Here is a 60,948-nt window from a genome sequence, read left to right on the forward strand (position 1 = left end):
ATAGCAAAAGTAATCCTGGGCAACAAGAGCAAAGCAAGAGCATGACAATTCTGGACTTCAAGTTATAACAGAGATACCATGATAAAAACAGCATGATATTGACAAAGAAAACATAAATATGAATCAGTGGAACACAATATAGTATCCAGAAAGAACCATGGATGTATTCAGCTGTGTGATCTTTAACAAAAAAGCCAAAACCTCACACTGGAGAAAAGATAGCCTCTTTAATAAATGGTTCTGGGAAAACTGGCTATATACATGCAGAACACGGAAGATCGACCCATATCTCTCATCATGTACTAACTAAAATCAAAATAGTTCAAAGATCTAAATATTAAAACAGGAACATTTAATCTCCTGGAAAATAAAAGAGGTAAAACTCTTAAAGACAGAGGCATAGGCAAGGAGTTTTTGAACAGAACCCCAATTACACAAGAAATAGTACCCAGAATTAACAAATGGGACTATATCTAATTAAAAAGGTATTTTTTTGGTAGCGGGGATCGAACTCCGGTCCTTGCGCTTGCGCAGCAGGTGGCGAAACCACTGAGATAAATCCCCGGCCCTAGTTAAAAAGTTTTAACACATCAAAACAAACAACCAATAGAGTGAAGAGAAAACCTATAGAATGGGAAAAATTTTTGCCAGCTATTCCTCTGACAAAGGACTAGTATCTAGAATGTATAAAGAACTCAGGAAAATTAAGACCCCTGAAATAAAAGACCCTATCAAAAAATGGGCAACTGAAATGATTAGAAAACTCTAAGAAGAAGAAATATAAACAGCCAATAAATTATGAAAAAATGTTCAACCTCTCCAGTCATTAGAGAAATGCAAATTAAAACAATACTGAGATTCAATCTTACTCCAGAAAGAATGGCTATCACCAAAAAATCAAATAATATCAAATACTGGTGAGGCTATTGGGAAAAAAGGAAACTTTGACATTCTTGGTGGGAATGTAAACTAGTACAACCATTATGGAAATTAGCATGGAGATTTCTCAAAAAACTAGAACTAGAAATTCCATTCAATCCAGCTATTCCCCTTCAAGATATCTTCGCAAAAAAGTTAAAGATATAATATTATAGAAATACATGCACACTCATGTTTATAGCAGCACAATTCACAATAGATAAATCCTGTAAAGCAGCCTAAACATCCGTCAATAGATGAATGGTTTAAGAAAATTTGATATTTATACACAATGGAGTACTAATCTGCCATAAAGAAGGATAAACTTGAGTCATTTTTAGGAAAATGGATGCACCTCAAATCATAACGTTAAGTGAAATAAATCAAGATTAAATATTTCATGTTTTTATATGAGAAACTCGAAATACAAATAAAGAGCAAAATAAAAGATAGATAATTGGAAATAGGGAGGAAGATTTTTTGCAAATGGAAAAGGGACCAAAAATTGGATGGGGGGGCAAGAAAGGAGATTTTTTAAAAGATTAAAGATATTATACACATGTACCAACTCCTCACAAGGAATGTGATCATTATGTACTACAAATGTGTACTAATAGAAAAAATAAACTCTTGAAAGAAAAAAAGATGCAAAGTGTAAGGCATGAAAATTGATGTAGACCAGGATTTCTGAATTAGCTGCAGTGCAGTCCAGTGAAGGCTGTTAGTGACTTTGTTCCTTTTGAATAGCTGCACACAAGTTAAAGTGAGGGTATTTTCCAAGTAATGAGCCATAATTAAAAATATGCTCCTCCTTTTTCAATCTTCTGCTAACTTAATTCATCAGGTTCTGAGGAGTGAATTTTCTATACTGAATGAGAATTTTAGAAAAAGGGGCTATGCAGTTGTCTTTGTAAGTCCATGATTAGCATCCTAATCTCCAAATTCAGGATCAAAAGCCACACTGAGTAACTACTTTGAAGATAATGATACACCTTGTAGTAACTATTGTTACTCTCTTATTATTTGATTATGAAAATTTGTTTTCTCATAAAATAAAGTAAAAAGCCATTTATCCTATATCTGGAGAGTCATTTTTATCCTAAAATTAAACCCAACCTTAGTCTTAGCAGGGGAAATTTATGTTTATGTCTATGTTCCTCAGTAACAAAATGATATTATTATTTTTGTATGTGATTTCATCTCATTTCTTCCTTTTTACCAAGATAGTTATTTTTCCCAATCCAATAACTGATTATATGTCCAATACAGAAGTCCTTGTCTTTTGTCCTCGTCCTTGTCATGATAATTCTGTTTCTGATATCCTCTTGTGATAAAACTAGGGCCATGCATTAATATGAGCTGATAACAGGCTCAGTAGTTCCACTGCCTGCCTCGCAAGCGCAAGGACCCAAGTTTGATCCCTGGTACTAAAAAAAACAACCCAAAAAACAAAAAAACAAAAAATATGACCTGATAAGATTTTCTAGACTAGAGATTTCTATTTACATTGAAAATTTCAGGGCTGGAATTTGTTTCTTTTTAAAAAATGTTCAAAGACTCTTACTTAATGCTATGGCTTTTCTCTCAAATTTGTCTCATCTCTTTTCTAGCTTCTATTCTATATTTGTCTGGTTTCTTTATTGACTAACTGAATCACAGCTCTTAAAATATAAAAACTTAAGATTGCATGTTTAAAGTTTACTGAGAAATGGGGAAAAAACCCCAGCATTATTTATTTATAATATATCCTTGTAAAGTTATTGTTGTGAAAAATAAATGCTACCTATATTTTGGCCTTCTATTTTTGATATCAATAAAAAATGACTTGGGGCAAAAAAAATAAATCCAGAAAATAATTTTAAAATGGCATGTGGACCTTGTTGAAATCCTTATTGCATATATAAATTTTAGTGTGCATAAAAATTAGTTGAAATTAATTGGAAAACTTAAATATACAATATATGATTTTGTATTTATAATATATAACAGTTCCTCCTGAGTACACACATTTTGGGTCCCATCTTACTAGTAGATTCAAAGGGAGACACAGAAAAATTTTAATGACCAGAAAGTGAACCCATAGTCTTCCACCATATCTTGAGAAATAACCAACTAACATTGTGCATCTTGATTTACATCCTGATTTTTTCAACTTGCTTTTTGAACTTTCTACCTGAAACATATCAAACACAATTTGATACATAATCCTTAAAAACCAATAGTAATCAATACTTTCCAGCAGGTCTTACTCTGAAGTTAATGTGATTATTTGACTTTTATTACTTTCTACCAAGAATTTATGTCTTTTGAGTGCAAAAGAATGAATAGTCTGGGGTCTGGATGATGTAGCTCAGTGGTAGAGTGCCTTTGTAGCATAGGCAAAAGCCCTGGGCTCAATCGCCAGAAAAAAAGAATAATATATTCTTCTTCAATTATGTGTGATACATAAGCATGCTGACTTGTGTGGCTTAGTTTCTTTCTTGCCTCAGGGGCACGAGTCTCAGTACTCACAATTTAAAGAGGAAAAGTTTATTGTGGCTCCCAATTTGGAGAGGTTTTAGTCCATAGTTGGCTGGCTCCAAGGCAAAGCAGCATGGCAGAGAGCCATGGCATGGGAGAAACAGCTATGGCATGGCAGGCAGAAGCAGAGATCAAGGGAGCAGGGAGATTGATGGATCTTTCCAGGCCATGACCCCAGTAACCCATCTTCCTCCAACCAGGCTTCATCTCTCAAATCACATTTAGCTATAAACTCATCAGTAGACTAATCCACTCATGATTATCCTGCCGTCATGATCCAATCAGCTCCCTAAATCCCCACCTATTGGCACATGAGGCTTGAGGGGGACATTTAGATATAACTCTAACAGGCTGAAGTTGGGCCACCACTACACCCTGGTGGCAATGAATGAAAATTGCAGGTTTAGTTTCTGAAACCTGAATTCACGTACATGGTTGTGAAGATCCAGTTCAAGAGGCTCTACTATAAACAATTCTATCAACATAAAAGCTATGTGGAGGAAGTCTATAAATTTATCTTCTAGTGTAGGATATTTTCTGTATGGTGATTCTGTCTCATTTCTGCCCTATTGCACAAGTGCTATTAATTTGTTCTTTTTTCCATAATATTAAATATGCAGTTTTCAGGTTTTTGCAGAAATACCAAAAATCAAGGATGGGAAATGAAAGAAGCAATACTGACAGAATTATCTTCTTTTCCCAGTGGATAATTTATTGTTCTTGTTGTTATTGTTGTTGTTAGGTCTAGAATGTTCCTCAAATGCCTCATGCGTTCAAAGATGGGGCTTTTGGAAGATGACTGGATCACTGGGATGCTATAGCTGAATTGCTGTTATGAGGTGGAGCCTGATTGGAGGGGGTCACTGGCAGCATGACCTCTAAGTATCTCCCTCTCCCTATCCTTTCTCTCTCTGCTTCCTGGCTGTCATGGGTTGGGCACCTTTTCCTCTACTATCTATGCCATTCTGCTGTGCTATATTTGCTTTGGAGCCAACTGAACACAGACTGAAACTATGAGCCCAAATAAACCCCTCCTCTTTTAAGGTATAGGTGCTGGATTTTTCTTCCTAGCAATGAGAAAGTGACTAAGAGAATTATTATTATTATTTTAATGTAAAGAACTTCTTGTACTTTGTTATACCTTGTTGGCATCAACAATACACTTATTAATCTGTTTTTTTAAATGACCCATATAAACCTTATAATCTGGAGAAAACAATAATATTAGGTCTGGAGGACTTGGCAGTGGATACTGTGGCATTTGTCTACATAGCCAGCAGACTAATATTTTTCAGTCTTATATTACCAGTGTCTCTTATTCTTTTGTATTTATATTAACAACCCCAGTGTAAGAAGACAATCTTAATTTCAGAGTACCATGCAAAGTCCTTTTCCCAAAACTAATGGTTACTGTTATGTTTCAGTTTGGTTTATTATGCAGGTTGACATGTATTTTGTTAAAAGGGATTTAAATAATTTCAAGCACTCATCAGAACCAAAAAATATAGTGTGAAAGCATAGCACAGAGGGAAAGGCTTGCCTTCGATAGTCAACTCTCCATAACTTCAGCTTCTGCATTCATGGATTCAAATATTTGAAAACAAAATTGTGTCTACTAAACATGTATAGACACTATCCTTGTTATTTTTTCCTAAACAACACAATATAACATCTATTAACATAGGATTCATATTGCAATGGGTATTATAGGTAATCTAGAGTTGACTTAAGCCTATGAGACATTAGTGATGCATGGTGGTACATGCCTACAGTCCTAGGAGGCTGAAGCAGGAGGATTGCTTAACACTAGAAGTTTAGGGCCAGCCTTGGCAACATAGTGAGACCCTGGTCTGTTTAAGAAAAAGTACCTGGGACAATGTGTATGGGTTCCATTGCAAATACCCTATCACGTTACCCAAGGAAATTGAGCATGCCTAGATTTTCGTATTTATGGGAGGTCCCAGAACCAGTCCCTCAGGGACACCAAAGGTCAGCTCTGTGTGATGGAATACATGGAAATAATTGAATAATTTTAAGAGTATGTCCCTGGACAAAATTGCGTTTCATTTCATGCTTGTAATTTCATTAGCCTAAAATAAATCTTATTTACTAATGAGAGAAACTTAATAGAATATTATTTGGAATAGATAACATATTGATTTAAATTTAAACTACGGAGAAAGACTGTGATTAGTAGCAAACCTATAACCTCCAAGTAAGGGATTACCTAGAGAAGTAAAGTACTAGAAAACTGTAGGAATAAAAAATTTCTCAGTCACTCTTCTTGTTTGTTTCGGGGACAAAACATCCAACACCCACAACTTAAAGGAAAGGTTGTTTTGGCCCATGGTTACAATCCATGGTTGGCCAACTCCAAAGCAGAAATGGCACTGCGGAGGGGACGGTAGAGGACAAGCTGCTCACATCATGGCAACCGGGAAACAGAGAGGGGAGGAGCCAGGTCACAGGTCACGCTCCCAGTGACCCGTCTCTTCCCACAGGGCTCCACTTCTTAAGAGCACAATTAGCTAAAGTATCCCCATGAGCCAGTCACCTTTCAAAAACCCCACATCTAAGTGCATGAGAATGGGGGGGGGGTCCACCCTTGATCCCAAACACAGCAAATAGGTGACCACACATTTTGATGAGTCCTCCTTTTTGCTCAGTGCCAACTCCTGACTTGGGCCACTAATCACATCTTTGGTTAAATGTTTATACTTCTCACCCTCTGTTATGCATCTACCTGCTTTTGAAAATCTATCTTTGGGGGCATCTACGCTTGTATTTAATTCTCCTGTGTCTGTGTGTAACAATACCTACAAAATACTAAGCAATTCAGTGTACTAGTTACATTTATTCTCCATAGAATAAAAATAACTGGATGCCTCTTATGCCTGCCTTAGCTACCTGACAAAAAATATTTCAGTGCCGAAGAGAATAGCTAAGTTCTGTCAGTTCTTTAAAACCAGATATTTTCGTTTATTAATAAAAATAGTAGTCTACCTGGACATGTGTAAGCAAACATTTTAATGTTTTGTTGAAAGGAAGTTAATCATTCCCATTTGTTAGAGAGAAATCTGACAAGATTACATTAAATGTCTCCTTCATAGTCCAGGAAACAAATAACAAAAGACTGTTCCCACCCAACCGCATTGAAACAAAAATAATACTACAGATACTATTTCTGTTGAGCCATAGAAAGGTTATTTTGTTCTTTAAATGTATTCCCTGAGGAATAACTATGGGAAAAACTGGAACAAAACTTCTCCCACCATTGTATTTGAAAATACACAGCGAAAGAGTAAACAAACCAAAATATTTTTCTTTTAATATTCTTTTCAGTTGTTGACTGTAAACTCTGGTTTCTGAGCTGATAACTATGTTCGCACAGGTTTTTATCAGGAATTGTCCATGTTTATACTAGGGATGATCAAACATTTAATCCCTGAGTGTCCTATCACAAGATTATGGTGCAGCCTGAAACCCAGCCCTGAGACATCTGAAAGGATCAGAATGAAAGAGCAACTCTCGCCATGTCATTCCCTACCTGTTTGGGAGGCCAACAACAGCACCACATATTAATATGATCTAATGTTAAACTCATCTATGGATTCCAAGTTTATACATACAGTGCAGGAAAAAGGTGTGTTTACTTTGGGGGAATGAAAATCTAGAAACACAGTTTTCAAATGGTGGCAAAAATCCTGAAGTTTTTGTTTTGCCATTGTGCAGATACAGCAACATATGGACAATGATAGCATTGCCATTTTCTGAAATGGGCCATTAAATGCCCAAATGCCCACTATGTGTTTTGAGATCACATCATAGATGGACAAGCCAAATTTTTCAAAATAGGTGAATATTCATAGGTCATAGAGGAAGGGGCTAATGTTGTAGTGCCCAATATAGTGTATAGCCAATAGCCAATATAAATAAACACAGTTAAATATAATTCTTGAATGTGCTGGAGTAGAAATAAATTACAAACCTATACCAAAATAATAATGATCAGTCCAAAATGTATTAGACAAATCTTATGTGCAGTCTCATATAACAGATGCCATATGAAGTTCAAATGAAACAACAAACAGAAACCATTTTTGTAACCCAAGATATTTGTAATACATTTGTAGGAACCAACTAAATATGGAGAACACATTTTTCAAATGACCACTTAATAACGTGAACTTTTTCCTTGCTACCAATAAACTCAAGCCTCCCTATTCTAAAAATAAATTGATATCTTGTTAATTTGATATAATCCTACTTGTTGATTCTTGATGTTATTTCTTGTGCAACTGATGTTATGTTCAAAAAGTCTTTGCTTATAGCTGTGACATCAAGAATTTTACCTACTTTATCTTCTAGCAAGTTAAATGTTCATGTTTTAATATTTAGATCTTTGAACCGTTTTGATTTTAGTTTAGTACATGGTGAAAGATACGGGGCTGGCTTCAATCTTCTCCGTATGAATAGTCAGTTTTCCCAGCCCCATTTACTCACAATGATTGTATTCATTATGTACCGGAAACATGTACTAATTAAAAAGTTATCTTCTCTTAACAGTATCAATACCTTAGGTGATTATAAGAAACACACTAACACAGAATTTATCCTGATGAAATTAAAGTTTATGATAGTATGTTTTCCTGTTTTTTCTTAGTTTGGACCTTGGCTGCTGGAAGAAAACTTGGAAACTTAGCTGCTAGAGTCAAACAATGCATCAATGCAGATAACACAGTGGTTAAAATATATATTTATGTATTTTACTGTCATCTAGGGTTGAACTATGATGGTGTTCCGGCAGCCTCTGTGAGTGACCTCAAATTTCTTCTCATTGAGCAATGAGTAAGAATTGTGAAGCGTTGCAGTCAAAGATACTCATCTGTATCTGGTGGTGTCTGGGTTATTATCTTATCTCCTCCTACACTGACTCACACTGTTTGTGCTAGGATATTTGCATTGTACTTTTTGTTTTACTTCTAAAATATTCTGTGCGCTTTATCTAAGTACAGGTTCTAAGACCTTCTCTATTGATCAATTTTAGTGAAAGGCTTGCTCTTTGCAAAATACTGGCCTCAGTTTCTAAATATAGAGACTAGCTTTAGCTTACTCCAGTGCTATTCCCTAGCTTTTCCATGGTGCTTTTCTCTTGGCAGCTCTATTCTTTCCCCCGGATCACTCTTCTCCTCTATTCTGCACTGCCTCTGTGGCAGCTGGGAAAAGGCATTTATTTAAAATATTTCATCTTTTTTACAACAAAAAATGACTTCCTGGGTGAAAAAGATTGAGCAAAAGCATTTGGCCAGCATGGGCAGAAAATGACGCTTCACACAGCAAAGATAAACCCATCTGGAAAATACACCGAGATAATACACTTTTTTTTTAATTTCAAGACAAAAAATAGAGTGGAACCAACTCTTCCTTAGGGCGTTAACGTTTCTCTAACTACAGGTGGCTCTGGAGGTAAGCATGGAAAGAACAGGTAGAAATTTTGTTGTTTTTTTGTCACTGTGTTTGTTTTAATACTAGTAAGCTTAGTTATATTTCAAAAATAAAGATCTAGATAGTGAGCAGAAAAAAAGCTTGGTGTGAAATAAGGGATGCAAGCCATCTCACTGCGGTGTTCACTGAAGACTGAGGGGCTGGAGAAGTTCTGGCACCTGACTCACATGTCTAAGGGCTTATTAAACCAAGGATCACAGAGTAGACACCATGGCCTTTCTATCAGACTCTCTCTCTCCTTCCTAGCTTTTCTTTTGCTGCAGACAACTCCTCACAAGGAAGGAAAATGCTGAACGTTCACTTTCCTGGTCTTGTGGCAGCCCAGACACAGGCAGTAAAGGGTAATCAGCAGGGAAGTTACTGAGCCTTCTGAGAAGAATTCTCCCTCACGAGAGACATGCAAAGAACAATGTCCACACTTCTGCTTTGGACATGATCATAGAAGGACATGACACCTGGAGCTCCTGCAGTCAGGAGGATCAGAGACACCAACATCTGTGAACAAATCCAACTCCAGCACCAACCCAAGGAGTCTTTACCTCAGCACTGATTGCTTTTTGGGAAAAACAGACCTGGTGATTTGAGGTCACTTTGAGAGTTGAGTATTTTGTTTCTGGCAATCACATGTATCCCACCTGAATAACATTGCTCCAGGCACTTGTACCATGGGTACTTTTGATGCTTACAATCATCCTGCTAACTAAGAATTTTAGCCCCCCCACAATCGTTAAAACTGAACAAACTGAGGCTAAAAAGGGGCTTAGTCTGAAGTCCCAAGTCTAAGTACAGAAGGCATGATTTGAATGTATGTTCCTGTACCTGGGGTGCCTGTGTATCTCCAGATCTCATTCAGTTTTTGTCATTATCTCAGCACATCACCTCTCTGTGCAGCAAATACAGACTAATGTAAAATTTAAACACTGAAGGGAGAGTGTAAGCAATTATGATATTTTCTTAAATATACAAAAAGAAACATGGGAAGCATGACAAATAAAGATTAATGATAAAAACAAATTTTTGTTGCATTATATTAAAAGAAATGAGAATAATTTCAGAAGCATGACAAGTAAAGATTAATGATAAAAACAAATTTTTGTTGCATTATATTAAAAGAAATGAGAATAATTTCAGGGGCTTGGGTATATATATCCATAGTTATAACTAAATATGGGGTCATGAGTGGAAACTAGCCTTTTTTGAAACTACTTGACTGCAAGAGTTTTCACTTTTATTAGAGTTCTCTCTCCTGGTCCTCAACCCTTTAAGTTACCCACAAATCCAACAACTTCCCTGGAATGATATTGAAATCAGCCTCTAGCAAACACTGAGCATTTGCAAGCCCTCCCTATGAAATAGGAGAGAACTAAAACAGCAGGGCAGAATATTTAACATTTTTCTTTTAAATACTGCTTGATTTTTAAACAAATTCTATGAGGCTCTGGACAAATTGAATATGATTATATATGTGTTTAACAGTGAACACTTTTCTAGATGTAATCTTTTTGTTTGCATATCCTTTTATTGGTACATTTTAGGTATACAATATAATGACATTCATCATTGGAGAGATGCACCTTTACATACACTCTTGGTTCTTATTTTTCACCCTTCCCCTGCCCTCCCTTCAACCCCTCCATCTCTCCCTATTTACAAAGATTTTGTTTCCATTTTTTTCATTTTCTCATATTAATTCCATTCCCTTCTTTCTTTCCCCTACCCCTGCCACTTCCCCCTCCCCTTTGCCCCTTTTCTTCCTATTTCACATTATCTATTATACCTTTTAGTCCTTATTTACACTTTCAGTTTCTCACACTAGAGAAACTATTTGGTATTTACACATGCGGGTCCTGTTTATTTCACTTAAGAGGATCACCTCAATGTGCATCCATTTAGCAATAAATGTCTCTAATTTCTCATTTTTGATGGCTGAGTAGTACTCCATTTTATACAAAAACCACATTTTCTTGTTCCAGTCTCCAGTTGATGGGCATTTGGGCTGTTTCCAAGTTTTAGCTATTTCAAACTGTGCCGCTATGAACATGGGTGCACATATATCACTGTGGTATGATTCTTTTAATTCTTTTGGGAAGATACCCAGCACTGGAATTGTGGGGTCAAATGGGACTTCCAGTCCTAGTTCTTTGAGGTATCTCCATACTGATTTCCACAGTGCTTGCACCAGTCTACACTCCCACCAGCAGTGGAGCAGGGTTCCTCTTTCCCCACAGCCCCGCCAGCATTTGCTGTTTGTTGATTTCATGATAGCAGACATTCTTTCTGGGATGATGTGGAATCTCAGTGTTGTTTTCACCTGCATCTCTCGAATGACTAGTGATGTTGAACATTTTTTCATATTTATTTGCTGCTTTTACTTCTTTTTCTGACAAATGTCTGTTCATTTCAGATGCCCATTTTTGGATTGGGTCTTTAAATTTGGCAGGTTTGATTTTTTTAAAGTTCTTTATAGATTCAAGATAGTAGACCTTTGTCTGAGGGACTGCTGGTGAAAATTTTTTCCCACATTGTGGGTTGTCTTTTCACACAGCTGGTGGTTTCTCTTGCTGTGCAGAAGCTTTTTAGTAAAAAGAGACCCCACTTGTCGATTGTTTGTGCTAGTTCATGGGCAACTGAGGTTTTGTTCATAAAATCTTTTCCTACACCAATGTCTTCAAGAGTTCTACCTAAGCTCTGTTCCAGGTGGTTCAGCGTTTCTGTTTTTATATTTAGATCTTTAATCCATTTTGATTTTAGTTTAGTGCATGGTGAGAGATATAGGACTAGTTTTAGTCTTTGGCAATTTGAAACCCAATTTCTCCAGCACCATTTATTAAAGAGACTATATTTCCTCCAGCAAGGGTGTTTGGTTCCTTTGTCAAAGATGAGGTGGCTGAGTGTGTCTGGAGTTGTTTCTGCATCTTCTAATCTGTTCCACTGGTCTGTCTTCTTTGCCAATCCCATGCTGTTTTTATCACAGTAGTTTGTAGTATAGTTTCAAGTTGGGGGTTGTAATACCCCCTGCCATGTATCTGTTACCTAGAATTGCTTTTGCTCTTCTGGGTATCTTTTTGTTCCAAATGAATTTTTGGATTATTTTCTCAAGGTCCATGAAGTATGCTGCTTGGATTTCAATTGGGATTGCATTGAATCTATATAGCAATTTTGGAAGTATGGCCATTTTCACTATGTTGATCCTTCCTACCCAGAAGCAAGAGATGTCTTTCCATATTCTAATATCGTCTTCAATCTCTCTTTTCAAAGTGCTATTGTTTTCAGAGAAGAGGTCTTTGACTTCTTTCACTAGATTGATTCCTAGCTATTTCAGTTTTTTGGATGCTGTTGTGAAAGGAATTGTTTGCCCTATTTCTCTCTCAGTGAGTCTGTTGTTCGTGTAGAGGAAAGCTATTGATTTTTGAGTGTTGATCTTGTATCCAGCTACTTGACTGAATTTGGTTATTAAGTCTAGAAGACTTTTGGTGGAGTTCTTGGGGTCTTCTATATACAGTATCATGTCATCTGCAAATAATGACAATTTGACTTCTTCATTTCCTATCTTTATTCCTTTTATTTCTTTCTCTTGTCTAACTGGTGTGGCTAATGTTTCCAAAACTATATTGAACAGGAGTGGTGACAGTGGACATCCTTGTCTTGTTCCTGATTTTAGTGTGAAGGATTTCAGTTTTTGACCATTTACTATGATATTGGCTGTTGATTTTTCACAGATGGCTTTTATCAGAATGAGATAGAGATCATCTATTCCAATTTTTTGTAGGGTTTTTATCATAAATGTATGTTGGATTTTGTCAAATGCTTTTTCTGCGTCTATTGAGATGATCATATGGTTTTTGTCCCTGGCTCTACTGATATAGTGTATTACACTGATTGATTTGCATATGTTGGACCTTCCCTGCATCCCTGGGATGAATCCCACTTGGCCAGGGTGTATGATCTTCTTGATGATCTTCTGCATTCTGTTTGCTAGTATCTTATTTAGGATTTTTGCATCTATATTCATTAGTGAGATTGGCCTATAGTTCTCTTTTTCAGTTGGATCTTTTTCTGCTTTGGGGATCAAGGTGATGTTTGCTTCCAGGAATGATTTCAGTAGTATTGCTTCCCTTTCAGTTTCACTGAAGAGTTTAAACAGTAGTGGCAGTAGTTCCTCTCTAAATGTCTTGTAGACTTCAGTGGTGAAGCCATCAGGACCCGGGCTTTTCTTGGTTGGTAAGTTTTTAATTATGTTTTCAATTTTATCAATTGATATTGGGTTGTTTAGAATTTTTAGGTGTTCTTCATTCAACTTTGGTAATTCATACGTGTCTAGGAATTTGTCCATTTCTTCTGTGTTTTCCATCTTATTGGGGTATAGGTTCTGGAAGTAGGTATTGATGATTCTCTGGGTTTCTGCTGGGTCTGTTGTAATTTCACTCTCTTCATTCCTGATTGCATGGATTTGGGCCTTTTCTTTCCTTTTTCTGTTAAGGTTGGCTAAGGGTTTGTCAATTTTGTTTATTCTGTCAAAAAAACAACTCTTGGCTTCATTGATTTTTTTGTATTGTTTTCTTAGTCTCCATTGCATTGATTTCTGCTCTGATCTTTATAATTTCCTCCCTTGTATGAGCTTTGGGTTTGTCCTGCTCTTCTTTTTCTAGAAGCTTGAGGTTCAGCATCAGGTTGTTTATTTGGGCTCGATGTGTTTTCTTAATATGATTACTCACTGCTATGAATTTCCCTCATAAGATCGCTTTCATTGTGTCCCATAAATTCCAATATGTTGTATTGTCATTGCCATTTATTTGAAGGAACTGTCTGATTTCTTCTTTAATTTCCTCTGTGACCCATTGGTTATTCAGAAGTGTGTTGTTCAACTTCCATGTGTTTATGAAGTTTTTGCAGTTTCTTTTGCTGTTGATCTCCAATTTCATCACACTATGGTCTGATAATATACAGGGGATAAGTTCAATTCCTTTGCACTTACCTAAATATGTTCTATGAGCGAGTATGAGGTATATTTTGGGGAATGACTGGTGTGCAGCCGAAAAGAATGTGCATTCTGATTTTGTGGGGTGAAACACTCTGTAAACACCTGTTAAGTTCATATATTCAAGAGTTTGACTGTGTTCTAGTATTTCATTGCTTATTTTTTGTCTAGTTGATCTATTTGTGACAATGAGGTATTGAGGTCCCCCACTACTATTGTATTAGTGCTTACATAGTTTTTCATGTCCATTAGTATTTGTTTTATATAGTTGGGTGCACTAGTGTTTGGTGCATAGATATTTATGATTGTCATCTCTTCCTCTTGGATTGTTCCCTCTACAAGGATATAGTGTCCTTCTTTGTCTCTCTTAATCAGTGTGGGTTTCAAATCCACTTGGTCTGCAAAGAGAATAGCTACTCCTGCTTTTTTATGGGTTCCTGTCTCATGGAGTATTGTTTTCCACCCTTTAACTTTCAGTCTGTGAGTTTCTTTTTGAATTAAGTGTATTTTTTGTATGCAGCATATTGTTGGATCTTGCATCTTGACCCATTCTGCCAGTCTATTTCTTTTGATTGGTGAGTTGAGACCATTAACATTGATGGTTATAACTGATGTGTATTGAGTTATCATTATCATGACTTTTTCTTTTTGTTTGATGCTCCCCCTTTGCTTTTAATTTCTTGTGGTGCCCGGCAAATTCATTCTACTGGGCTTCCTGGGGTTGTGGTCTTCGTTGTCTTTTCCTAGGATTTTGCCTAAAATGTTTTGGAATGCTGGTTTGGTATTCATGAAATTCCTGAAGTGCTCTTTGTCACGAAAGTATCTTATTTCTCCATAAATTTTGAAAGATTGTTTTGTAGGGTACATCAATCTGGGTTGGAGGCTGTTTTCCTTTAGGGCTTGAAACACATCACTCCAAGTTCTTCTTGCCTTGAGGGTTTGCACTGAGAAGTCTGCTGTGATTCTGATGAGCATTCCTTTGTATGTGATTTGTTTCTTTTCTCTAACTGCTTGTAGAATTTTGTTCTTCTGTTGGGTTTCTGGAATCTTAACAATTCTATGCCTATGTGTACATTTTTTTTGATCAAGGCTAGTTGGTATCCTGTATGCCTCGCTTATCCATATGTCAAATTCTTTTCCCCTGCATGGGAAGTTTTTTGCCATCACTTCTGTAAACAGTTTTTTTATGTCATCTGCACTCTCTCCTGTTTCTTCATTGACTCCAATCAGTCTTATGTTATTTTTCTTTGTATTGTCTAGCAACTGCTGGATTGATTTCTTGTGATCCCTTACAATTTTAAAGAATTTTTTCTTTTCCTGGTCACTAATTGCAATCTTATCTTCTAATCTTCTATATCTGAAATTCTGACTTTACATTGGCTCATTCTACTGCATAGACTTTTGATGGAGTTTTTAATCTCCTGGAAATCTGTTTGCATCTGTTTTATGAATTCAATTTGTTTCGTATGTTAGGATTCCATCATGTTTCTCAGCTCCTCTGTTTTTTTTTTTATCTGTATCCTCTCTAGATTTATTAATCATATCTTGCACTATGGGCACAATCGTTGCTGTTATGTGAGAAATTATTTCTGATTTCATTTTTTCCAGATCCTCTTTCGTTACTAGTTCAGGGAGTCCAGATGATTGAGGATCAGAGTGTTCCATCTCATTTCCCTTTGGTGTTGCTGTAGGTGATCTGGAAGTCTAGTTCTGTGGCTTGTTTACCTGTCTTCTCAATTTCATGCAGGTTTGTGTGTGTGTGTGTGTGTGTGTGTGTGTTTTCCTGGCACCCACTTGGCTCACCTCCTCTGTGCTCGGAGCCATGGCACACCTACCCAGAAGCCTCCTGCTGCCTGGGACCCATGGTGCACTGATCTGGAGGTCTCCTCTGGGCTCGGAGCCATGGCATGCCTACCCAGAAGGTTCCTCTAAGCTGGGAGCCACAGCACACCTACCCAGAAGCCTCCTCCTGCCTGGGAGCCATGGTGCACCGATCTGGAAGTCTCCTCTGGGCTAGAAGCCATGGCACGCCTACTCAGATGCCTCTTCTAGATGTAATCTTGAAAAATACAAGATTTCTCTGTGTCTTTCTCTTCTCTTTGATATCCTAGATGAGAGGACCACTGTCATTAGCTTTAATCTTGGGCCTCTTTTCTCTGTAGCAGCCGTATTCTTAGGTCATATGCTTAAGATTCGCTCTTGGGAACATTTTCTTTCCCTTTTTTATTCTTGAACCTTGTTTCTAATATTTTGATAAATTAATCTGAACTCATCTGTTAATGGTCATTTAAAATTAACTTATTAAAACATATAATATGTGAAGTAATATATTTGCAAGACTTTCACCCAGAAAAATAGCTTCCTTGTTGTGGAAATTTCAGCCATAGTCAGAGGATCCCATTAAAAGAACCAAAATAATGCCACATGGGCATGTGCACCTACACTAGCCAGCCACAGAGTTTGGCAGTGTCTCTGGAACCTTTAGAACAAAAACTGGAAAGTAAACAGAAAAATAAATTACTATTGTGCCTTATTTAATAGGAAATTAACTTTTGGAAAATATTAGCCTGAGAAAGAATTTAAAATAATGTAAGAACATGCTAGGCCAATTACTGTTTTTTCTTTTTTCTAAATTCACATTAATATTAAATGCAACAAGAATGGGAAAAACAAATACACCCTATCTTCATTATTTCTAGCCCAAACCACCAATATCTGTTAGCGGAATCACTGAGATTATGAATTGGCTTCTCAGCCTCCACTCTCATCAGAAACATCTCTCTTCTCAGTCAGGTGTCAGAGCAACATCCCGAATTATCCTTCTGAAGACAAAATTAAGTCAAGCCACCCTTCTGCTCAAAACTCCCAATGGCCTCCTTGCTCACAATTAAAGCCCAAATTGTGACAATGACTTCAAAGCCTTTTTTCTCTCACCTGATTCTCTCTTTGTCCATATATACTAATCTCTCATGCCACTCCAGCCTCACCAGCTTCATTCTGTCCCTAAAAAGCCACCACATGCACTCCTGCTTTGAGCTCTTCCTCATCTCCTCAGCTCAAATGCTGTCTTAGTCACTTTCCTGCCATTGGGGCATAATACCCAAAACATAAAATAGTAAGAGCTCTCTTTTGGCTCATGGTTTCAATGTACTCAGTCCATGGTCTGCTGGCTTCAAGACAAAAATGTCATGGTGGAATGGCATGGCAGAATGACAAAGAAGAATAGCATGGCAGAATGGTTTGGTAGAGGAAAGCTGCTTGCACCATGACAGCCAAGAAGCAGAGAAAAGAGGAACCAGGGAAGAGAATATTCCCCTTCAAGCTACACCCCTGGTGATCCAACTAGGCCCCATCTCTAAATGTGAGGTTTGGGGAACAATTTAGATCTAAATCATAATAAATGCCATCTTCTCAGTTAGGGTTTGAATTACCCTATTAAAAATTGCAAACACTCCATCAAGCAAACACTTCTCAAAACTTTCCATAGCAAGTATATATTTTATTTATTTGCTTTTTTGCTCATTATTTTACATCTTTCTTTTGCATTCCCCCATGTCTTTCAATAGATGCAAGCTCTACAAAGGCAGGGATTTTGGTCTGTTATTTACTTATTTGTTATTTCTGCTTCTACAATGCCTGGTACATATTAGACATTAAGTATATACATGTGAAATGAATAACTTTCCTGCTGCCCTCTTTAACCAGGATTATTAGTTGAATAACTACAAAGTTGTCTGGTTCTAAATAACAAGGAAAGAAACAATTTATTGAAATGAGATTTAAATGCCAAAGGAAAAAATAAACAGACACAGAAAGGAATTAGGAATCAAAGAAGCCTGGGCACTACATCCTGGCAGTCTGGGGCCATCCCTGTCACTAAGGCCTTTCCTGGCTTTCTGCACTGTCTCCACCACCATGGACAATCTCTAAGAGTCCTGTGCCTTTCTACATTTTCCCTAGTTATGTGTACCAGTTGGCCAGTTGGACCCTTCTAGATCATGTGCTAACAGTACATGGGGCCAGGGAAGACAATATGTCACTCCTGTCAGTTGCCATATGAAAGCCTGGATTCTGCATCCCACCAAAAGGTATACAGTGATAAATTTTCTGATATATGAGTTCACTTGGATTGTGGGCAGCCCAAAACCAAATACTCCAAAAAATATAAATCCCAATTTGGACCTATAAAAGTGACTTTTAACTGTTTTCTTTATTGCTTTCTAATTTTTACAGTGATATGCATAAGTATATTAGCTTATATAATGACTGTGGATAGAAGTAATTAACACTAAATCATATTAAGGTATTAAAGTTTTTATCCAGAATTCTCTTTTCCCCTTGAGACAGACTGTGAGTTCTGATCTATCAGTACTTACACACAGAATGAGATATGAGAAAATTGACAGATCTGTTTGATTTCTTTGGAGTAAACTTTTCCCCAAAGGATACTGTGACATCTTTTGTCTTATGCTACACTCACATAATAAAACAAAGAGCATCAATGGGAAACAGATGCTCATCTCACTGAATCATTAATTATTCTATTCCCCACAGAGAAGTAGTCATGCATAGTGTTAAGCTAGAGTTAAAGTTTATTAGTTTATCACACAAATATTTTTATTTGGTGAGAGATTGTTCCAAAGATGGAAGCAACCAGTTTTCCCATCCTGTAGGCTCCTTCACAATGTGGCTTTTCTGCTCTTTTCATGAGATTTGTTTTGTGTATGAGCTGGCCCTGTCATCTACGTGACATTAAGCTTAGTCCTTGAAGCTGTGCAGTTGCTGGTTTTGACCCCTTGGGAGCCAGCTACCATGTAAGGAATTCTAGAATATCCAGCTGGGGAAACAACATGTAAAGAAGATGCTGGGAGATGAGAGTCCACAGGAAAAATACAAGAAACTCCAAAGAACAGCAGCACCAACTCCCAAACATTATGAATGAGGTGACCTTGGATGTTCCTTCCCCAAAGGAGCCACCAACAGAAATCAGTAGTATGATGGACTCAATCAACAGTATAAAGAGAAATGAAATCAATCCATCTGAGCCAGGCCAATATGTAACATCACAGCAATAGTAGACTACATTGTCTTAAGCCATAGATAACTGAAATATTTGGGATGTATTTTTTAATAAAACACTTTAACTACATAATAGTGTTAATTTATTCTTCAGAGACAATTAGAAATTAGCTACCCTCTTTTGGATTAAAGTAGTAGTACAATAGGTGAAATTTTTCTGGCTCCAGTTGGGTCACACTGACCAACACACCCAAATCCATTTCTATTGCCTACTTAACCTAGCTCTAATTTTTGGGCAGGAATGCCATATACCTCTGCCATGTCCACAGTGAGTTACCTGTCTAGTCGGTTCTTCTCCAGTGCCTGAGAATGTAAGCTAATTTCTTTGATAAATCAGTGCTCAAATGGCAAAAGGACCAAAGCATGCTCTCTGATAATGCAAATGTTGTAACTGATCTTTAGAGACACTGATTCTCTTCCTCTACACTTCCAAGTCTCCCTTTCCTTCCACTCTTCAAACTTACAATGTAATCGTTTAGTTATACTGTATTCTAGGGTGAGAATTTCATCTAATCATGTAATGTGTGTGGCCATAGTTGCATGAGAGGAAGGAGATTTGGACACAAGTGATTCTACCATGTGGGGAGTATTTTATTTTCCATATTATGCTTTATGGCAAACTTCACAATATGCCTAAATCTCAGAAATATTTTAAACAGTCATTTCAGTGTAATTTGGATGTCAAAAATTAGACGCAGATTTAGTTAATATTATAATAAAATAATACTTATTACTGTTTATTTTTAATTTTCATGTCATTTAAAATATTTCATCTTTGATCCTTTCCTATATTTCTTCCCCCTTCTCTTCCCTTTCCTTCTTCTTCCTTTCTGTTTTTTTCTTTCTTTCCTGTATTGTGATCAAAACACTTAGTATGAAATATAACTCTGCTATATTTCTTAAAGCAAGTTTTTTATCCATCATTTCTAAGATGTTCCTGGAGTATCTACACTTTCAAAGATCTTTGTCAATGCTTTCATAGTGTGCTAAAGAGAAAAACTTAATAACACTATACACTTTAGTGAAGCAGATTCTAAGGAATTGAAGTTTGGTCTTTGAATTATACTACATGATTTTTTGCTCATGTACTTAAATGATCTTACTATGAATTAAACAAATGGCTGTTGCATATCTACTATATTATAGTTCTGGGATGGATAATTTGAAAACCATATTAGAAATATTAATATAATTCTTCCACTAAAAGAGCTTACATTCTATTCAAAGGAAAAAAGACCCAAACAAGAAATGATGATGGAACAAGAAAGTTTCTGGGTTCAGATTTCACCTCACCACACTATGGAAGTGCTACTCAGTTTCTTCCTCTATAAAATGAAAGGATACTGGCACTTGTGCCATATATACTGTATGTAAAATACTTAAAGACATTCCTGGTATAAAAAGAACTTCAACAGTGTACTTTCCAATCAGATACCCTTAGCCACTGAGAAGTGCATGTCTTCCTGTCATGTCAGTTAGACTCAGTATTTTAAATCTCCTTGTCCACATCTGTGAAAAGCCATGTTTCTATCAATATCCTTCAGAGCTAGGGGCCAGAGATTTAGCTCAGTGGTTCCAGCGCCTGCCGCGTAGGCTCAAGGTCCCAAGTTCGATCCCTGGTACCAAAAAATATATATATATCCTTCAGAGCTAAAATTCAATTTTATATATCAATCTTAGGAAAATCCCCAAAATATTATGCATAAAAATATTTGGTTATTTGTGATCAGTACTATTAAAATAGTTGAAATATAAAACTATGTAAATATAGATGCTTCTTTTCAAATAATTGTTTCTTTCTTAAAGTAATTATTCAACAAATTTAAAAAGAAGGAGTTGCAAGGTTTTTTATGTTTATGCTGTGATTAAGTTTAGATATCATGTGTTAAGTTCTGTGTATATCAAGATCAACAATTGTACTGATAGCTCAATTAGCAATGTAGTGTCTTGTTTATTTAACTAATGAGTTTTTATCCCTTAGTTAAAACACTTATAACATTTAAACTTTATTTTTTGAGAACATAAAATGATACATTGTGTATTTCATGGTTAGTTATCTAAATGATAATTTTTGTTTTATGTTAGTACTATATCAAATGAACTGGGTGAGACCATCAGTCCTTAATTAAATAAACATCTTAAAAATTGACTTATAAGGGGAAGAGGTGATAAAGATGGCTCTGTGTGTGTGTGTGTGTGTGTGTATGTGTGTATGTGTGTGTGAAAATGATCCAAGTATGTTATATGCCAAATCTGCCAAAATAAAATTCATTATTTTGTATAACTATTATGCACTAAAAAAAAGAAAAACAACCTGACCTATCAAAATAACTATATTTCCCGCAGCTTCTGGGTAAATTTGGTCAATGAAAAACTCATCTGAAAGGAAAAATTGTAAGTTTACACAGTCAATTAATTATATACTCATAAGCAGTTGTTTTTCAGTCTTTGGTGATATTTTCTGCTGTTATTAATGTTAGTTCTATTAAATGGACAACTGTTTCCTCCCGGCATCTGTTTTGTTATAAATATGTTGTAATGAACAAAGGGCCATTGTTAATAACCATTTGATAAAAAGGTTTCCATTTATTTTTTTACTCACTATTGTTTGCTTTTGATGAATAATCTACCTTCTCTGGTAACTGAACACCTTGAGGAATTGGGAGGTAAAGTTGGGTGATACTTATTTTATCTTGTGTTTTAAGTTCAATAATAGTATGTCTCCATTGTAATTTATCAGAGAAATTTAGTCTGACAGAAAACAGGCTCATCAGGTCACAGATTGGTGAATGAACAACTCTGGTAAGCTCACAGGGACAGGTTTCTAGTGACCCATTGTAACTTAAGAGAAAACATCTGTCTTTGAATCTTTCTGTACTAGGAAGCTGCTAAGTCATAGCTTATCATTTGATTGATATGCTTTTATCAGGTGATTGATATGTTTTGAAAGAAATAAGAAATAAATTATTAAATAAATTGTAAGAAAATACACAATGAATCTATGAAAATTAAATTAAAAATTTGAAACTTTGCTATAAAACTCTATAGTCCGTTTCAAATAAAATATTACAAAATAATTTAAACAATAATTTGCTTTTTTTAAAAAAGCAAGTCAACTTAATCCAAACCTTTGAGGAGAAAGTGGAAAGTTAAACTGAGTATTTCTAGAATTGTAAAGCATTTATTGACTAAGGAGCCATAGGTTGAAGCATTACATTCTGAAATTTAAACCATCACATGTTTAAAATTGCTTTAAATAGACTATTTTATACACTTTTGAATATCATAAAATATGTACATCTAAACATTTTAAATGATGAAAGAGTAGCTTAAAACTTCTGAAATTTATTGTAAAAATGAACTATATTTCATATAGGCTTGATAGATTATGAGAAGTTAAAGTGTAGAGTTACTAAGACTCTGTTCTCTTATTTTGGTTTTTAAAGACTCTAAATAATACCCTGCCCATCTTATGGTCTACAAACAAACAAAAATAAACCAAAGTAAACATATTCTATTTATTTAAACTGGGTATAAGAGCATCTATGCCACAATAGTGAGTAGGTAAGGATTGGAAAAAATGTATTATTTGAAATGGGGGAAAAAGTAACCTAAATATAATAGTTTTAAAATATCTTCCTAAAATGCTTTCATTTTAAAGAAATAATAGTAAAGGCATTTTCACATTCCCTCAAAGGGTGAAAAGAATAATAATATTCTGATCAATATATGTTAATTACATGAGAAAATTATACTGCTTCTTGCTGATGAATGAAATTTTCCTATCAATTCTTCTTAAGGGTATTTCAATTTATTGAACTGTTTGAATGATTTTTTTGCCCCAACTTCCAGCAACATTTCTGCTGCTGTACTAAAGTTCAGCCCATATCTATCTTGAGCCTACAGCAATTCCTTTACTTCGTCCAAAAAAAAAAAAAAATCAATAGATTCTAATTTATTAAACCCTAATCCTAGGAGAAGTAGTTCTGAAAATGCCACTTCTTTGCTGTGGCGATTTAAGGCTATAACACAAAAATAAAACAACTCCAGGTTAGTTCTATGAAAACTGTGTGGGAATAATAGCACAACATTAAGCAATGTAGCTCCGTTATCTATGAAAGATATTTCTAGAAAGGCCACTACTTATGCACAGAAGCCAGTGCCTAGGGCCAAGATACACAAAGCATTTCTAATCATGGTGCTTTGCATGGTGCTAATCTAATCTCAAGACAGATTCTAGCTTTCAATTCACTTCTACAAATATTTGCCAAGCAAAAGAATTCAATATTTGTCGTACAAAAGAACCCAGCACTCTGCCAAACACTTTGCTTTGACCAAAAGCTGAAATCTGTATTTAAATTTGGGTAAAACTTTTAATTTCAGTTTCTTCATCAGTAAAATGAAGAGACTAGATTAAATGATATCTAAGGTTTTACATTTACATCATAGAATTTTTTTGATGTAGTAATTACAGATAATTCTTTGCTTTTAATCTGTATCTTTACTAATAAGGTGGAAACTAATAGAAAAAAATCATACATTGCAGTTTAAGGAAGGTACATCGGTTACTAAAATGAAGAAAGTGCTGAGGGAGTCAGGTTGGACTTGTACAGGACATGAACTTAAGACTGGGAGTGTCTGGGTTGAGTCTTTGCTCTTTACTCATCATACATAAGATGATTACTTTGTCTCTTGGGGCTTCAGTTTTCTCACCTGTAAAGTGAGATTAATACCTGTATATACCTTGGAAGGATGCGAAGGTAAATGAAGCCCTTAGAAACCTTAGGAAAGCACCTAACAGAATACTCAATAGGATTGGCTATTGTTATTCTTGAAAAATGTACAGGGGCAGGTGTCAATGGTGTAGGTTCAAACCCCACCTCGGATGTTCACAAGGGTGTTGTCTAATTAACAGTAGCTATTTCAAGGGTTCACATATAGATTTACATACAAATAAATGTCTATAGCTATGTCTCATCAGCAACAGTTATCTGATATAAAACATGTAAGTTAGTAAGTAGTGTAGCCAGGATTATATATAACCACTACTCTTACTTCAGGACCCAAAACTTAGTAATGACAGTAACTCAAACACTGGGGAAAATTGGGAAATATGTAAACATGTACAGAAGTCTTTAGGTGCTGATTTCACATATAACAAGTTTATAAACTTAAGTGTTTGTAATAAACGGTGTTGGAAAAACTGGATTTCAACCTGCCAAAGGCTAAAACTAGACCTCTGTCTTTCACCATCCACTAACCTAAAATCAAAGTGGATTAAAGATCTAAATATTAAAACACAAACACTAAACTTGCTGGAAGACAAGTTAGGTAGAACTCTTGAAGACATTGGCATAGGAAAAGACTTTATGAACAAAATCTCAGTAGCACAGGAACTAGCACAAAGAATCAACAACTGGGATCTCATCTTTTTAAAAAGCTTCTGTACTGCAAGACAAGACACCAACAGAGCTAAGAGATAACCTACAATGTGGGAAAAAAGTTTTATCAACTCTTCTTCAGAAAAAGTACAACTATCCAGAATATGCAAAACACTTAAAAAAATCAGACCCCCCAAATTTAAAGACTCAATTCAAAAATGGGTATCTGAAGTGAACAGACATTTCTCAGACAAAGAAGTAAAAGCAGAAAATAAACATGAAAAAATGTTCAACATCACTGGTCATTTGAGAGATGCAGACGAAAACAACACTGAGATTCCCCTTCACCCCACAAAGAATGGCTGTTATCAAGAAATCAACTAATAACAAATGCTGGCAGGGTTGTGGAGAGAAAGGAACCCTTCTCCATTGTTGGTGGGAGTGCAGACTGGTGCAACCACTGTGGAAATCCATATGGAGATACCTCAAAGAACTAGGGCTAGAGGTCCCATTTGACCAGGTATTCCCCTGTTGGGTATCTACCCAAAAGAATTAAAAAAATTGCCGGAGATTTAGCTTAGTGGTGCCACCACCTGCCTCCCAAGTGCAAGGTCCCGAGTTTGAAGCCCATTACCAAAAAACGAAACAAAACAAAACAAACAAACAAAAAAGAATTAAAAGAATCATACCACAGCAATATATGCACATCCATGTTTATAGTGGCAGTTTGTAATAGCTATATCTTGGAAACAGCCCAATTGCCCATCAACTGGAGACTGGATAAAGAAGATGTGGGTTTTTAAAAAATATATAAAATGGAGTACTACTCAGCCATGAAGAATGAGAAACTAGAGACATTCATAGCTAAATGAATGCACATTGAGGTGATATTCTTAAGTGAAATAAATAGGACACACATGTGTAAATAACAAATAGTTTATCTGGTCTGAGGAACTAAAAGTGTAAATAAGGATCAAAATGAATAATTAATAATGTGAAATAGGAAGAAAAGATCCAAATGGGTAGGGGAATTGGGAGGGGTAAGGGAAAGGAAAGAAGGGAAAGGAAAAAATATGAAAAAAGGGAAGAATGGAAACAAAGTCTTTGTAAATAGGGAGGGGTGGAGGGGTTGAAGGGAGGGCTGGGGAATGGGGAAAACATAAGAACCAAGATACATCATGTAAAGGTAGAAGTTCCCAATGATGAATGTAACTTTATTGTATACCTAAAATGTACCAATAAACTTAATGGAAAAAACCCCAATTGTTTGCAAAGTAAATATTCAAAAGTACAGCCTTTAAAAGTATGGCTAGCACATATACTCAATAAATGCTAGTGCTTATTGTTTTAAAATCCTCTTTCTACAGAATTGAAACAATCACCTACAGGGCTGAAACATTTATTAAAAAGTTTACTTCAATATGTAATAAGTCATATTTTTTAAATAATAGATTTAAAGGAGAAAATCATTTTCTCATAACTATGTCACAAATGTGATAGAGTATTTTAAAGGATCATAGGAAAATTTATAACTTAATGAAATAGAACTCATTGGTATGAAAAATTACTTTCCTCCAATTAAACTCAGTTAATCAATTAAATCCCAAGTAGCATAGAAAAAAATAAGACACAAGTGCTTTTGCTGCTAGAATTCCCTGTACTTTGTGCAGAACTCACTGCCACATAGAAAGGAATTCATTATTAGTTGGCTGAAAATTGAAGTACACATGCTTCAAAATAATTATCTAAAGATACTATTGTGTATGAACTGATTCCCTGTATAATAGGATCAGGTATGTGTTTTTGGAGATTGTACATGCTTTTGAATTGGGGTCACAATTTATACTTTCAGTTATAAAGAATTTCAACAAAATTATTTTATAGAAAGACATTGTGTGACTTCTATACAAAAGAATTGTTTAACTGAATATGATGCTTCAATTGACTCCAACTCACTGTTCAGGGTCTTTGATAGCATTGGCATATACAGTTAAATGCAGGACCCTCAAAGGGATAACAAAATAATCATTGCCTCTAGCAGTTTTAAAAATTTTATTTCTTTGGTTCTCCACATAAGTTCTTAAAAACAGCCACAAATATACTCAAAATTATGAACAATTTGCCACTGATACATAAATTTTTCCCTTTCCCATGCTAAGTATTTTGGCCTAAGCAGATTGTAGGTGGTGTTATTAGGATGGAATTTTTTTTTCAGCTAAGATAGAATAATAGAGATTGGATTTATTGTCCCACTTGAGTCTGCCCCAAAGACCTAAAGAAACAAATTAGACAACAGATTTCAGACTTTGCACACCAGGTAATGAAGAACAATGATCCTTGAGAGAGGAGCAACAAACTAGCTGTGCCTACTATGGTCTTCACTTACAGCACAGAAAGATTTTGGAGCCTCTTTGAGCTGGAGAGATACATATAAGTTGGTTAGGATCCTAAAGACACAGTTCCAGACAGAAAAAAAATAAATGCAGGGAGTAAGGAGAGCCCCGAGATGTGCACAAGCTCTTCCTTAAGTCTGGGCTCAGGACTAATCAACACACATGAGAAAGAAACTATTCCAGTTTATGGATAACACCACCCTAAAAGATTAGAGGGAATAATCCCTGAAAATAGCATGAGTCCAGGAAAAGTTTTTATCCCCATCATCCAGTGTGGTAAACCTCAAAATTCACCAGACATCAGATAATATGAAGGGTTTTTTCTTGATTAGGAGACAAAATCATTCCCAATGTCTAATCTGACCCTGCCTAACAAAGCTTAAAAGCAAGCTTTCAAAAGTCCAAACTATTTATTAGTAATTGAATATTTAGGAATAAAAAATCCAGTGACCCACAAATTAAAATTCACCATGTCTGTCACCCAATAAAAATCACTATTATGCAAAAAACTAGAAACAGTATAAAGAAATATATATAATATAAAAATTAACCAATAAAAAGAGATCCACAAATAATAACACAATGATGGTATGGTATAAAAATTACACAAGAACATTAAAGCTGTTCTTAAAATTATTTCATACAGTGATAAAATAGTCCATATGTTTAAGAAGTTAGAGGGGAGGTTGAGCATATTAAATCAGATACATGGAAGGTATAGAAGAAGACTCAGATTAAAATTATAGAGACGTCTGAGATGAAAAATAAATGTAGTGGGACTAACAGCAAAGGCACTGAACAAGAAAAGACTAGTGGCTTGATACCTAACAACAAAAGAAAGCATCCAAAAATAAACACAGAAGAAAAAAGGCTGAAAATGAATCAACAAAGCCTCAGAGTTGTGGGACACTTTCAAGCAAACATATATGTCAATAACAGGAGAGAGAAGGCAGGACAGAAAAAACATGTAAAGAACCTTGGTCTAAAATTTTCCAATTTTGATGAAAACTGTAAACCAATAGACCCAAGAAGATCAATATACCTCAAGTATAAGATTCAAGAAGACTATAACAAAGTACACTGTAATAAAATAGTTTTAAAAGGAGATTCTAAAAGCAAGTGGAGTGGGTTAAACACATTATGTACAGAGAAAAAAAGAGATATAAAAACAAACAACTTTCTTGTTGAAAACACTGTGAACTAGAAAATGGTGGAGAAACTTTACTGAAAGGAAAAAGAAATCCTGTCAATGTAGAATTCTATACCCATCAAACACATATTTTAAAAAGGAAGAAAAATTACTTCCTTAGTTATAAACAGTGAAATAATCACCAGCAGAAATACCAAAGGAGGTCTTTCAAATAAAAAGAAAATGATGCCAGGTTTACACAAAGAATTTCAGGCCCTAGAAAATGATAAACATGTGGGCAAATGTAATGGATATTATTTTTGTACTTCTATCACATCTTCAAAAGCTATCTAACCAAAGCATAAGCAATGCCAATTTATTGAGAGGTTTAAAACACATGGAGAATTAAGATAAAATGTGCCGTCGAAGGGTTTTTTGCCACATGAAAAATGGAATAACCTTACTTGAAGATAGACTATGATCAATTAAAGATGTAGGCTGTAATCCCAAAAGTCACCGCTGAAAAATGAAAGCAGAAAATTCCACCTAAAACCAACGAACGAGATGGGAGAAACATAGCGATATTATCATAGATACAGCAAGCATGAACTTAATAACCAAGAAAGAAGTTTTTCAAAAGCATGTAACTCCTATCATTTAGCTCATGATCCCAAGCCACAGCATGTCAAGGAGTTGTAACTATGTCCAGTTTAAAATACATACTCTTTAAGCAAGGTAAGTAAATCCACAGTCCTTTCCCTTCCTACTTTTCCTTGACCCTCCCTGGGTGTCCAGTGCCCTGAGAGTGCTTTTGCATGTGGAACCTTAAAAGAGTAAATCCTTTTACCCTTTTCTGTCTCTGATACCCTGCCTGCTGTAGCACACTTCGCTTTCCTATTTCATTAATAGCTCCGGCTCGGCTAGCACTTGCACATATCCATTGGGCCTTTCAGAAGTAGTTTTTGCAGTCCTTCAGGGTGGGGAGGTCCAGTACTCAAACCAGCTTCCTGCTGTCAACTGCTCTGCTAGAAATATGCACTCTTCCCAGGCCAGCCTCTACGGAGGAGCAAGATGAATTCATTCCTTGCTTCTTTGGACTACTGCAACCTGGCTTGCAAACTTCTTCATTCTTTTACTATGGGCTTTTAAAACTTCTAGTTGAAAACTCATTGCTAAGTGGTAACTTTTGGAGCCATGCTATGAACACCTCTACACACCAGTGCAGGTGGCCAATAATCTCTCTGCCTATGTGCAAAGGAATGTTATAGGGGTAGGAAGGGTAGCAAGAAGAAAACCTGGTCCTATTGCCAACTGTTGTCTGTCCCCTAATTAGTGGTGGTCTTAAATTTGTTCTAATACATAAGAGAAAGTTAGTCCAACACTTCACTCTCCCTGTTTCACCAACAAATTGGCTCAGACATATTGGAAAGTGATGCCGTGTACAAATGTGTCTCGATGCCCATGGCATTGGGGCTGTTGGTTAACACACACAAACAGGGGCTTGGAAGGATGGGGAAAGTCCTTCAGGTACCATACATACTGAGGTGGCCCTGAATATCCCTTGAAACTGCAGCTGCCTCCTGAGTCAACCTAGCAAAATTAAAGTCCTTAAGATAATGGGCTATTTTTTGAGTTTCGGCTCCACTGTGAAAAATTCCACAGAACCATTTCTAATTATTAGAGCTGGAAATAATCTCTCCCTGCATTTTTCCTATGGTGATTATTCCACACTGACTTATAGCAGTCATTCACAGATTCTTCTGGTCTCAGCTCATAGGCTAGAGGCCCCGAGAACTGTGGGCCTTATTAGCACCTCTGCACGCTCCACATGGCTTAGCAGGAACTCAGAGGACACTAGCACTCTCACTTGCACCATGGTATATGAGAAGATGACCCCAGACCTACCTCTCGGGCACTGATGGCGAACATTTTAGAGCTTTCAATGATACAAACAGCACGTGGGTCATAGGTTTGCCAATGGTGCTCTGGGGGTTTGTGGGTGTGATTCCACTTAATCCTCAGAGGATGGCCTAAGTTATTTTCTGTTTTCTCACTTGATAGATAAAATCATAGATGTCCCAAGTAGTTGTGAGATTTGTGCCAAGGCACAGCATGGAACTGTGACTCTACCCAGACCGGTGTAGCTGTTGTTCCTTATTTCCAGGCACTATAGTCTGACGTCTCCCTCATATAACACCCCTCAGCCCTGTTACTGGGCTTATCTGCTCTCACTGGATTGATGAACAAACCTTCTGCTGATTAGCATTTAAACAGCAAAGTAGAGACAGAACCTGTGGCTATTGAGATAACAGATGGCAATATGGTTACCAAATATATAGTCTACTGCTTTAGAAAGACTTGTAAAAATTTTATAAAGAGTAGTCAATAATATTTTCATACAAATCTAGTGAAAACACAGCAAGTTTGGTCAGATTGTGTAGCTAGGAGTGAGAGGAATTTGGAAGATGGTATCTGAACTTCTTAATGTTTTCAATCTGTACCAGAGTCATACTTTTTCCTTAGAAACAAGAGCTGTGGAGTCATATTCACTAAAGTGCGTCTGAAACATCTGGCTTATGCCTGTGATTAGAACTGCTGGTTTGCATTCGCTGGAAAGAGCCACGTGACTTTTCAGTAGAATAACATGGTGAAGCAGGCAAAGCTGGGTTCTTCTACACTCCCTTCTCTTTTATGAAGCCCTTTCCCCTTCTTACAGGCCTTCCCTCCCTCTGACCTCCTCCCTGCCTAATTCTCAGTTCTGTGCTCTATTGAATAGAAAGAAAATTATAAACGCTGTCAGGAAAACTAGCCTATGCTAGACCTCTGTGAGAATTTGTAATTATCCTAAAGGCAGTAACTCAAAATAATAAGTCTTTGGTGACAGAAATAAGTAACAGTGGTGTTCCAACTGCTCTAGCTCCTAACTAAGGAAATTACTGTGGTGGTAAATTTACCATTCATGGGGCAAATTGTGCTATTAAATCCGCCACATGCAATTCCATCTCGGGTGACTTTGGTCAGCACTACAAAGATGGTAGGAAAACAAGTCTCCAACATGTGTGTGAGGAAACACAATCGAGGTTCAATTCCACACTAGCACAGAGGCTGAATAGCAGAGCAAAGTGAAGGGAAACTTTCAAGGTGGTTCTGGGCCAAGTGGGCTGTGGCTGACCTTGCTGCTGACCTCACCAATTCCTCGCAGTATGTGTCAGCTGAGTGGACTTTTGGCTGTCGGATATGAAGAAATCATACAGTCAATTAAGAAATAAATCAACAAATATATAATAGACTTCTGCAATTTGTAAGGCTCCAAGGCAAGTTGTGCAAGGGCCATAGGTGATTTATGAGGCAATATTCCTGTTTTTTAAGTAGTATATGGTAACTATCAAATGGACAGTGTGTATGATACATGCTACAAGAGTCAGAAGAGAAGGCAATGCCCAGGGCCGAAGTTGTCCAGAAAGTCTTTTTTTTTAATTACCACATCCCCTCTTGAGTAATATTGTAGAAAAATAATAGAATACTTTTATTGAACTTTTTGTGGGCCAGAGACTGTATTCAGCTTTTCATGCATATTAATATGTACAATACTTCAGGGACCGAGTAGCAGGCACATGATATATGCTCTCAAGTATTTCTCACACTTACTATTGTATTAATCCTTCATACTCTCCCAATAGGAGCTTTATCTTCTCTATTATGTTTCAGAAAACTGAGCCACATAGATGTTGCTTAACTTGTACAAGATAGTAAGTGTGAACACAACACGAACTCCAGATTGATCAAGCTAATAAGTAAAGGCAGACCTCAGAGGTGGAGCTGAGACCCAGGCTGCAATGGGAAATGATGAATAGAAATGATAAAGTTCCCATCTTGTTCAGGAGGTTGGAAGTTAACTGGTGTAGATGACTCAGGGTAATAAGCCACAGGAGGTATGCTTAGGAAATAATATACTGTATAACAAGTTATGATAGGGTTTCAATATTAACTGAGAAGGAAATTAAAGGAACTTCACCTTCATCCTATGCATTCTGAGAGTCAATGATTCTCCTTCCTTCTGTCTATCTCACACACACACACACACACACACACACACACATACACACAAACATATTGACATGAAGAAAAAGAAATGTTTTGTGAAACTTAGGAGAGACCTGGAAGTGCATCCCATGGAGTGAAGGTCACTGCACAACTCTTCAAGGAACCCTAGAATCCTGTGTCTATATATCACCTCAACTCTGCTGGGACATCCAACATGTACAGCTACCTCGATAGTCCCCATGTAACTTCCTGAGCTCTGAAAGTGGCTTCCTCTGTAGTCCTCAGTATCTCAGGGAAGAAGCCTAAAAGAGGAGGAAGAGGAAAGAAAAGGAGTCAAAAATGGCTGTTATTCAGGGTCAGTTGATGTTCAGGGATGTGGCCATAGAATTCTCACAGGAGAAGTGGAAATGCCTGGACCCTGTTCAGAGGACTTTATACAGGGACATGACATTGGAAAACTAAAGCAACCTTGTCTCCCTGGGAATCTCTCCTTTTGACCTGAGTGCTGTCTCCATGTGGGAGGAAGGAGGAGAGCCCTGCAGTGTGGATGGCCACGTGAAAGTATACAGAAACCACAATGGGTGGGAATGTATCACAGGTGTGAACACAGATACCTCTTCTAAATGTGCCATCAAAGAATTTCCACCCAGGGGCCGGGGATTTAGCTCAGTGGTTTCACTGCCTGCTGTGCAAGCGCAAGGACCCAAGTTCAATCCCCGGTACCAAAAAAAAAAAAAATTTCCACCCCAAAGGAAAAGTTATAGCCAAGAAATATTCCAGACAGTAATGTTGGGAAGCTATGAAATCCATAACATTAAGAATTGTGCTTCAGGGCCAGCGATTTAGCTCAGTGGTTCCACCGCCTGCCTCACAAGTGCAAGGTTCCAAGTTCAATCCCCAATACAAAAAAAAAAAAAAAAAAGAATTGTGCTTCAAAGAAATCCAGACAAATATACATGTCTCTGAGTGTCATGGAGAGAAGATGAAAGACTTGACTTAGGATTTTGTATGAATCACCAGGAAAATCTCACTCACAGAAGAGATGAACACGGTAGAAGGAATACAAGAAAGAAACATATTAAAAATTGGCTTGGGTTAAGATTTCAGTCACATCTCCTGAACTCCAGCTATTTCAAAGAGAAAGGAACAAAAGAAATGAGTGTAGCAAATCTTTTAACCAAGGCTCATGCTTTAGTATGCATCAAATAAACAATGCTGAAGAGAAACAACTTTTATGTGGTACATGTGGTAAGGTCTTCAATAAGAAGTCAAACCTTAGAAGTCATTGGTGAATGCATTCTGGAGAGAAACCTTACAAATGTGATGAATGCAGAAAAGTCTTCAGTGAAAAGTCATACTTAACAAACCATCCAAGAATCCATATTGGAGAGAAACTTTTCAGATGTAAGGAATGTGCCAAGGTCTTCAATTAGAAATCAAACTTTATATGTCATCAGACCATTCATGCTGGAGAAACCTTACAAGTGTAATGAATGTGGTAAAGTGTTTAGTCATAGGTCATTTCTAGCAAAGCATCAAACAATCCACACTGAAGAGGAACTTTACAATTGTAATGAATGTCATAAACTGTTCAGTTTTAATTCATATCTTGCAGAACATCTGATAATTCACACTGGAAAGAAACATTTGAAATGCACCAAGGAGCTCATTCACAATTCCTGCCACCTTGTACATCATCGTAGCATTTATACCGGAGAGAAAGCTTACAAATATAATGAATGTGACAAAATGTATAGTCTAAACTCATCCCTACCACATCGTCTGAGATTGCACACTTGAGAGAAACTGTAGTAATGTAATGAGTATGCTGAAATGTTGAGTCAAATTTGACACTTCATGCACCAGCGCAATCATAGAGGTGAGAAATTTTACAAATTCAATGAATGTAGCAAAGCTACAAAGCATGTAAGCTTAAGTACATAATAAATACTGGAAAAAATTCAGCAGGGGTTTTCGTGACAATTTCTAACTTGGAATTCCTTGGAGAGTTCAACCTGAAGAGAAAGCTGACAGATGAATGAAGCAGAAGTCTTCAGGTAGTGTTCAAGTCTTCCAAAACATTGCACAATTCCTGCCAGAAAAATAATTTTCATGCAGAATAAATGAGTCAAGCCTTGAGTTATCATTTAACATATAACTAGCCATAAGCTAATGCATAGTGGAAAGAAACTTAATCAATTAACAATGCCAAAAGACTCAAAATGGAAAAAAACCTCACAAATGGAATGAGAGTAGCAAATCTCTTAGTACGCACTCAAGGCTCAGAACATATCAGAAAATTTATCCTTGAGAAAACCTTAGAAAAATGTAATTAGTTTGGTAAATCCTGTCTTTAGTGCTCACACTTCAGCACACATTAGATAACCCATACTGGAGAGAAACCACAGAAATGAGATGAACATGCAAATTCACACCTTGTGTAACACTGGAGCATTTGTACATGGGTGATATCTTACAGATGCAAGGAAGGTGGCAAAACCTTTATGATGAAGTCAAGTAGTAATCAAAATCCCAACTGACACTAAATAGCAACAGTTATGAAAACATACTGCAAGTACAACAGAGACTTGCAAGCCTTAAAATTCACTAGGCATCAAATTTTCTCTCTGAGGAAGCCATACAAAGGTAATGGGCATGCTAAGGCTTTTATCCAAGCATCAAAACTATGGAATCAAATAGTTGTACCGGAGAGCAACCTTACAGATGTAATGAATATCGTGAGTCTTTTGTCTCATGTTAATTTTGTTGTCATAAAAGGATTTGTTCTGCAGTAAAACCATTCAAATGCAGTGAACTTAGAAAGTTCATTTTTGCCAGGCATGGTGGTGTGTGCCTGTGACCCCAGCACTTGGGAAGCTAAGGCAGGAGGGTAGCCACAAGTCCGAGGCTGGCCAGGGCTACATGGTTAAAGGTCAGCCTGAACTTATTTTTTTAAGTGGGAGACAGGGCAAAAGTGCCCATGGCCCGTAAAGGTCATACTGCAGTTTGTGCTGAATCATCTGGCGGAGAGGGAGACTGGGCATAAATAAAACAATTAAGGAATTACTAAAATCATGATGTACCAAATACTACAGGCTTTGACTAAGTTTGTGTCTTTGCTATGGGAAGCAAAGATCTTACCAATAAAAAGCTCAGAAAAATAAACTGCCTCTGCATGTGTGTGATGGAAGTGGGGTTATGACCAACAGCTGGATGCATAAAAGATACGTTTTCTGATTCAAGATAGTGAGCAAAAGAGATTCATGTAGTTTCTTTGTGTTGCAACATTTCTTGAATAACAGGAGAGGTATGTTTTTCAAAATCCTCCATAATGCTGAAAAAGCAAATGTCTAAAGCTGCAGACTAGAAAAAAGTACAAGAGGCTGATTGATTTAAAAAAGAAAAAACTCCAAGCTGACAATTCTGAAAGAGAGAGTTCCAAGACTCAAGTCAGAATAAAGTAGCCTAAGAGTAAAAACTTCTCAAATGGCGACTAGTATAATAATAGTTTAAAGGATTATGAAACACCCAGATTAGGTCTGTACTGAGCAGCTGACGTGCTTAACTCCAGGATGCAACCTAATGATAACAGCTTTAAAAAAACAACAACTGGAGAATCTTCTGGCCTTGCTAGACCAAGATAAGATGATGAGCAGGGAATAAAATCAAAACCAGGTCTTTATGCTGGAAATGGCTGTTGCAAAAGTAGAGTTGACTTTAAGCCCAAACAGACATTAAATAAAGGTGTGATGAGATAAAAGGTTCATCACATCAAAGAAATATATTCAAGCAGTCTAATTTTCCTCATATTTTGGCATTTAGAAGTCCAGCCTTGCTTCCAGCTTTCTACCCGTAAACCCATTGGTCAGCATGATCCTGTCCTTTCAAACTTGAGTCCAATCAGACTTCCTTTTATAGGAGGGATGGGTTGGTAAAGAATCAGACATATATAACTTCTAAGAAAATTCACACTAGTTACTTATAGTAATCAATCCCAGTCCTTCCTTCACAAATCTGTAAGAACAACAACCAAAAATTCTACGCATTTAAGAAAAGGCAATATCAAAAAAGCTAATCCAATAGAACAGCTAACCTACAGGAAATGTAAATGTTTTAATTCATCCTTCGAGAGACTGAACAGGTTATTAGAGCCATGAATTAAGTAGAAGCTTCTAAAATATGTTACAATTAGAATTTTTAAAGTTATGAGAAAATAAAGTGTGATTGCATAATAAAGCAACCACACATACATGCAAAGATATTAGATCAAAGGACAAAACTGTCAGAGCCAAGGACCACATTAACAATGTAGAAAATAACATCCAGAAAACAAAGAAGACAAACAGAAAAAATATTCAAGATAGAGAATTTAAGAGCCCTGAAGAATAGTGCTAAAAACTTAATATTCCAAGAATTTGAGGAGTGGTTTGATGAACTGGCTACAGATTTCCTAATAAAATTCCAATATAAAGTTGTTTTCAGTACTGACTTTGGCTGAATTCCTAGGTAAGGTTAGAGTTGTGAGAATAATTCTGTAGTATTTACTAGGATTCCAAACAGAACATGGGTGAAAAGATGATAGTTTGAATGACTGAGATAAAATTATTTCAAAGAACTTCATTTCCCAAAGGAATTAGCTGTAGCTTTGGGTGTTAACGGAATAAGCCACCGTGATAGTTAGTACCTGACTGAGCTAATGTGTTCAAATTCACTCTCAGCTTCTTGCAGACATTTTGAGAGGTGATATTCTTTTGCTGTGTAAGAAGTAGAGAAGGTTTAGAAATCTACAACCCTAGACACTCAGGGCTGTATACAAAATAATTCCTAAATCAACTACTAACAGAGGCCAAATTCAGGAAGCGTCTAAGATTCACAGCCTAAGCTACAAGGGTCTGGTGGCATTCAAGACCATGGGAATTTAGAATGTCAACAAATTTTAAGGGATGTTTAAGAGTTAGGTTGAAGCAACCATAGGCACTTATTGTAAATATCTAGCAAACAATTTATTATGTAAGCTGAGATTTGCAAAGAGAGGAATCAGCTGTATTTATAGATTTGGAAACTATCACAGAGAGATAACTTGTGAGAATAGGTGACCTCAAACAAAAAAAGATAATCAAGACAAATGAGCCAAAAGGTAATAAATAAACTTGGAAAAAAGGCAAAGTACATGGTGGTAGAATTAAGCTAAACCAAGGAAACATGCAAAGACTGGCAGACCTAAGGACAAGAAATATGCAAGTATAGATCTTGAGGTTCTGATCAACAGAATGTTTTCATCATGAAGTTATGGAGATACCAGAAAGAAATGTGTTGCTTTTAGTTGTTATTCTACAACATATACTGACAACATTCCCCCATATAAAGTAGATTAAATAATGCTCACCCTTCGATGCTTTTAATTTGATTTACAGAGCAGGCAAAAGGGTCTAAAATATGTTTTAATTATTTGGAAATGCTAAGAGTAAATTCCTCCCATGAGAGTCCCCGTATTCCTTTGACTCATCTCTTTAGTTCCTTGGCATTTTTCATCTTTTGGCTCAAAATTCAGACTTTTCTGTGTCAGAACAAAAGGTCTTATGGAGACATCTGGAAATATCTGTAAGTGCTGTGAGGAAGCACAAAAGAGGGGCAAGGGTGAGAAGATGTTCTAAAGACTCATGGAGAAGATTCCTATTTCAAACAGGAGTCAATGAAGGTTTCTGATAAAACAGATGTTAAAGCAGATACCCAAAGTAAGATTCTTCAAAAAATAAATCTGCATAGTCATTTTGGGTAAATGACATTCCTAGAAGGAAAACAGCAAGTGAAAAGGCCTTGAGGTGCATGGTTGCTTTGATGAAAAATGTACGTAGAGCAAAGGAGCATGAGAGTCAGCGACACAAAAGCCACGACTGAGGTGGGAAGAGGAGCAGATTGCAGTTCTTTTAGGGTACAGAAGGGCATTCACTTTTGGACTGCATGAATTGGGAAGTCCTTCCAAGGTTTCACAAGGCAAGTGAAACAATCTCATTTATGCTTTTTTTTCATTTCTAGATGCTCTTTTATTTATTTTATTTTTTTCATTAAATTTATTGGTATATTTTATTTTAGGTCTACAATACAGTTACATTCATCATTGGGAGCTTGTACCTTTACATGATGTATTTTGGTTCTTATTTTTTCCCCTTCCCCTGCCCTCCCTTCAACTCCTCCACCCTTCCCTATTTACAAAGACTTTGTTTCCATTTTCTCCTTTTCCATTATTTTTTCCTTTCCCTTTTTTCCTTTCCCCTACCCTTTCCACTTCCCCCACTCCTTTAGACCTTTTCTTCCTATTTCACATTATCTATTATACATTTTGATCCTTATTTACATTTTTAATTCCTCACACTAGAGAAACTATTTGTTATTTACACATGTGTGTCCTATTTATTTCACTTAAGAGTATCACCTCAATGTGCATCTACTTAGCTATAAATGTCTCTAGATTCCTCCTTCTTTATGGCTAAATAGTACTCCGTTTCATTAAAAAAAACCCCTCACATCTTCTTTAGGCAGTCTCCAGTTAATGGGTAATTGGGCTGTTTCCAAGCTTTAGCTATTACAACCTGTGCAGCTATAAACATGGGTGTGCATATATCACTGTGATATGATTCTTTTAATTCTTTTGAGTAGATACCCAGCAGAGGAATAGCTGGGTCAAATGGGACCTATAGTCCTAGTTCTTTGAGGTATCTCCATATTGATTTCCATGGTGGTTGCACCAGTCTGCACTCCCACCAACAATGGAGAAGGGTTCCTTTCTCCCCACAACCCTGCCAGCATTTGCTGTTGGTTGATTTCTTGATAGCAGCCATTCTTTCTGGGGTGAGGGGGAATCTCAGTGTTGTTTTCATTTGCATCTTTCAAATGACCAGTGATGCTGAACATTTTTTCATATGTTTATTTGCTGCTTTTACTTCTTTGACTGATTCATTTGACAAATGTTTGTTCATTTCAGATGCCCATTTTGAAATTTAAATTAGGGGGGACGTCTAATTTTTTTTAAGTTCTTTGTATATTCTTGATAGTAGTCCTTTGTCTGAGGAACAGCTGCCAAAAAATTTTACCCCCATTGTAGGTTTTCTCTTAGCTCTGTTGGTGGTTTCTCTTGCAGTGCAGGAGCTTTTTAAAAAGATGAGATCCCAGTTGTCGATTCTTTTTGCTAGTTCCTGTGCTACAGAGGTTTTGTTCATAAAGTCTTTTCCTATGCCAGTGTCTTCAAGAGTTCTACCTAACTTGTCTTCCAGTAAGTTTAGTGTTTGTGTTTTAATATTTAGATCTTTAATCCACTTGAGTTTTAGTTTAGCGCATGGTGAAAGACAGAGGTCTACTTTTAGTCTTTGGCAGGTTGAAATACAGTTTTCCCAACATCATTTATTAAAGAGGCTATCTTTCCTCCAGTGTGGATGGTTGAATCCTTTGTCAAAGATGAGGTGGCTGAGTGTGTCTGGAGTCTCATTTATGTTTTTAATGGATCATTGACTATTGAAGGGCAGTGGAACCAAGCAGGAGATTTCTATTCTTAAAGACCTTTAAACAACTTGCTTATGACTCCAAGCTAAATTCATGAGTGATATTATAATTAATTTGTAGTTTATTAATGCTATAGTCCCCATTTATTGTCCCCCCAAAGTCTGTCCTTCTTCCTGCTTGTTTTCTTTGCTAATATTGCCATTGAAAGCACTAGACTGAGTGGCTTGCACTTTGGAAATTTGTTTTCTCATCATTGTGGAAGCTGGAAGTCTGAGATCAAGATATTGGCAGTGTTGGGTACTTCTGATGCCCCTCCTTGCTTATAAATGGCTGTGTCTTGATATGGAAGTCCCTGCATGCAGGTCTACATCCTAACTTCCTCTCCTTTAGGGACACAGTGTTGGATCAGGGCTCACCCTGAAGGCATCATCTTTACTTATTTCTTTAAAGACCCTATTTCTGAATACAGTTAAACTATAAAAACTGGAGGTGAGTTCTTCAACATATGAGTTTTCAATATACACAATTCAATGCCTAACACTTAGTAATAAAGTCACAGCTAGAATGGAACTGCCCAGACATGTACTACATTTCCAAGCCTTCCCTGTAGCTAGGGGTGGACATGTGACTATAGTCTCACTAGTGAAATATGGACAGAAGTGGTGAATGTCACTCTATACTTCCAGGCAGTCTCCTATAAAATTGGGAGAATCCTTCTCCATTATCATTTTCCTTTCTCATTGGCTAAAAGGCCAATAAGGTGGTCAAACTTGGAAGATAAAGGGGGTGAAGGTAATGGAGCCTATGCCAGCTTGGGTTCCTGACTGGCAGTATAAAGAGAGCTGGAACACTCACCTTGTATTGTGACAAAAGAAATATAAACTTTTATCTTCGCTAAGCCTTTGAATTACTGTTGAGCCCCTTGTTACTGAAGCATATTATACTTTTGAGTAATATATATGCCACTATGTATTTATCTACCTAGTGTTAGCTGCAGGAAAAGTTGAACATTAATTTTTAATTTAATCAGAGATGTTAGTGCTGAGACTAAAGGAACTCACTGAGTATATGTAATCTAAATTAAAAACTTTTGATTTTTTCTTAATGGTAATAAAGAAACATTTATTAAAGCAACAAAGTTATTTTGATGAACAGCTGTCATTACTACAAACTAGACTCAACCCTAGACTCTAGACATAAATAATCAGACAAAAATCTAAACCTATGAATACCATATTGCTTTTGTTCTCAAGATGCTCACAGTCCTATGGGCAGAAGCTATAGATAAGTCAGTTTTACCATATAAACAAATTCTACCATGTACCAGCAGCCCAAAGGGAAAGATAATATTTGCTTGGGGAAATCACAGAAAGCCATAAATTGGAGATGGTACTTGAGTGTACCTAGAAAAAACTACAACACATTATTGTATATGGATTTAAACTAACTAAAGGCAGTTTCCTGAAGATCTAGCAATGAGACAACGGGAGAAAATGCATAAGTATATGGTTAATTAAAATTGGCATAGATGAAAAATATTGCCAGTTTTTTTCTATGCTGTGTGACAATTAGTAAAAGACAATCTTCTCAAAATTAATCAGGAAATTTGACTAATCTTGAGGAAGATTTCTGAACTGTCAGGTGATGAAACACTAGCTGTTTTGCTGGAGAATCTTTAGAGAACAAAACCCTGAGCTGGGTGAACAGATTTTTGTCTGCTTGGAGGAAATAGGTTAGAAGAGGCACTGTGTGGAGGCTGCTCCTTTGCTTTAAGAAGGTGACAGGGAAACTCACAAAATCTCAAACACACACGGTACCACAGTAGCCACTTGGAATGTATATGCCTACCATTATGCATTACTCCCACCTTACAGACAAGGAAATAGAGCCCCACAAGGTCATATAACAAGTAAGTCCATGAAATTAATTCGTGTATTTGACTCGATGTCTACATGCTACCGTGCAGCCTCCTACTGTATTACATTAGTATATGTTTGCAGTACATAATAATTACATTCATCTTGAGGACTTTGTACGTACACACATAACATATTAATCATTTCTATGTCTCCTTCCCCTCCCTCCCCTCCTGTCTTGCCCCAATCCCTGTCCCCGGAGCCCCTTCCCTTCTCCACAAATCTAACTTCCTGTTTCCTTGCAAGTTTCTTTTATGTTGCTCTTTATTTTCTAGAACTGCTTTACTGTGGGAAGTACCTGAATCCTCACCTGCCAGAGTTTAGTTGTCAGAATTATATCACAGAGGCAGAACACCTGGGTTCTAGACAAGCCACTTGGGTGCAAACTGAAGTGTGTTCCATTTGAAAACTGTGAACGTGGAATACTTTTCTAAAGTCCTCCTGTCTTCCTCCTACCTTGCTCCTCTTCCTCTTCTGAAAAACTAAGAGACATAAGAGCACCCAGGGCATAGAGTTACTTCATGTAAAACATATAGCAGGTACACAATGTAGTAGGTACACAATATATAATATACACAATAAGAAAAGAATGAAATATATGATGAATGTTTAAATTTCTCAAAATTATTTTAATAAAAGACACATTGCTAGTAATCCCCCTCAAACTACTCCCCCTTCCTTGAAACACACATGTCCCATCATTCTTGCCACTTTCTGAAGCAGTTTTGAAAGTCCTTTTTCATGTCTTTATGAGACGTGATTAAAAAATATGGTGACTCCTGCTGCTGAGTTCCATCTCACAGAAAGGCAGGCTTGTAAAAACATTCCAGGGAGTCCTCACTTAGTTATTCACTGAATCTGGCACTGTGTGATTTACTCTTCCCTAAAATCAAAATGGCCTTGAAAGGTAAATGTTTTCAATTGATTCAGGACATGGAGGTAGCTGCTACAGGGCAACTAAAAAAAGAAGATTTCCAGAGCTGGTCCAGAAAGTGGCAAGAAGGGTGGGATAAGTGTGCTTGCAGCAAGAAGTACTTGGAAGGGGGTTAATGCCACGGTGCCTTTCACTTTAATACTTCTTAAAACTTAAGGGTTCACTATATTTTTTGATTAAACCATGCACATTACCCATGTTGATACAGAATTTTTTTCTTTAAAGGCTTTAAAGGTAAATCTTTATATTTTCAAATACTTTCTCAATATGCAGTGTTAATCTGCACAATATAAAGTAGAAATTGGAACCCATTATGTAAGAAGCTTTAAATACTTTTTAAGATTTTAGTGTTCACTGGCCCCAAGTGAAATATTGTTGGCTTATAAATCCCATAAGTGTGAGGTTAAGATACTAAACATGCTTGTGTTTATTAAACCATCTGAATCATGTAAACTACTTTTAATTTTGAAAACCATACTGTATAGTAGGATTTAACTTTCTGAATTAATTTTCCCATGTTTACTGCCCCATAGAATCAAAATCCTAAATCAAAGCAAGAATTGATTCTGTTGTTGATATCTTCAGCTTTCATGTCTGTTTTCTGTCTCCATAACTCATCTTTTCCATTGCTAATTAATAATTTCTTTTTTACCCCTCCCTTTTCTCCTCCTCCCAAGCACCCACATCTACATGACTATCTCACATCCATTCGTTCTCTGTCTGGACACTATGCTGTTGTTCCCTCCCTTGTGTAAATGTGGCTTTCCACCCAGAGTACGCATGCCATTCCCCAAAGGAACAGCAACAGACATGGTGGATTGCATAATCCACCCCACGATGACCAACATTTGTTAGCCTTACCACACAGAGTCCAGAGGATTCCTGTTGGACCTCTCAGTTAAGGCTAAAAACTTTTTTGGCATTTTAGTCATAATTTCATTTGTTCAAGTGTTTCTTCTTATCCCAGGTGACCTAACAGAAAAATGGAATGACTAATAATTATGCCAAGACCATAGGTACAACTGGGATTTATCTCAAAACTTCTTTGACCATCAGTAAGAAGGTTAATAGTCTAGGTTGAGAATTATGTGCTAAGTTTCTCCCTCTGCCATCTATTTGGGCTGCTGTGTCCTTCATCTTTAAAATGTATTATCTTAACTGCCTCAGCCATGAAGTTTAAACTTAATAGTATCACTATAATACTCAAAAACTCATAGCATTTTAAATAAGATTGGAGATTTAAAGTCACATTACCGAAAGTAACATAAAAATTCACTTGCTTTTTAAAACTTAATGATGATTATAAGCCAATAGTTCAGTCTTGCATATATACCCAACTGAATGGCATACATGCACTTGTACATGTGCAAGAATATTCAGAACAGCATCCTGTCCCAAACTGGAGACTATTCAAATACCTATCAACTATAGAACTCATAAATAAATTATGATACATAGAATAGAATGCTACATAGCTATGAGAATAATCATACCACAACCACACACATGATGAGGATGAATCTCACAAACATAATGTCGGGAGTAAGAAGTCAGACACAAATGACTACATATTGCATGATTTTTCGTTTATTTAAAGTTCAGAAATGCATAAAAGTAATTTATGGCATTACACTGAATCATGTCAGTGACTTCCCTTGGTAGGGAGAAAAGAATATCGTGGGAGAATCTGAGATTCTGCTAATTTTCTATGGGGTATTGGTGTATATACAGTTTGTGAAACTTAGGGAAATTTATCAAAGTACTTGGGCATTTTTCAATACATATCATACTAAAATAAAATGTAAAAGATATATAATGACATATGTGTAAATATGTAATGAATATAAAATATATAGTGAATATAAAAGATGTATAATGACATATATATAAATATTTCTCTTAAGAAAACACTAGTTTTATTAATGGGGATCAGGCTCTTTTAGGCCTGTTTGGGGAACGGAAATTCTAACAGGATGAAAATGCTGACAGCAATAGTTAGCTAAGTGTTAAAAGGAGTCCTCTTAAATTAAAAAAATATATAAAATTAGGCACAAATGAATGTTTATTTCGAACAGGAAAGTCATCACAAAATATAACCAAATATTTTTATTATTTATGGACCTATAATAAAACTATAAAACTTGCTTCCTGCATGTTATAACTGCAAATTCATTAATTGCCTCTTCACATGATGTGCTTTATAGGATTTGATACAGAAAATCTAGAAAGATTTATTTTCCTTCAATATGGCTGAGGCAATTTTTTATTAAAAAATAAGATTTGATTCACAGACATATTTACTGTTTGCTGTATTATAAACCAGCAATACAAAGTTGGGGTCCACAATCATAGGAATTTATAAATTTTACTCTTACAATTTCCATTAAAATGTATGGTGTTTTCATCATAGTATACTTTTATTATAAAATATTTAAAGATAATGTAAATGACAATTGACAATTTCCATTTTAACTAGGAATTTCTAAGAGGTGAATCCTGCACCTGAAATTCTGCATATCAAACAAAGTGAGGTTCCCACAGCCTCACTTCTTTGGCTTCTACTGCCAGCATTCTTCCAAACCCCTTGTACGGCACGTTTCTAAAGAAACAGCTTTATGTTAAGGCTTTGGGTGAGTCCAGCGAACAGGCAGACGGTTATTCCTGGTTCTTCTGCACCAGAACAGTGAGGAAGAACTCAAATATAGACAGAAGAGATCAATGTATCTCTCTCTAAACTCATCCTAAATGTCTCCAACTCAACTTCCCTGGATTGTAAAAATGCCCATGATCACTCTACCACCCTCCTCATGAAGGAGGCCAAATAGGGTGGGAAGACTGTGATCTCTACCAACTACTCTTAAAATGCCACACTTACAAAAATGTTACAGAAACAAACAACCACATGAACCCAAGCGCTGGCTCCTTTGCCAGTGCCCCAAAACACACCAGGGCCTGCTCCATTTGCTTCGAATCCACCTCTGCTTGCTCCTTTGCTTATTGGTGCCCTATGGCTTTTCCTGGAACTGAGCTCTTCATCTCTAATTACTGTCAAACCGCTGCACTCACCTACCGTTGGCTCCTTTGCCAGCTCTGATTGTCTTCTCACAGTCAACAACAATTTTTATGGCACTATTTAAGTTTCTCCTTCAGTGGTTTTTCATCAAATCTCATCTGCCGGCCTACAGCCAGCCCATTTTAGCTTAGAGAGCAGCAGCTGGTGAGATATCTGGCCATTGTTATCAGCCATTGTAATGGGATGGCCGGCTGAGCACAGTTGGGAGATGGCATCCAGCTTGGATGTTGCAGAACTGGCTGTGCTTCAAGGTCTGAATGGTTTCTCTTGCCATTTGCCGCAGATTTGATACCAGTGAATTGGGTGGAGACTCATGGATACACATGCTATGGCAGAACTCTTTTAGTCTCCATTCTGGTTACATGGTTCTTGATTCAATTCATCACTTTGTCCAGAGAAGAGCTGCTTTTACTTCTTTCTGCTGACTCTTTACTCTATTTTACATCTCAAAAAAGTATCCAGAGCTTTTATTTTCTTTCACCCATAATGCAGATTTGCTAAACAAGATGATATACATTCATGTATACCAAGGATTTTCTAAGATCACAAGAATAATGCCACAGAGAAAAATGTTTACCTAATCAATGAACTTTTGCAGTCTAATGATAGTCTATCCTGGGTGTCTTTCTTTACAGCCTAAAGAAGTAGTTTACTATTTTAAATTAATATAAAGCTTTTATGTGCAGCACAGCATTTTACATAAATGGCCAATATGTGGTTGCATAACATGTAATTATCTTATGCTAGTGCTCAGGAATCTTTAGATTATCCAATAGCTTAACAATGACCATTGATAAAAGTCTTTTAGCTACTAATTAATTCTTCCTCTTGTTAGTTGTACTAATCAAGTAATTCACTAGGATGATGATGATGATGATGATGATGATTATTATTGGTACTCAGGACCTTGCACTTGCGAGGCAGGCAGTGGAACCACTGAGCTAAATCCCTGGCCCACTTCACCAGTATTATTGCATTTAATTTTCATAACAAAACTGTAAGAAAGGCAACAGTATTCCTGTTTTAAGGAAACTGAGCCTCAGACTAGGGGATACATTTGCCCAAATTTGCACAAGAAATGACTGATTCAAATATGAGTCTGCTAATACCAAAGCTAGTAATTATAACCACTTTCTACCTTTCAGAATTAGTTACTAGATCAGCAAGAAAGGGTAATTGTTTTTTAACAGTCTTCTCAAATCTAGAATAAACAAGAATTATTTTGTTGTTTGAATTTATAATAGGGTTTCATAACTGAAAAGATTGATTTTCATCTCCCATCTTCAAAGCAACCCAGTATTCATCATATCGAAAATATGCCGAATTAGCATTTGATTTGGGCTGAATTTTTATTTTTAATTTGACTATCCTAATAACTGTTATGGAGTTTGACTTGTCATTTGCTTGAGGATCTTCTGAGATGTTTAAAACTCACTTTGGGTCATGTCTAGAAAGCTGCATTTTAAACTAATAATTAGATAATTATAAAGAGCACTCCAATTGTCTTTTTGGAGAGCTGCCCATGCCTGTGCTATGTTGATCTTTCCCCAGTAGTCATTTTTATGTCTCTTTAAGATCTTGATCCACAATCGCAGTGGGACTGATTCTCTGAAGAGTCTTTCCAGTTGTCATCAGACCTGTTTAGAGTCTGATTCTTGTCTTTTAAAGCACAGGATGAAGATTGATTTCCCTACCTCCTGGATATCAGATGTGGCCGTGGAAACACTACTGGCCAGAAGTGACATGTGCCCCTTCCCTGTCCCCAGCCACCATCTACCCTCCAGATAATTGAGGCTTTGTCAGCCTGAATTCCTGCCTGAAGGTGGGACTAGAACAGAGCCTTAGCTGATCCACATGGATCTGGCAAAACAAAATACTAGCAGAATGCAAGTTGTCTTCTAGGATTCACTCTACACTTATTCCTTAGTTATTAGAACACCAATTATGGGACTGGGGATTTAGCTCAGTGGTTCTGCTGCCTTCCTTGCAAGCACAAGGTCCTGAGTTCGATCCCTGGTACCAAAAAAAAAAAAAAAAAAAAAAAAAATAGACCAAAAAACCAAAGAAAGGTACTGGGTAAGAATCTAGAACTTACTGCTTTGAGTTATGGAACACCAATTTTCAGTCAGCCACATTCTTATACAGCTAAGGAAATACATTTTCCAGTCTCCTTTGGAGCTAGGGGTATAGTTACTATGTTAAGTTTTGACCATGAGATATAGCTGGGAATTATAGTTTTTGGCCAATAAACATCCTCAAAATACAAAGATGCTCTCACCTCTTTTTTGCTTTCCTGGAAAGCAAATGTAGCTGCTGAAGCTTCAGCAGTCCTTTTTTCTATGATCAAAGTTTTAGGACACAATCCATGTTCACAAGACATATTCATTACAGCAAGAAATGGAAGGATTCTGTGTCCCTAAAAATGTAAAACTTCCATAGTGTCTTGGAAAGGCTACCCCCAGGTTTATTTTATGTGAGAAATAAACCTGTACGAAACTACCTGTCAGTTCATTTTCTGCTGCCTCATATCTACAAAGCAATATGTCTACTTATGATTATTTCAAGCCAGGATTCTGTCACTAACTAATTATATCATTTGGAAGCAACATAATTGATGTCAGGGCATTTTTCCTCACTTGCAAAAAGGAGGTGATTGTGGGTACTGCGGCCCCCATGCAGGTGAATTAATACGGGCATTATAGGTTACAGGCTTGCACCAGTGGGATGTGACCCCGCGCATGTCAGCCAATCATCCAAAATGCTACTCTGCACCTTCGGAACCTTTGTGTGGCTCACCTGTCAGGGCGGGGCTGGTCAGCAGCTTGTCAGCACAGGTGGAGTTTGTCCTCACTCAAAACAGCTGGAGGAGTGATTTTTCTGAACTCAACAAAGATCCATAAGCATCCCACATAGCAACTTCAAATCAGCCAATGAGCACATTTATTTTTGGCCCTGATTTACTCCTTGCAGTTTCATCCTGATCAACTTTGACTGGCCTATTACTATTCTGTGGTGGGGTCTGAGTCATCAATTGTTCTAGAATTCTGCAGTTGGCAGTGGATTTGAAACTCACAGTTCAACATCTAGATTTTACATTTGAGGAAGATAAGCCTGCAAGAATGGGAAAGATGAACCAAGAGTCACCTGGCTAAGCTCAGGTTAGTAGGATGCCCTTTACTATCCATCAATCCCGCCTTTCTTTGGACTTACCTTACCCAAAGGCCATTTCAGATTTCCTTCCTCTTTTCCCTTAACTCCATAGCATATGCTCACTCAAAATTCAGCTGAGATCTTTGTATTTCAACCCAACGTTTTGCATTTCTTCCAATCTTACACCTCTCCAGAACAAAAACAAAACAAAGTCCTTTCTAGAGTGTTTTTCCTGAACTTCGGAAACAATTGGATCCTTTAATCATTCTCTTTTTCTTGGAACATCTATATTCTCTCTCAGTAATTCCCCTTCTGCTTCTAAATACACCTAGATTTTCCTCTCTTTCCATAATCTATAGCTTTTAATGTTTTAAGTAGAATTCATTGGGCCATAGAGACATGGAAAGAAGTGGCTTCTACATTCTGCAGCAAGTGAGTGGTGGAGTGAGGGTTGGGCTTCATCTTCTAACTCCAGAGTCTGTGCTCTCAGCCCCTCACCCCCTAGTGCTGATCACCCAGGTCTTTCTAGCAGAGCTGGTGCTCCATATAAATACACTGAACATCCTACCCAAAGGACAACTGTTCCAAAACATCCTCTTTTCCGGCTTGCATGGAAAGCAGATGAAATTTTTATTATCTAGCCTAATCTTTATAGAAGGCACTTAAACTAGAAAAAATAAAAACCACAAATGTGCCAAATAGTGTAAAATGGTATAAAGTTCTGCTAATAATTTTAATATTGCTATTAACATCTTGATGTGAAATTATTACCATTAACAGTTTAACACGAAATTATTTATCAGATAAACAATGATCCTTGACAAGACTCTGAGAAAACTGAACATGAGGCAGAAAGTTGAAGTTTGAGATGTTGGAAGGATAGACATCAAAATGGAGCAAAAAAAAGCCAAACAGGATGGTTATACCAAAAGGATATTTGGAGAAAAGAAAGGGAATATTTGAAATTTAAACAAATTAAAAAGGATTCACATTTGCTACTATCAAACTATCAAAGCTACTTGGCTATCTCGATCTCACCTGATAGTGCTAATTTGATTAAATTATTTTTATTTCAGAGTATATCATTTTGAGTCATATCACTGGGACCAGTAATTTCTTTCTTTAACCCTAGGCTGCTTATTTTAGAGGTATTATTAACGAGTTTAATTTTGACAGATTTCTCTTACCTGAAGGAATGATCTCCAATTTTGTAGTATGAGTCCAATAGGGAGCCATATTTAATAGATATAATTTTGCTTTAGCAATTACTTTTATTAGCATCAAATTTTGCTTCGAGACACAGCCATGAAACTTCATATCCTGGATGATAGCCAATCTCTAAACCTTAGTGTCTGTCAGCACTGTCTTTTAAGCTTCTATCAAGAGACTAATTAGTTCAAACAATTTTTTAGTACTCTCTTATGTATGGAACCTCATGTTACATGTTTTATAAATACATACAGTGTTGCTTATAATCAATTTTGAGCCTTTCAATGGATTTTGTTTTCTCAGTTGGATAATGTTGTACATTTGTACATTTGTATTAAACAGATGAATCAACTGTTTTTGTTAGCAGTTCGCTTCTATAAATCATGAATCTATGTACTAGTGAAAATATAAGCCTTCTTAATCTAAATGACATACGTATTGAAAATGGGAGATTATTCTACAAAAAATAAATTCTATGTATTTGAAAAAGTCATTTTATCAAGCATTTCTTTAATCCATTGGATTTTAAAGCAATTCATAGTTGCACAAGAGTCTACTTCTCAGTCTCAGGCAGTAAAAATTCCTCTGGAAGCTTCACTGAGCAAAACGTCTTGTGAGTGTCCTTTCCTTTTAACAAAACTAAATGATAAGAATAGGCCTGGATGAATAGTTTCTCAAAGTTCATTCTTTGGATGCTAGAAGTTACATTGATTTTTAGATGAACTTCAACTTTCATTTTCCAATGCCCTATCATAGAAACAGCATTTGGAGAAAGGTAACAGGATATCAAAATATAGGAAGAGTTCAAGCCAAGGTTCCAAAGCTGAGAACAATAAATGCCAAGAACTCCCACAGCTAAAGCAAGATGGATCATTTACAAAAGAAGTGGCAAAAAACAAAACAAAACTATTAAAAAAAAGATTGGTTCAGACTACATCAAAGAATTCACTAAGGCAAGGAATAGGAGAGTGTCTTAGTTCTAGCTGCCATAACAAATACAATAGACTGGGTGAGTTACATATAAAACATTTATTGTCATGATTCTTGAAGGTAGAAGAAGTCTGAGATCAGGCGGCCAGCACAGTCGGGTTCTTAGTGAGGGCCTCTTCCTTCCTGAGTTTGTCCTTATGTGGCCTTGTTTGTTTCTGTTTTTTGTTAAGAGAGCATGAAGGGAGGGAGAGGGAAAGAAGCGAGGGGTGGGGGTGAGCTCATGTTTTTTCCTCTTCCTGTTTTTAAAAAGCTACTGAGGAGCCATTCTTCCCCCACTCCAGCGCATTCACACTTCCCTAAGGCCTTACTTCAATACTATCACATTAGGGATCAGGGCTTCAGTATATACATTTTAGGGTGACGTATTCAGTCCATAATAGAGTGTGAGGGAGTTCTCCATGTTCTTGGCTCATTGAGCCCCATTTCTTAGATCAAGAGCCAGGCTTCAAGAAAGCCATGACAAATCCTTGGCCTAGAAGTTCTAAAATTCAAGAAAGCAGAGATTATAACCTGGATTACATCTGTAAAAATCAAAAACCAAGAGAACAGAGAGCATTTTAGCAGGGGCAGGATGAACCTCCACAAGCAGTGGAGCACAGGTATGACTTTTGTACGGACCAGCAGTGCCTTGGGGGAGGTGGACTTTTTCCTGAAAAGACTACTTGGAGAGGATGGTTTGCCAGAGGCCAGCGGCTTGAGAGCAATCACATGTAGCTAGCCAGAGGAAGTACTCCTAGTGTAAGGAGCAGCAACTGGGCCCCAGCAGGAGGGTCACCAAGGGCATCCCCTGAAAGAAGCATTTGGTTTTGTAACAGAATCAGAAGATACTAATACCTAATCACATTAGAAAAATGAAATTATGGTTTCACATCTTAAAAAGCTATTCTGGAAAGTTTTGCCCAGCAACAAGGAAGAAGGACCAAAAGAATGAGTTTCAATAGGGGATGTGGAACAACACAGTTGCCTCCTGCTAGAACCTTAATGAGTGTAGCTCAATGAGCTGGTTAAAATCATACTATTTAGGAGAGAGCTGGAAATGAAAAACATCGGTCACTTAGTGAAACTCTGTATCACAACGTTCCTCAAGAGGAGATGAAGAAACCAACTTTAAGAAAGCACATTTAGGCATTAGAAGCTCAAAAATACTATTCCCCCAGAACATCAGAGCTGGAAAGGGTCATTACAGATTGGAGATACGATTTTGTGTTTGATATTAATTACACTAGGTTACCAAAACCATACATTCTTGCTTTCCTCTAGTTGCAATGAATTGTGTTATTCTTTTAAACATGGAGTATGTAGTGTTTGACCTTTAGACGTCTTAATATAACCAGTCAAAGACCTGGAACTGCTCAGAAGTTCAGCCTTATTCTCATGATTAGGTAAGTATCTCTGTCTAACGTTGGCTGTTGTATTGCTTAGGCTGTGCATTCAGCTACAAGTAACATACAACAAAACTACAGTGACTAAAACAAGTAAGATATGAATCTGTCTGACATGGAACAAAGTCAAGAAGTAACCACTGAAGCCTGTTGCAGCAGTTCGTTGTGGTCAGTTCACAGGGCTCATCATTGCTAGATTAGCTTTTATCCTTGTCTTTATTACTTTATTGGCACAAGACAATTACAGTACATTGAAAGCTTATGTCTATTCTTTAGGCATAAAGAGAGGTGCATGAATAGAGCAATACCAGCGAGTCTGTTATGTTACTTTGTTAATCAAGAGAACAACAGTTCTTGGAAGCCTGTGTCCTGCATACCTTCTTTTCATCAGCTAGTCAGAACCGGGCCACATGAGACTCCAGAGATAAGTGGAGTGAGGGGAGTTGGAGAGGAGGAGAACAACATTACTGTGGTTTGGATCAGAACTGGGACAGGGTTCTTACTCTCCCAGTGGAAGTATTCTTGGTGTTTTAGTCAAACCTACTTGGGCTCCTCTTATCAAGGGAAGAGAGGACGGAGGAAGTCAATGTATAGGCAATGGCGGCTCTGTCATAATTAGCCCCGAGGCTGTAGCCAATCTTCACTGTCGAAACCCATCCTTTTGGAAATGTGATACCTCACTTTAATACTGGATCCTTCAGAAAAAGTGAAAAGAATGCACACTAACAAAATATGGTTCTAATCTGTTTGATATTTAAGCAATTATAAGACAAAGGAGGTTTTGTACATTGTACATATTTCTTTCAGATGTGATTATTAAATAGATACGAATAGAATCTTTTGTTGATGATGAATTAAAACTTCTTAAATTAGTCCCATCCTAAAATTATAAACATTTACTTTGGGAGAAAAAGAAAAGGTTTTCTTTGTGTGAAAGTTAAAATACAATCAAAAGTCCTTAATGAAGATTGTATTTCTGTCTTCATGATCAGGGAAGGACTTTAAAAAGTAAATATAAATCCGAACACTCTTTGTCATCATAACATTATAATGATCATCTAGTCCTGCCCTCTCAATGAAAATATAAAAGCATGAAGTCCCAGGGAAAGAAGATGAGGCGTGTTGTCAGAGGTTGCGCAATTGTTAGCGGTGGTGGAAGTGGATCTCAGATCTCTCAACCCTCATCTAGTGTGCCTTTATCTGTGTCCCCCTGAGGCTGAGGCAGTCCAGAAATCTGGAAAGAGTAATATGGAGTGAGTTGTTCCAATTCCTGGCAAGAGGAGGACAGAAATAAAATAAGAGATATTCCCTAGAGGATCTCACCCCCCAGCTAGGATGAGAACACCAGATCTGAATGAGTCTGATATCAAAATGGAGATAGATAAATAGCTATGAATGTTTGCTTTATATAACTAGCAAGCCGTTAAGTTCTAAAATACAGGCTTCTCTCCCTGTGTCTTTCTCCTTTCCTCCCTGTCTCCTTCTGGCTTTCTCCCTGTATCATTTTCTCTGACTCTCTCCTTTCCTTCTCTCTCTCTCCTTCTTCCTTTCTTTTTTCCCACATTTATTTATTCAGGATCTATTTTCTATTGGTAAAGTACAAAGGAAATTTCTATCTTTTGTACAAATTATGCTTCTAGATTTTACATATGGTCACAAACAATAAAATTTAGGGTTCACAATCCATTAGAAATCAACTGCCTCACAATTAGTCTAATGCAGCTAATTTTTCATCTAGAGTTAAAGTTAATTTCTGATAGCAGTAAATGTAGCAAGTGGCTTTTGTTTAAGGGCCATGATTGTCAACAAATGCCTGTCATTAAACATCTGACTTACATATTGTCGTGAGACAGCTGCACAGTGGGACAAATAGAAATCATGTCAGGATTCTAGGTTTAAATAGCAGCATCCAGTCTCCCATCTCAAATTCAGTCTAAGACCTGTGCTCATGGAACAGAACGGTAAGCACCACTGCTCACACATTGAAGATCACTATTTTTCAATGCTTAAAATTATTTCAATAGAATACTCATAAGAAATACATTATACATGGCAACACCATTAAATATAAACTAATGCGCATGTGACTATGGAAATATAAAATCACAACTCAGTAGGATATGAGGTACTAAAAATGAACATCACCATTGGTCTTGAGCAGAAAAGGGGAATAAGCAATTCGCAAAGGATGGCTTAAAGGTCTGTAGTGAAAATAATTTATTAGAAGAGAACTAACAAGGAGCATCTCCTCCTGCCAAGTATTGTACATATCTTATGTCTTTTGACCCTCAAAATAATAGAATGATGTGATTTTTATTATTCCCTGTTAACAAAAATGGAAACATTTCGATAACTTTGGCAAGATTATTCAGCTTGTAGAGTGGTGAAGGTCAGAATTCTGAAATCAAAACGTCACCTGGTCAGTTCCTTTTGGTGGTCCTGAGGGAGAATCTAATCCATACCTCTCTCCTAATTTATGGTGGCTTTATCATTCCTTGTTTTGTAAGTGTATCACTCTAATCTCTACCTCCATTGTCACATGGACTTTTGTGTCCTTGTCTTAATACAGTCTTCTTATAAGGACACTAGTCATTGGATTTAGGGCCCAGTATTCAGTATGATCTCATTTGAAATAATTACATCTATAAATACCATATTTGCAAATCGCTGTATGCTGAGGTTCCAAGGAGACATGAATTTAGGAGTATACTTTTCAACACAGTGCATTCACTTATATGTTAGCCACAGGAATTTAAACAAGAACTTGGCTTCTCTGTACCTCATCTATGAAAGAGATACCAGTAGCTGTCCTTTGAGTTGCTTGGATATTTCAATAAAACATAAAAATATTCAGCGTAGTATTGTGCACATAATTGTTGAGTCAGTGCTAGCTAGTAGTAGTTCTGAGAGCTATAATCCAGTTCTTTCTTTAAATGATAATGCTTTATTAACTAGTGTCTGGGAAGTGTCCCAATTTTATTTTTTAAGGTCTGTAATGTCCATCCAGCTAGAGTTTGAAATTCTTCTAAATCTTTGCAGAGGGAAACTTTTACAGGCTAACAAAAACTCCCCAAGGACTACCGGCATGCCAAGTACTTTACAATCATTAGCATGTGTGAGTCACACTCCAAAATTGAGTGTGCCCTGGGAAACTGATCTCTTAAGTTTGATCTTCAGAAGAAGGTCATGTAGAGTGGTGTGGAACAGGAGAATCTCTGGGTAATATCTGACTGTTACTTCATATTAGCTTGAATAGAAATAAAAGTAATGTCTCTCTTTTTCCTGCCTCCTTCCTCCCCTGAGTGCCAGGAACAATTGCAGAAGCCACAGCAGGCACTGGCAGAGGTGATGGTGGCCTGGTGATGGAAGAAGGCTCTTCCTGCTCAGCACACTTGTCCTTGGCCCCCCGACTTCTACTGTGACAGGCCCTTCAAAACCCACGCATTGGGACTCGGACTCAGGTGGTGGCTGATGGGCATCTCTAGCATGAGGCCTGAGCCTCTTAGAACTCCCAGAAGGCACTCCTCAAACTCTTGGTGAGGCTAATGTGCCAGAAGAATGTCCTGGGAGAGGATTGAGTTGAAGTGGAGGCCAGAAGGAGACAGCCAGGTCAGTGGGCCTGTCAGCCAAGCTGGCCCTAACCCAACTTCCCAGACCCTAGGGACTGGGATGGAGTGCTGCATCATCCCTTGGAGGCACAGGGGCCTGCCACTGGTGTAGACCACCAGCTTCTTATGCCCTTTTGTGAAAGATCCCCACATAATGGTGTACGTAGCTTGTGCCAATGTTCTGAGTGACCTCTATACCATAGGCAACAATTATATGCCAACATGTTAATAACGTTGCTCAGCATCAGGTAGATTATGAGTAGGGAGGAATGAGAAAAGGCAACACTACTTATAATCAAAGGCTTTCAGTATGCCACTGAGGTAGGTGAAACTGCAGTAACCGTCAGAAAAACAATAGTCAACCCTTGACTGGCCTTTAGATTATTGGTGGACTTGCCATTGTGGTATGTTGGCCAAATGAATTCGTAATAACTAACAGTGGAATTGTTGGGTATGTGCTTGTGTTAACTAAACCCTTAGAAATCCACATTGTTGTCAATGCCCACCAATGGCTAGGTAATCCTTAAGGGAGAGGTGATAAGATAATGATGCTGGTCTCTAGGGAAGGGGTAGAGCTGGACTATTGGGAAATTATATTCAATATGGCTACCCTAAATAGAACTGCTGCTGGATTAATGTACACATCTAATGCCCACAGGGCCACAGATATCACAGGCTTTGAAGTTTTAGGACATACTCAGAACCTTGTAAAACAACAAATAAATAAAGTATACTTTGTCATTCATAATCAGTCAATCATTGCCATGGTGGTTGCCATCAGTGAAGGCCAGTGGGCAGTTTAGATTCCAAGGAACCTCAGCCAAATCTTGGGAGGGTGAGGGGAAGTGTTACCAATTAATCTACCAAGAAAACAGGCAGTTGGTTTTTGTTCTGCTGTCAGATCTTCCAAGTATAGAAAGGGCCATCTATTGTGGAAAATGAAAACAGCACTGTACAGATCATTAAAAAGCCCTTAAGTTATTAAGGTCCTACCTTGGGGAGCCAATGTTACTTCTGCTCTTGCTCCTGACAACATCAATGCCTCTTAGAAGCCTAGCTATTCTAGCCTGAGATAGAATAGCAGAGGTTGTTGAGATGTTACAACCTTTGTATACAATCATGAACAATTTTCAAGAGTTGAATAGAAGAAATTTCCAAAGAAGTCTCCCTGCATAGTGGTTCCACCTATTCATTCTTTGTGATCTGAATTGGCCCATCAGAAGCTGCTTCTGTATATTCCAAAACCAGAAGTAACATTTTGAACTTTGGGGGACTATTTGATCATCTCCTGGGTAGCAGATAAAGAGCAGAAATACCCATTTTCTTCTTTCCAAAGCAAGATAAGGGTTTTTTCTTTGCACTGAGTTGACTCCTTTCTGGACAGGGAGTAAGATTGTTCATTAAAATTCATTATAGACAAAAAAAGAAATTGTGAAATTAAAAAAAATAGATCAGAAGCAAATGAGCTTGGACCAATACTGTTGATAAATCTAAATTGTTAGCAGGGATTGTGTAATACAATGAGTCTTTGTTAGGTGTTTTGTTAGGTGTTTCTAGGACTAGAAGTCTTAGTTCTTCCCTGCTCTGGAAAAGAATTGAGCAGTTTGTCCAGTGATTGGGAAAGGAGAATCTGCAGCCATCTTACCTGGTGTCTGTTAAGGGTACTTCTTCTTCTCTACCCTACTAAGGACTGGGAAGGGCAGGGCAAGCCCCAGAGCAGAGGCCTGAGTGGACATTAAGATATTAAAACTTGTGCTGAAAATTCCTGGTGATTTTATCAGTAAAGAGTAATTTCTAGGTGAATAAGCAAAATGCACATCTTTAACAAAGTAATTTTGTCTTTATAAATTGTGTAACTCTTCAACTTCTCTGGTGAACTTTAACTGACTGAAGCAATGGCTCATTTAGTCATTATGACAAAGCTAATTCCCTACTTTCATGGTGCTCAGTGAAGATGCTATAAATAAAAAAAATTAACTCAAGGAGTTGGAGGTATGGTTCAGTGGTAGAGTCCTTGCTTTATGGTAGTGAGCTCCTAGGCTTGATAAAAAGCAACACACACACACACACAAACACACACACACACCTGTAACATAATGTCTATGAATGATAAGTATTGCAAAGGGAAACAAGGAAGGACATGAATGAAAAGGTAGATATACTCCATTTTATGGGTTAATCATAGAAGGCCTTTGGAGTGGTGTGTGGCATTTCGGATTGAAGTCAAAGAGCGGACTGTCCAAATTATCGGGATGAGCTGTTTAGGAGAAAGAAAGACAAGTGCAAATACTCTGAGATGACAATGCACTTGGGGTGTTCTAGAAGCATGAAGGGCCTAGAACACGGTGAGTTAGGAGAGTGATGGAGGAGGGGAGAAGTGAACTGAAGAAAATTACATCAGAGATAATCAGGACCTGATGAAATGTGTCTTGTATTACATGGTAGGGGTTTCCAATGACATGATTAGTATGAAGGGAAGTGATCAGAGTGTTGAAAGTAAGGTGTGACTGTATTTGGTTTGTTTTTTTGAATTTTCACTCGATAATATCTACATAATCTACATTGTCAAGGAAAACATTATAACTACAATACAGTGCACTTTTTATACCATGATACAGATATTACAATAAGTGTTGTAGACAGGGTTTGCAAGGGAATAGATTTAATACAGGACACATAATTTATAGGATTATTCTATAATATTCAAAAAGTCAAGTGCAGAGAAGTACAAGAGATCTGTCCACAGTCTAGAGATCCAAAAAATCCAGCCCAAGGCCTGGATCCATGGCAACATCTAGCAGGAGTCCAGCCAGAGGCCTAGAGCCCATGGCAATGTCTCATGCAAGTCCACATCAAGGATCTGCACCGGGAAGGCCCAAGGGCCAGTGGTGGAAGCTAAAAAGTTTGGACTGGTGGGGTGAAGGGTCTGTACCACCAGGCTGAGAGGTCTGCACTGAAGCCAGGAAGCGATGCTCAAGGCAAAGACCAGAGCTCCCCTGAAAAGAGCAGCAGTGATCACCAGTGACAATGAGGACCCAAGCTCCTTGAAGATGAGAACAGCTGAGTTCGTATCAGGAAAACCAGCAGTAGCAAGCTTCTCCTGGAAAATCAACAGCATGCAATCTTCCCCTACTGTTCACCTTCGTGCCATTCTCAGGTGGGTCTTCCACACCCAGAACCACCCTGACTCAGTTCAGCCAGGCATGCCAAATTGACCTTTAGTTAACCTACCAAAATACGAAATAAAATGATGGGAAATATAGCTGTAAGTTGAATGTATCAGGTTAGAAAAACAAAAGAATCAGGACAAAATAAATAATAAATAAGATGAATAATTAAAATAAATGGTAAGATAAAAATAATAGAAACCAGAAACCCCAAACCACTTAGATCTAATTGGTTAGATTTTGTTTTAAGCTACCATTTAAGAAGCAGTTACTGACAGAGAAAGTGAGCTGGTCCCAGCACCCAGAAGGAGGCTCCCCGCCTCCATCCCAGGCTCCTAGGGCAGAGAAGCTGAGCTGGTCCCAGAACCCAGGAGGAAGCTCCCCCGCTGCCATCCCAAGCTCCTAGGGCCAAGAAGGTGAGCTGCATGGGCTCCAGAAGCACCACCTCCCGTGGAAATGAGAAGACCCATAAACAAGTCTCAAAAACAGACTTCTGGATCACCTACAGCAACCCCAAAGGGAAATGAGATGGAGCAATCTGATACTCAACCACCTGGACTCTCTGAACTGCCAACAAAAGAGGATCTGGGAAAAATGAAATCAGAAATAATTACTTAGTTAACAGCAAAAATTTTGCTCATGGTGCCAGACATGATTAATAAATCTAGAGAGGACACAGATAAAAAAAATAGAGGATCTGAGGAACATGATGGAATCCCAACATAGGAAACAAATGGAATCCATAATACAGATACAAACAGATTTCTAGGAGATTAAAAACGCCATTGAAAGTCTGCGCAGCAGAATGAACCAATGTGAGGATAGAATTTCACATATAGAAGATAAGATTGCAATTAGTGAGGAGGAAAAGAAAAATTGCTTTAAAATTGTAAGGGACCATGAGAAATCAATCCACCAGCTGCTAGACGATACAAAGAAGAATAACATAAGACTGATTTGGAGTCAATGAAGAAAGAGGAGAGAGTGCAGATGACATAAAAAAACTGTTCACAGAAGTGATGGCAGAAAACTTTCCAAGGAGGGGAAAAGAACTTGACATATAGATAAGTGAGGCATATAGGACTCCAGCTAGACTTAATCTAAAAAAATCTACACATAGGCATATAATAGTTAGGATTCCAGAAATCCAACAGAAGAAGAAAATTCTACAAGCAGTGAGAGAAAAGTAACAAATCACATACAAAGGAAAGCCTATCAGAATCACAGCAGACTTCTCAATGCAAACCCTCAAGGCAAGAAGAGCTTGGAGTGATGTATTTCAAGCCCTAAAGGAAAACAGCCTCCAACCCAGATTGATGCACCCTGCAAAACTCTCTTTCAAAATTGATGGAGAAATAAGATACTTTCATGATAAAGAGCACCTCAGGAACTTCATGAATACCAAACCGGCACTCCAAAAAATTTTAGACAATACCCTAGGAAAAGACAATGAGGATCACAACCCCAGGAAACCCAGAAGAATGAATCCATTGGGTGTGACAAATTAAATGCAAAGGGGGAGAATCCAACAAAAAGAAAAAGTCATGACAAGGCTTTTAAAACTTCCAACTTCATCTCCCTAATGAGTGTATAATTCAATCTTATTATTGTACTGATTAGTATTTTTCTGATTCTAGAGTTGCACACCATTCCTTGTGCTATACTGGCTATTTATCATCTTCTTATGTCTACATTTTAATTTGGTTGTCTATTAATGAGCTCTAAGAATTCTTTATATATTCTGGTCATAGGTTATATGTATTGTAAATATGGTCTATTTAAGGACTACTTTTCATTTTAATGATGTCATTTAAAGTTCTAAATTTTGATGGAATCCCATTTATCAATTTTTTTCTTTTATACATCATGTTTTTTGTATCCTAGGTAGCCCCTGCCTACCCTGAATTCATAAATATTTTCCCTTATAATTTCTTCTTAAAGTTTTATACTTTTAGGCTTTCTTATTTAGGTTCATAGATCCCTTCAAGTTATTTTCATGTATGGAAAAAAAGGGTTGAGGTTAATTTTTTATATCCAGATACCAGGTGTTCTAGTGCCGTTTGCTGCAAACACCA

At 37.1% G+C, this 60,948-nt stretch overlaps 2 pseudogenes; both read left to right on the plus strand.

Annotated features, from left to right (window-relative positions):
- Window positions 1-32,286: 32,286 nt before the first annotated feature.
- Window positions 32,287-48,267, plus strand: LOC147823559 (zinc finger protein 480-like; annotated as a pseudogene).
- A 7,288-nt stretch (window positions 48,268-55,555) lies between these two features.
- Window positions 55,556-56,755, plus strand: LOC147823560 (selenide, water dikinase 2-like; annotated as a pseudogene).
- Window positions 56,756-60,948: the final 4,193 nt, after the last annotated feature.

Source organism: Heterocephalus glaber, unplaced genomic scaffold, assembly GCF_053883595.1.
Source record: "Heterocephalus glaber isolate CG9 unplaced genomic scaffold, H.glaber_assembly_v1.0 deba00001572, whole genome shotgun sequence".
Taxonomy (NCBI): Eukaryota; Metazoa; Chordata; class Mammalia; order Rodentia; family Bathyergidae; genus Heterocephalus; species Heterocephalus glaber.